Genomic DNA, 72,089 nt, shown 5'->3' with positions numbered 1-72,089 from the left:
CTCATTGTCATCGCTGCAAAAAATGCAAGCCTCTGTTCGAAAGAACCACGATTATATCGCTTTCCAATAACAAAACAGAAATAGAGATCGCAGAAGCTTTTGAAATAAAATCCTCTGGGGCCGAAAGGTGTTTCAGCAATGTGTTCTTGTCATTGTATGAGAAAGAAGTTGACTTGCTTAGCTATCGCGTTAAGTGTGGCGTGTGGATCTGATTGCGATTGCTCATTCCGATATTTTATTTAGTTTCTTTCTTTGCCATTGTTGACGCTTACATCTTGTGTAAAAAAGATCACTTGTTTTCACCATGAAAACAATTTTAAGTTCGCGCTCTCTGTCGGTGTTGTTGTGTCTCGTTTTGTAAAAAGTTAAGCGTGCTGAACTATCATTCTGAATTTTCAGCACACAATTCTTAGCGGAGTTAGCCACTTTTGATGGCTCAGCAAAATCTGCACACACCGCTGGTTTTAAACTGGCGCTGTTGAGGTGCGGATACTGAGTACTGTTTCTCGCGTCCTGATATACACTCAGCACCCGCGCCTCAACTGGTACAATAAGAATTTCCTGAAAAATCTTGACGGTACGGCGTTCGCACTGAATTGCACTGGCATTTTGATGGCCGCCTGTGTAACCTAACACTGAAGATCTTAACGAGCTGCCGTGAAGCGATAAAGAAGAGATACTCACTTTTTATTGACTGTGATTCTGCCGTAATTACACGTGGCATTCTGACAAGGCCAACCCAGCAGTATAGTTTCTCCGTTGCGGAAGCGAGTCCTATGGTAGTCGCAGTCATCTAGAAGACACTTATTGTTTATTTTCTGTTTTCAATGTACCTCTATTGGGAAAGAAAGTAATATCGGAACCAAGTTCAATGTTTAACTGAACTAGCTATCCTCATAATTTATCCTAATCTTTTAGTTGTATATTTCTTCAAAAGTTCTCAATATCGTGATAACCAGCCTGACTACGCCCACTACAGGGCAAACTGCAATTAACCCTGTCCTCTGCCAGCTGTGGCTGCCTTATTCCCTCAAACTTCACAATCTCTCCGCCCAAGTAACTTTTTAACGCGACAGCGTAAACAAGCTCCTATCGCATAAAAGACGGCTTCGCCGTCGGCGTCTTTAACCGTGAGGAAAAAATCCATGAAAAAACCCCAGAGAAGCAACCTAGGACGCAGATGGGGTACCCACGTCACGTGACCTTCCGGCATCATCACAGCTCGCCAATCGAATTGTGAGGCAAGAGAAGCCTGAGTCGCACAAGCCCCACCGGTGGCAGCACCTGCCATCACAGGGCAGTGGCGCATCGCTTAACCGCTGAACCACTCCACCAGGAGTGGCCTGAGGACTCCCAGAGATCTATGGATGTAAAGTATAGAGTGAACAATTCTTCATATATAGGCATTAAGCCATTAAGCTATCGCGTCATACCTTTATGGCGGAGCTTAATTGTTGTCAACAATTTTTATTTCCGCCCCCTGCCACGCTTGCATTCCTTTGGAATCCAGTCCGTTACCCTTAAGAACCAGCGGTTATCTTTCCTTCGCATGACATGCCCTGCCCAAGCCCATTACTTCCTCTTCATTTCGACTAGGATGTCATTAACACGCGTGTGTTCCCGCACCCACACTGCCCTCTTCATGTCTCTGAGTTTCGCGCCTATCATTTTTGTTTCCTTAGATCTCTGCGTTTTCTTCAGTTTAAGGTGAACCCTTTTTCTTAGCCTACACGTTTATGCCCAAGTTTCCGCACAAGTTTTTTCTGGTGACTAGCGGTACGATACAGCTGTCGTATAGTTCTCCCTTGAGGGATATTGTTAGACGGGCATTCATGATCTGAGAGAGGCTGCAAATTGTGATTCTTGTTATTTCTCGCGACCTGGATCGGCGGTCACTATCTACCCGAAGTACACATATTTATTTACCATTTCCAGCGCCTCACTACCGAATATAAACTGCTGTTCCCTAATTTTTGAAGCATCTGCTGAGCTGTATACCTTGTATTTTTTTGACTTTGCCAGCAGTGACTGTCTCATCGCGAAACACAATCTATGCACACCATTGAAAATGTCAGGGCGCCTTGTGATTGTGTTTGGCTGCCACCTGAACATTTCCAGGCTTACTGTTGGCGTTGCAAAAGATTATTTCATCATCTCACAAGTGCCTCGGCCATGATTAATTCACATTTAGCATAACAGTTCTCTCTCTATTCGTGCTCTTCTATTTCAAATAAGCAGTAAGCCAATTTCACCCCTGGTGTTAGCATGATGTGTTGAATTCCAGAATTTGGCAGTGGTCTCTACTGCGATTGATCTGCAATTGTCGCGAGACTACTGTCGTAGAACTACATTTTTCATCTTCATGCTTCCTCCACTTGACAGCCATTTCACCGCATGATAAAGTGATTCAAGCCAGAAAAGCTCTATTTCGTTGTCCCCTAAATGTCCTAATTCTCAATAAGATATTTTCGGACATCCATACGCTAAGGTTTGCATCCAAATAATGATAAGGGTTTATTGCGGGAAAAAGTTTGTTTATTATGAGACAATATGGTTGCGTGTTTATGTAAGGTGTCTATGTAAACAATCTAGCAGTAAACTTGCCTTATTTATATCGTTCGGAGGCGTCATCACGCAGCAAATATTTTTGGTTTAATTGTCGCAAACCTTCGTTGAACGCCTCCTCTAAGTCTGAAAGTTGGCGCTGAATCTAAAGCTTACTAAAACGCCAATTTCTGGCCAAAAGCTGGTCATTCAGAGGAAAAAGGAAAGATTCCATACTCCCCTGATTCGGTCTTAAACACAAACTGGCGTGAGCATAGTAGCCTCTTTGCCGGACGCCTTAGACAACTCTGCCACGGCTGCCGCAAGCTGAACACCTTTCTTGTAGGAATTGCTACTCATGAATTCCCTTGTGGAAATGAGGTTACCAGGTGGAATTTCGCCACACAGATTTTACCAGTCTAAATAATATGAAGTTGCTGCGGTAGTAATTAGAGGGGGCGCCTTGTGGGCGCCGATAATTTCATCGTGAAAGCCTCAAGCAGTGGTCTTTACCTCATCAAAACGAAGGCGAAAGTATTAGTTATTCACATGGTCATTGGTCAGCCTGCAAGCCACCTGGGGTCATCCTGACATCCGCGTGCGCTGTGGTACTAGCGCTGCAGCATTACTATGCGGTGCGATAATTTCAGGGGCAGCAGGTGCTGACATCAAGCTGTAATACAACGCTGATTTGACGCCATAGTAGACTTCTCTTCTCAGCTGCAGCGTCGGTACAATGCTACCGTCCACAAACATCACAAGACGACCCGACGCGTCGCTGAGACCACTGAAAACAGCGACGAGTCAAGGTCTGCTGCATGCTGAGCCCATAGTAGCGCTTAAAAGCAACTGCGGTCATTTGTTATTATGTTGGCATGTTTATTTTTCAACGCGATGAATCTGGATTCCATTTCTGAATGTAATTCCAAACTAACAATAAAAGGCCTCGCATGCAAAGTCAAAAGGTCTTGCCATTACGTCGGGAACCAGCGATGTTAACTTTTGTTTTACGAAAGCTTCTAAAGCAGGCACCAAACGCGTCAAACTTCCACCGTCCACACCTGACCGCGAAATGCATTCTCCCTCCCCTTCAACACGAGCCTGTGGCCCTTGTTAATTTTATGTCGAGGCACAAGTGATGATATGATATAAAAGAGTTAGACAGTCGAAAGCGATGCCATTTCAAAAATGTTCCGGCACTGGATTAAAAAGCTTTTTATCTTTGCACCGTACACGTGAAGCGGGTTGATAGAAACCGTCTCGTTCTGACCAAGGAAGCACTAGCTGAAGGACGCCGAGTTATTAATTGTGGCTTAAAACGAAAAACTCAGGAGTGGACATATTAAAGAACCGATGACAAATGTAACATACCCCAACGTGACCACCTCCCGTCGCAGTGGAGCACTGAAGATGCAAGAAACAATGCAAAGAAGAAAACTGAAGTTCGCATGTTGCCAACGCTCGTCAAACGATTCTCGCCTTTTCCTAAATGCGGCGCTGTTGAAACCGAATTGCATTTTTATACCCTAGTTCGTGAAGAATGTAAGTGACGTCAGTAGAGCGAGGAACATAAAGTAAAGAAAGAAACAATTCTTTTCTTTGTTGCAATGGGTTTCTGTTATAATGTCAATCACAGACCTTCCTAAATAAGCACAACTAAATGAATAATAACTGTATGTCATCCTTCTTTTTGTCTTGTTTGTCGTTTAAATCGCCATTAAATTTCCATTTGCTTTTTATCTGTCTTTCCCACTGTAGCAAATCACGGTCGCTGACCTTGTCTGAACAAGTAGAATGAAAAAGGAACCCGTATGCGGTCCCGAAACGTCAATTACTTTTTCAGACTTGGTCAGTGACAGTGATTCGCTTCATCCCACGTTCCACTGTGCAATCTAGAACTTTATAAGAATTAGTTAAGTGGGCATTGTCTTTCTGTCATTTTCTCTCCTTTTATAATATCCCCAACGCTGCAAAAGCCTCGGCAATGAGGTTAGCAGTATGTATTAAATACAGAAATAATGACAGGATCCATGCTTGCGTTCTCCAAAGAGGTGACCTTTGCGTCGGTGGTCCAATATTTACATATTTCATCACGTATGCTGCTGGGCGACCTGTACATTGTGAGCGTCGAATATAAGTTTGCTGTATTTTTCTTGCACTTGTTACTCGCATTTTAACTATCGTAGTATTCGTCTTTAAAATTTTCGTTCTTGTAATTATGTCACACTCCTTAGAGACATCTATCCTCGAATTCCTCTTTTTTGATTTTGGGGCCTAAATAAAAAAAATATTCCTGGCAAAAGAACGTTAGAAAGCTTCCATTTCCAATAGTTCTTGCACAAATAATGATATCATATTCTTTTCAGTACTTAAATTTCAGATGTTGCTTTCTGCAGAATAAGTTTTTATAAGGCTGAAAGAGGGGGGGCTTTATGCCATATGGTACCTCGTGCGCATAAATTTTGCCTGTTTTAAATGTGGCCTTGCGCAGGAACGTACTGGACAGCAGCAAACCGTGGAGGTATTGTGAAATTCGGTAAAATTTGTAATAACGCTTTTTGGCCCACATTTATGGGACTAAACACCAAATAAAAGAAAGAGTACAAACAAACGACCAACCAACTTCACAGGACTAATCGCATTTAAAAATAATGCAATATCAGAACTATCATACCAAGCGCCGCTAGAAACAAGCTCCCAGACTGAGAGAAAATTACGATCATGCCGAGGAAAGAAAGCTTCCTCATGCTGAAATCAAACAATGCAGCTCACACACGTGTGTCCGGTAAGAAAAAGATAACGGGGAAGTAATTTTTTTCTGTTTTGATCAAGGAGTGCAGTCACATAAAAGGTACTTTCGCATCCTCACATCTTATACTCAAGAATACATCCACATTCTTTCGAATGAGTACAAAATTTTCTAGGGCACTAAGCAGCTCTTATTATGCTGGGAACAAATGCGCTACAAGCGACAAAAAAGACACATACACATGGCACAAGCCGTGTGTATGTGTCCTTTTTGTCGCTTGTAGCGCATTTGTTCCCAGTATGATCAACCAACTAGCCCCTGTAATAGCTTTGCTGGCCTCGTATTATGCCTCTCTAACACACGGCTTATTACACATGAACTGTGTGATTTACAGAGTACCTTCAGTTCAATCTCCACGCCTTTCTTCTATGGTTTGTATTTCTTCATATCATGCTGAGTAGTTGATCGGCACACGTTAGACGGCTAATTGAGTGCTGCAAACATCTGTCTTACATGACAAATCTTTTTCACCCATACAATACCTGATCCAAATGGGAAATAAACCCTACCTTTTGTTTTCAAAACCCTTTATATGTGCCAAGCTTGGTTGCTTCGGACAACCCTCTGTTACATTCTCTGTTAGCAAATTCACGGAAACAGAAATGTTGCTGCCCTGGGTATACATTCAGCTTTCCGCAGTCGGCTTGGTTGAGAACTGATGGCATATTGAACCCTTTAGTGCCAAGAGCGGCAAAAGGCGTTTCTGAAAGCCAGGAATACATTTCTTTTATCCACGTTGTCATGTCCGAAAAAAAAAACAGGAAGAATTAGGGAGATAATTCAGTTCGAGCAGTTCGTAAGAATATTTGACCTGAATGTGGAAAGAGTTGACGTTCGCCGACGACAGTGCATAGTCATTGCTGAAGATTAACGCCTGCAACTTGGGGTGAAGAAGCATGAGCATGGCTCGAGGCGAACGAGGCACACGATTGGAATGCGACCTCCCTATTGTTATGAAGGGGTATAACGCAGTTGTACGTGACTTGTGTGCTTCAGATATATCTTGTTGTGCCGAAACAAGGAAGATTCGAATTCGCCGTAAAACCAACCCGCTGAAGAGGAGCGGCTTATTCATACCTGATGCACCACTTTAAAACCAAGCAGCGCCCAGCGTGCTGTCCACACAAGCTTCGAAAGGATGCCAGCCACATAGGTGACTCGGGCACTGGCTCTCTTCCCGCACTGAAACTCATTTACGACCGCGATAAAAGTTGCGGCGACGATATGCGCCCGCTTCCCCAAGAGCTTGATACGTCGCATTCAGTAGCTACGTTTTTACCTGTCTGTTTCTGTATATCCTTTCATACTGTGTCATTTCCAGCCGTCCTCTATGCCCTGTATACAAACAATTTCTGCTTATTAAACAAGTTTAAAAATTCGGGTTTCCTATACATTGTTTGTCTCCTGTCGTACATAAACCCTGCAGCGATTGCACAGGGTTTAAAAATACCACCTGCAATAAACATGTTCAGAAGGTGCGTATACACGGCATGACGGAAGGAATTGTTGAACCACTAGACAGCGGCAGTACGGAGGACCTTCCAGAGTATACGCGCAGGCGGAGCGCCGTACGCGGCCGCCCACAAAAGAATCATCGTCAGGTCACCGGTTGGCATAAGAGGCCGCCTATAATAATATTAATAATTGGCTTTTGGGGAAAGGAAATGGCGCAGTATCTGTCTCATATATCGTTGGACACCTGAACCGCGCCGTAAGGGAAGGGTAAAGGAGGGAGTGAAAGAAGAAAGGAAGAGAGAGGTGCCGTAGTGGAGGGCTCCGGAATAATTTCGACCACCTGGGGATCTTTAACGTGCACTGACATCGCACAGCACACGGGCGCCTTAGCGTTTTTCCTCCATAAAAACGCAGCCGCCGCGGTCGGGTTCGAACCCGGGAACTCCGGCTCAGTAGTCGAGCGCCCTAACCACTGAGCCACCGCGGCGGGTAGGCCGCCTACCTGGAAGCGTGTTTTCCGCGTAGGGGCCAATTGCCGCTTTCCCACTGCCAGCGCGAAAATTTCTGCCACCCTGATCTGGAGATGGAACGAACAATTTGACTCGCTTTTGAAAATTACTCTAGCCAGCTCAGTTGCTGGGACCTAACTCTGTAGCGGCGCCGTCGATGGAACCTTCTACCATGATCATACTCATCATCATCAGCCTGACTGCGCCCGCTGAAGGGAAAAGGCCTCTCTAATACCTCTCCAATCAACCCTGTCCTCTGCCAGCTGCGGCCCCCTTACAGCTGCAAACGCCTTAATCTGATCCCATCATCTAACCTTCTACCGTCCCGTGCTATGCTTGCTTTCTCTTGGAACCCACTCCGTTACTCTTAAGGACAAGCGGTTATCCTGCCTTCGCATTACATGCCCCTCCAGGCTTATTTCTTCCTCTTGATTTCGACTAGAATGTCATTAACTCACGTTTGGTCACTCACTCACTCTGCCCGTTTCCGATCTCTCAACGTTAACTTTCCATAGCTCGACGCGTTGTCCTTAATCTGAACCCTTTCCGTCAGCCTCCGCGTTCCTGCCCCATAGGTGAGGACCGGTAAGGTACAGCTGCTGTATACTTTTCTCTTGAGGGATACTTGCGACCTGCTATTCATGATCTGAGAGAACGTGCCATATGCGCTCCACCCCATTCTTATCCTTCAAGTTACTTTCCACTCATGGCCCGGGTCAGCTGTCACTACCTGCCCTAAGTTACTACTTCCAGGGTCTCGCTGCCAATTGTGAACTGCTGTTTCCTTGGGAGACAGTTGAACATTATTTTGGTTTCCTGGACCTTCATGCACGTCTCGGCGCTGTGGCCCAACAAGTTTTGGCTATTTCGGCGAGTTACATGCATTGGAGGAGTTGCCTTGCCTGGAAGCTTCTCAAGAACGTAAGTATTTTGGCTCAGTGTAGCCACAATTTGTTGGGCCACAGGGCTGAGAGTAAGTGTGATTTTGAAATTCTAAAAACTCATATGGATATTACTTATGGTGGCCTACACGCCTCTCAATAAGTAAGGAGCATAGCAGCAATAGGTAAAAGTCAACTATACAATAATATTTAATCAGCATGCTAGTTAGCACGGCTTAGCTGTGTTCTGATGTAGTACAGCGCTGACAATGCTTTGCCGAGAGAGGGCTTTTCTAAAAAAGCCTATATTTAATTATTGCGTAGTGTTAGGTGAGACACCCTGTATATATATATATATATATATATATATATATATATATATATATATATATATATATATATATATATATATATATATATATTGTTACGTGGCGGCCAGCCGAAGAAAGAGACACGATGATCGATGGAGATGAGATGATTTAATGGCTGCCGGCCTAGCGCGAGCGCTCCTGCCCGCGCCACTGCGCAGTTCGTCGTCTTCTTCGTCACACTACTCGGGGCCACCGAGCGATCGTCCCGATCGCGAACGAGAAGATCGGCACTGAAGATGAAATGCTGCAGATGACGATGGGCTTGTAAAATGGTTGGATACAGAAGAAAGAGGTGAAGGGCTTGCCGCCACGGTGAATGAGACGATCGGCGAATGAGTCCCGGTCCACGAAGCATCCGGGCCGCAGGTTGCCAGGAGCCGACGGCCGAGGTCCCTGGACGCACCGAACGGCAGAGGCAGGGGGGGCGGTGTCCTCACGTGTGGGCAGCGTCTCGGGTCGGTCGCGGCAACGTGGTCAGTTCGTCGTGTCTTGTGGTCGGGGCGGTGGACGGGGCTGGGGTACGCGGCGAGGTCGGTTCAGGTCTGGCGGGCTGGGCACAGCTGGGCGGTGCGGACCAGGCACACACGGCCGACGACCACGGCAGGCGCAGGACGCCGAAGCTCCGGGACCAGGATGGCGATGAAGGGACCCCAGCACCTCACACCAAATGTTACGTGGCGGCCAGCTGAAGAAAGAGACACGATGATCGATGGAGATGAGATGATTTAATGGCTGCCGGCCTAGCGCGAGCGCTCCTGCCCGCGCCACTGCGCAGTTCGTCGTCTTCTTCGTCACAATATATATATATATATATATATATATATATATATATATATATATATATATATATGTATATATATATATAATAGCAGATAAATTTAAGGAAATGAGGGGCTCATATTACAAACATATGAAGGGAGCCAACAGCCACCGAAACCAAGGTGCAAAGGGGAATGTTTAATTTTTTTTAATGTGTAGTGCTGTTCAGTGGGATAATAATACTTCGATTAAGCTATCGCTTGAACAAAATTACTTTATAAAGCAGCAGAAAAAAACAACCATACCGCCGGTGGAATGCGAACCCACGACCTCCGAATTTCGCGTCCGGTGCTCTACCAACTGAGCTACGGCGACGGAAGTCCACTGTGCTGCTCTCGTGGGTGTTTATGTTTATTGGGTGTAAGCGAACCCTGAGAGGGTTCACCAGCGCCACCCTCATCCATAGCGGCGGACGTAGCATGTCGTGTATTACCGCGAGTGTGACGTGGAACGTCATCTAACGGCGAGCTTGGAAACTGTGCGAGAGCCCTCTTATGCTACCTATGACATCAAGACTGCCACAACCGAGACCCTCGTTAAGCTATTAGCAGACAGGGTTATAGAAATGAGGGGCTCGTTTTATAAACATATGAAGGGAGCCAACAGCCACCGAAACCAGGGTGCAAAGGAGAATGTTGAATTTTTTTTTCATTACACTTGTCTCCGGTTTCACTCTTGTAGAGCCGCGTGTGTGAATTTTCAAGTGAGGTCGCAGTGGGTAATTGGGGTGTTGTTTTACAGCTTCGTTGTCCAACCACCTAAACAGCGTGAATTGGAGGCACATGTCTTTTTCTCTCTTTTTGTCTTTTTTGGAGAAGGTATTATGTCAGTGATTACATGTTCATGGGGGAGTAAAAACGGTGGCTGCGCGTTTGGGTTCCTGACATCGGTAGTTCTTGCTTTCAGTACCATGAATAAAGAGCTGGCAGTCTACGTCCGCTCAGTTGTATTCGTTTCTTTTCCTCTTCTCCTCGACCTTTTCGCGCAGTTCTTAACGTATACCGTAACCACTCGTCAGGTACGCTAATTCACGATTCTTTACTCATATGCATAGAACGACTTTCCGGCGTGGCAGGCACAGCGAGGGAAACGGGCGAGGCAGAAAGGAGGGGGAGGGAGGGTTCTGACGATGACGACCGGAGTGCACTGACATTGTCACATATATTTTTGTAAAGAATGAATCTGCGTCATAGATTTAGCCGATAAATATGTCGAGGGGTTATAAGAATAACTTCATACTTTTCCATAAGGGCAGTGCCTTTTAGAGGTTGGTAAACAAAATGTCGAATATCTGGACCCGCTGAGAAGGTTAGTCAAAGGCCCTGTTATACATCTGAGTGTGAATGCCGTTAGGGTTATTGCCTCCATTTTAAGGTGGTGACAGACAGAATCATCTGTTTATTTTAGGCGTTCCTGAAGAATGGCTTCCACGGTTTGGTTTACCAATATCATGTCAAGTGTGGTTTCGGAAGCGGTTCCCTAATAGTAGCGATCAAACAAAGCCACTCTTAGTTTGCAGGGCACTAGGCACGTGTTAAGTGGTAAAGCCTTGATTTAACGTGCTGTTCAATGAAATGCGAAAATCCGCTATGATTCGGCAAGGCTCTAGTGTACACTCTCAAGGTTGTTCTACACGAAACATATAAATACTTTAAAACTATAAAGATTGAGATCACCGTCGCACTTCGCCTGATAGGGCAACATATGCGACACACGGCTGTCTCAAGTTCGGTTTCTATCACTGGCATATGGCCACCTTGCTTTCACAAAGCTGCAAATTATTTGATACATACAACATTATGAATTTACGTTTTTAACATCGCAGCATTAAAATATACTATTGCAGTGTGGTCTTCATGGTTTAAAAAAACACCGCTTCATTTCGTTGGCATGTTGTAGCGACCATCGCATCTGCGTTAGGTTTGTCTCAGCTCTGGCGTGCCATTCGTAGAAGGAGTCTCCACATTACTGTTTAGAAGTATTCATCCACCGGCATCAGTAAATCACTCGGGCAGCTACACGAATTGGTACACTCAACCTCCTTCATTTGAATATGCTCAACGATATAAAAGAAAAATCTGTTATCTGCAGCATCGCAATAAAGTCGCGAAGTTCAGCTTTTTTGCAAGGCAAAACTCATGACTGCAAATCTCGTAGCTGTCGCTTGAGGAAATGAATGAAGCATTCCACCAGAATAACAACTGAAAACAACGTATTTTATTCAGTCACAAGGACGAAATAAAAGCTTTCGCCCAGAACCACATTCTCTTTCCTCTGCATAAGAGCCGTTGTGCCTTTTTCGTACTGACAGAAATGTAGAGTTTGCTATTTTTTAGAAACGTGTATCCCAATCAAGAGCTTCTTATGCAGGTGAGTCAGTGCTAAACTGGCACAAAATATCAGTGAGAAAAGTTAAGGTGGAAGCCAAAATGTTCAGCTCTCATCTAGGTGTCGCTTGATTTCAGAATAGTATTGGCAAAAGCAGGCATTTGATATTGAGATGTTTTGTGCACCATACACGTATGCGTCCTGATGCCGTCTTCGTTTACTGTGTTTCAGTAGAGAGCATGCCAGAATCCAGTTGAGGGCCTCCTCGAAGAGAACCTCAACTAGTTTGATGCCGATTGTCTGGTCACAACAATGCTGAGCCACGTATCTGACTGGTTATTTTCTCTGAATAATGATTTTTTAGGTGTGAACTTCAGAAATATCATGATTAATTCTGCCCCGATCGAAGGCGTCATTAATGGGCAATAAAGGTGGCTGTTCTGTTCGGTTATTGTTGCTTCGCTATTGAGCCCTTAAATATTTAAAATCGACTTTTCGATAAGCATATCTTCCGACATGGGTTTCCGACAAGGCGAACTAATACCCAAGGCTCTTTATAAAGCCCTTGTTGATCGATTTTTATTTGGCACTTGGTTATATCAACTTGGCTAAGCGTTAACAATGTTTACTATTAAGGTCGTCGTGCTGCCGGGGCGAGACATTAATATTCTTCATATCACATCCGATGTACTTTACTAACGGTGCCCTCGTGAACACGGTTTCCGCTCAGTCTTTGCCGGTAAAGCAGCCCATAGATTTGCATTACTTATGGCGTGCTAAAGGTCATCTTCCAAAGAAAGAAATTTAGTTTTGGACTGAATTAAGTTCCAAAAGAGAAATTCACTTGCACACAAGTTTTTCAACCGCAGTGCGAAATACAGCCCTGCTCTCGGTAACAATGTGATCGTGTGTCTCCACCGAGGCCACAATTTTCTTGATTGCTTTCGAAATTGTCCCAGTCGCCTCCTCCATAACACAGTCTTCAGTACAGTGTCCTGTAATGAGATAGACACATCGACAGTTCTAAACAGAGTTAAACAATTTTGCACCAGCTTTTGCCGCCAACTGCTCGCAATACTGCCAAGGCGGGTATATTTATAAACCATGTAAACCACATATCAGAGGAATATCTACAATTATCTTACTATTCCTGGCTGCCGCGTTTCGTCATGAGCTTTATTTAATGCCCTAGGCATTGTACATCAGTTTCGAAGAATACAGAGGGAGTACATAGAGACCCAGCAGAGATCTCGCGAGGAAGCACTATGTCTTTTCAGTACAAACACGCCACAGCCATCCTGGTTCATCTAAGCGCGATCTGACTGCAACAATGGAAATCATTACGTAATGAACAAAGACAGATCGTGCCCCTTTATTAAAATTTCTGAACATACATCTGTCATTTACGCTCTGTCCGTACTATTTTAATGCAAAAGAGGTGCTCTTGAACCCTGAACTCCGGCAATACGAGGTCTGTTGAAGTGAAACCCACAACCCAAGCAAAGAGGCTCCAACCTTCAGAAGCGCAATACGCCGGCCATTTCCCCCCGCCCTCCTTTCCATGTTAAGGGGCTGCCAACCAACACTACACCACCCTCGATTCTCCGCCCCTATCAGCCTCACCGACGATCACCATCGGGAAGTGATTGTTCTTCCCTCCAATCATACCCTCCAAGAGTACCTCCCACTGCCGACACAACTAGATGCACCTTCCGCAAAGCCGTTACCAATTATAAGCGCGTACAGCAGCGCAACGCAAAAGCGATGGCTAAATAAAATTCGAAGACCCAGTGAGAAAATCAGCCGCTCTCCGGAAGCACCACCCTACTGCCACCTCTCCAGCCAGCCCAAAGCGTGGAGACTGCACACCGACTCACCGCCACTATCCATCCATCTGCGCCCAACTTCACCCTTCAGAAAACTCGAGCCTGGGTTTGAAGTGCCAACTTAAAGAAAGAAAATTATTCAGTAGAGTTAAACCATCAAAGCTATGATCAATTGTAAATCCTACTGCTTTCGCCGAATTGTGTCATAAAACGTCTGACAGTGCCATATTTTTTTAGGTTTTCACCGCACAAGCTGATTTTGTGGGCTTTTCCGTTCCACTTTATTCTTTACTTAGCTACAAAACTAGTCATGAAAGCGCAGTCGCTTTCACCAGCTCGTGAAATGCCGTACATTCATATTTCGAAATGAACTCCGAGCAGTGGAATCTCGCATTTAATCAAGAGATTGAAGTGTGAAACTTCAATCGCCTTGAGCAGCTAGTCAAATGCCGCATATTCCTCTTGCTCGCAGTTCACTTAGCAAGAGGAATGAGCGGCTTTTGAGGAATGTGTTCTACTAGCTGTCTCAAGCGATTGAACTTTTGTGCCTGCCTTTGCTAATAAGTAACAAAGTGGAACAGAGTGGGTCAGAAATGAGCCTGCTATTCAAAAAAGAAACGGCATGATAGGACATTTCAAGCCGCAAATGTGTGAAAGCAGTTGGATTTGCCATGAACGATTTCCTCAGGCTACAAATCTACTGATTAGTTTTACTCTAAACCGGGACTACGGTATTATTCACGATCATGACTGCTACGCCGCGAGGCTGTCTACTAAGAAAAAGCCTAGGCGTTCAAAAGGCGCGATTGCGAGGCTGTGAAGCTAGCCAAAAGCTGGCCTTTCTCTGACGTCCGTCCTCACAATCGTTCAAAGGAATGACAGAGACGGAGCAATTTCTGACAGGTCACTGTGAAGCTAATCCTACCTGTGCCTGGACACCACCACAGTTCAGCTCTCCCAGTGTACACGGCATCATTTGCAGCAAGCACCTCGCTGTACTTCCGCATCGGCAATATTTTAAGAGCGATGAATCCAAAAATGGGGGATCAATCATCTTAGTTCTCTGTTTGCTTCTTTCACTGAGCAACTTTTTCTGCGTAGGCTAGAACGCGATTTGTTTGCATTATTCTGGCAAAAAGAACACTCCCGCTTTGCAGCAGCACCTACGCTGTCTTGTGTGGGATTAAATTTTGACATATTTTCTTAATATTTCCGCGCCTACTTTCTTTCCTTTTTTCCTGCGCCAGTTTAAAGAATAACGGGTTTTCGGTGAACGTCTGCTGACTAGTGCTACATTAGTGACAATGCCTGTTAACTGCACAAACCCACTGATAGGGTGCGCTTCGTATAGTTTTGCCTTCAACGTAAACGTCGTAGTTGTTGCTGACAATGGTAGTTTTTTTAAATGACTGAAATAAAGGGATAAAACAAGAAATAAACTACACTGAGCGTCATGTTTTGTAGGAAGCCAATAAAGAAAAAGTATAGTGTGGGCCACCGTGCGGGCCTGAAAAGATAATCATAAAATGAAGGCTGCTTCGGTGATCGAAACTCGTGAGGGACAGGCATGTGGCACGCAACATTTAATGTCCCGAAGGTGCCCTTGGTTTATAAGGGATGCCGTAGTGAATCACTTCGTAATACTTTAACTACCTAGTGATCACTATGATCCGCCGCTGTAGAGCAGCACTCGGTTGTTTTTCGACTCTTGTTCAATCTTAACGCAATTGCCTCAGCTGGGATTCGTTTCCGAGTACATTGGTTCAGTTGCCGGGCAGCAAAACCACACCGACCGTGAGGATTAAGCTGATAAGCTCTTGCTGTTACTTATCGGCACCCCCACATGAGGTGCGAAAGAATCACATGCCGCCGTTCGTGGGTGGGTGTCGAGCATTGTTTACCTGGGTGCTCCGCTGGAACTCTAAACGTTTACCTGGTGTGTTATTCATATTGAGAAGTTGTGATATCATTACATTCGCCAGCCCTGACAGAAGAGTTCATTTTTGTGTCCGAAAAGGCCACTCGCCTGTGTTTTTTATGAGCAGCATTTTCCTACTCAGCGCTGCTGTGCAGTGAGACGGCAAGAGGCTCAATGCGCGTGTTAACTTGGTTTTGGGCCTTGCCCAAAGTTTATTATTGCGTGCCTTCGGTGATCCAAGCATTTGCCGCATAAACCCGTTTCTACCGTCGCTACTTCGCGTAGGTTGTTGGCAGCGCAGATTTGACTCCGTGAACCCTGCAGCTTTTCGAAGATGCCGCTGCTTGGTCGCATCATGTCTTGTACCACCCAGTGTGCCACCCGGGACAGAAGCGATCTACCTGCCGGCTTATATCTGATGACTGCTCAGCCCAGCCGGGTGTGCCTCGAACATGTTAGGTTGTGTCCGCAACAGCGCAAGCCACGCACTTCGCCAAGGCAATGCAGTTGATGTACATTGTTTCCTGTCTTGCTGGCAGCGCGCTTCTATAGTTCGAGAACAACGAGGACGCGCTTTCCACCTGCGATAGTTTTGTCGAGCGCATTGAAGAAGTGCTTAAGTGCCAGACTATGAAAAGGAAAAGGCATAACAAATCATTGCTCAGTGAACGCAGTGTCCCAGTGAGATCAGCGCGATGTGCATAAAAATAGTACAGATTTGCAGCACTGTGAAGCATGCAAAGGCTGAAGAGGAGAAAAATGGCCATTTTCTGACAAGCACTGCTGATGAGATGTTCAATTTCCTGAGTACAAAAGCAAACCTCGCCACTTCTTCTTACATCACTCATCAATCCCGGACGCTTGAAATGTTAGACATCCGCCGCTTCTCTCCCATGATCAGTCGTCTCTTCAACATGCCCATCATTGTGCTGTGGACTCTGCTGGCAGTGAGAGCATTGCTTAATTCTTCGGACGGATCGTCCACGAAGTTTTGGCCCATCAAACGGAAAGCCGCACAGCTTACCTGGCCTGCTACAAATGGTTAGCCCAGGCTCCACTCCCTCAAATGCTTGTCTCGTGGGCTTAATTGTACTACAATCATTCTCGCACTATTACCTACAGAGATCACGCCAGCTGAGCCTCCACAGCACAGGTTCGCACACCGCCCTGTGGAAGACAACTGTCCGGCGCCTCGTCTCGCCGCTACTTTCCCACGGGCACCCAAGACTAGTTCATTTTGCGACCTCCGCATACCCGCGAAGCAAAACGTTCAGTAAAATGGCGAATTCAGCTAGAATGTACTTAATTACTGTGAATAAGAGCGCAGAGGCAAGAGACCGAGGAAGCAGACAGGACCGACGCTGCCCTGTCTGCTTCCTCGGTTCCTTGTCTCTGCGCTGTTATTTACAGTATGCGAAACGTTCTCCGCCACGGGCTATTGTTGCACCTGTCGACGGATGCGCACACGTTTGGACAGTGAGTGCCTCAACGAAAAAGATACCGTCAGGGATATTACGTGCTTGATTTTCTGGTTATCTCACACTTATCACCCAATCTGTGTCTAAATGCGAGAATGTAACCAAGTACATTTTCTCCTCCCTGAGTCAGCCGCATTTTCAACTAAAGACTTCCGTCGTACGAGCGGCTTGAAATATTCTTTTCCTTGCCAATGTTTAAAATTGGACTAAATAGATGCTAAGTTTTCCAAGTTCTCTTCAAAATGCATCCTTAATCTAATTTTTTTTTACATCTGTATGATGATTTGGTAAAATATTAGGCCCATATTGTTTATTATCGACTTTTTAAATACTTCGAATTATCACTCGTAAACGGACAAATTTTGGGCCTGGTCATTGCCAATTATTTGTGTAGCTCGTTTGCGAAAAAAAAACAAATTTTAGTGAGCAAAATAGAAGAAAAGCAATGAAAAATAACTGGTAATTTCATAAATGAACGAGATATAAAGCCTCCATGTATTTCTCTGGCAGTGAGTTTAATGCAAATGTTTCTTTTTTATCATCGCCGTTTTCTCGAAAGCGAAGTTCAGAGAGACAATAATCCTGCCCTAGAGTCTCCCACATTACGCCAGCTGGCATAAATGCTGTCCCATTCAGGGTTAATTGTAGAGATTTGGGAGAGGCCTTTTCCCTGCAGTGGGTGTAGTCAGGCTGATGATATTGATGATGACTGCCATAGACAAGCGTGGGCTCAAATTTTTCAATGTCATCGGGCCGGGCGTTCGCGGGCAGTGCTCCACGAACATGCTACATAAGTCACACCCCCCGCATGTCTTTCGGCTCTCACTTACTGCTACGTGTACCGTCTGAGATGCGCTTAGAAGAGCTCGTGCGTCTTTGCGACCACGCGTTGTACCGTATGACGGCAAAGATATTGCAAATCCAGAGGCAGGGCCTCACGGTCAAGGACCCCCCCTATCCTACAGCTTACACTCCTACTGAACACTTAAAATCTCTTTCCTCCGCCTCAACTGAGCACGGCGAAGGAAACGCGAGGTCAGTGCACAGGTTGGTAAAATGGTCACGGAACGGAGCTAACCGTGGGCCATCGTGGGACATGAGTATAGTAGATATGCACTAAAAGACATTGCACAAGGCATGATTCACTGCCCTCGACGGTTTCGGAAGGGTTCAGTGGGAGGTAGCATGGACGTTGAAGGACAATTTTTTTTAAGGAGACTGATTTTCTCTATAATTCTCTCTCCAAGGTTTGCTCTCCAACATCGCAAGCTCCTATAATATTGTTCTAAAAGAAACAAGAAGAAATTATAGCTCTGCTCTTCATAAACGGCGGTTTAGACGCCAATAGCTTTCTTTATTTGGCAAATGCCATTGCGTCAAAAATGCATCGAGGACGAAAACATGGTTACACATTGTAAATGTCAATACACTATTTACAGTTGTTTTGGAACGCATATGAGTATTGTCATCAGGAATTTTCTTCTTTGAAACATTGCTTAAGAGCACGGCGGTTGAAAGGTTAAAGGCCGTTCTCGTGCAGCATCTGTGATTGTTTGATATCATTCACCCTGCCACTGCCCCTTTTTTCCTTCACCCATCCGGCAGATGACTTATCGCGTCTACCCTGCTGAACGAAAGGTTATCAGACAATTGCAAGAATGGCTACAGAAAATACTTCATCTAACAGTCGATTAGCACGTGTGCTTTCCCTGTTGCATTGGTTCGAAAGAAAGGCGCTTCAAAGCAGTTTAGCGTGGGCAAGCATCGCTAAAATGCCGCCACTAAGAAGGACGCGAACACTGTCCCCCTTATTGATGATGTCGTGGATTGTCTTTAGTGTGTGTCCTACTGCTCGTCGCTGGACCTGCGGTCCGTGTGTTCGCTAATTCCTTTGCTTGTGTCTGAATGGGAGAAGAAAGCAAGACAAGACGAGCTGTATACATTTCATGTCGTGCCCATAGGATATTAAATGCGCGAGCTCAATTAAAGCTGTTTATGGACATGGTCTTGCATGGGCTTAAGCGGTAGCTTTGCATGTTTTACCTCCATGCCTTCACTATTAATGGCCACACATTTGAGTAGAAAAACTATACTGCTTCAAATGTTTTATTGGTCATTGCGCTTCGTCGGCACGCTGTGGGGGAGCTCTGTGCGCTGCCAGCGCTGGTAGCGCACCTGCTCTACCGAAGCAAACCTGACCAACTGGCATGTTTGCAAATATGTGCGTCCATTTTGTCAGTGCATGGCTGCCGCTGTCACGGATGGGAGGTTAGTGGCCCGATGCCACTTACAAGACCGCGAGGATATATTAAAGAAGCAGAGGCATCAAAAAGAGATTTCGTGCTCTCCTATGTACTGGTGCCCAAGGTATGAGTGAACGAAAATCACGTGGAAAATTATACCAGCGCATACATATTGCCGCGAATATTTGCAGTGTTTGTTCGTTTTTCAAATCTGCCGCCACACCACTTTATTGCTTTGTTTGCGACTCAAGACACGACTAGATTTATCTCGATTGATCGCAGCCAGGCAGAGCTGTTTCTACGTTGTTCCGGAATGTTCAAGTAACCTTGCACGCTTTATCTCGAAAGTTTGCTATCAGCTTTAAATTGAGCGCGACCGACGGCGGCGGGCATTCTGTTCGACGACCGCCGAGCACGCTTGTCGCTTCGCCGCCGCCGAGTGATTCAGTCCATTTCGGGTGCAAGTCAGCCCAATAAACAGTTTTCTTTTAGAACACCCTTTTGTCCGTCTTCATCGCTGCTTCGACTGCCGTCACCACTACGTGACATCTGGTGGAGGTGCGGGGTCCGCCTTCAATGTTGCGGACGCCCCCCTCAAGTCGAGAAGCCAGCCCTCAGCGCTTCGCACCCGTGGACGAGCCAGCAGCTCAGCGAGCCAGCCTACGTCTCCAGGGAGAGGAGCCTTAGTTCGGGACACTGCCGGACCGCACCAGACAGCGAAAAGACTCTGCTACGAGCACCGCAATCTCGCCGAAGATGTCGGCACCGATCATATTACAGCAGCCGCGGATGCCGCCAACATTCAATGGATCCCTAGGCGAAGATCCTGAAGAATAGTTGGACCAATTTGAGCGCGTGGCGTCATTCAACAAGTGGGATGTTGCGGCAAAAATTGGACACGTGTTTTTCTCATTGGATGGCTCCGTACGCACGTGGTACGAAAACTACGAGTCGTCCCTTACGACATGGGAGCTATTCAAGAGAGAACTATTGAAGGTATTCACCAATGTCGTGAGGAAAGAATCACGGCTGCTTCGGTGATCGAAAGTCGTGGGTCATAGGCATGTGGCACGCAACATTTAATGTCCCGAAGGTGCCCTTGGTTTATAAGGGACGCCGTAGTGAATCACTTCAAAATACTTTTACTGCCTGGAGATAACTAAGATCCGCCAATGTAGAGCAGCACTCGGTTGTTTTTCGACTCTTGTTCAATCTGAACGCAGTTGGCTCAGCTGGGATTCGCTTCCGAGTACATTGTTTCAGTGCCAGGCAGCGAAATCGAACCGACCATGAAGATCAAGCTGTTAAGCTGTTGCTTTGACTTAGCCGCACCCCCACATGATGTGCGAAAGAATCTCATGCCGCCTTTTGTGGATGGGTGTCTAGCATTGTGTACTTCGGTGGTCCGCTGGAACTCTAAACGTTTACCTGGTGTGTTATTCATATTGAGAAGTTGTGATATCATTATATTCTCCAGCCCTAACAGAAGAGTTCATTCTTGTGTCCGAAAAGGCCACTTGCCAGTGTTTGTTATGAGCGGAATTTTCATACTCAGCGCTGCTGTGCAGTGAGAAGGCGAGAGGTTCAATTGCACGTTAACTTGGTTTTGGGCCTTGCCCAAAGTTTATTATTGCGTGGCTTCGGTGGTCCAAACATTTTCCGCATAAATAAACCCGTTTCTATCGTCGCTACTTCGCGTAAGTTGTTGGCAGCACAGATTGGACTCCGCGAACCCTGCACCTTTTTGAAGATGCAGCTGCTTGGTCGCGTCATCTCCTGTACCACCCAGTGGGCCACCCGGGACGGAAGCGATCTACCTGCCGGCTTATATCTGATGACTGCTCAGCCCAGCCGGGTGTGCCTCGAACATCTCAGGTTGTGTCCGCAACAGCGCAAGCCACGCACTTCGCCAAGGCAATGCAGTTGATGAACATTGTTTCCTGTCTTGCTGGCAGCGCACTTCAATAGTTCGAGAACAACTAGGACGCGCTTTCCACCTGCGATAGTTTTGTCGAGCGCATTGAAGAAGTGCTTAAGTGCCAGACTATGAAAAGGAAAAGGCATAACAAATCTTTGCTCAATGAACGCAGTGTCCTAGTGAGATCAGCGCGATGTGCATAAAAATGGTAAAGCTTTGCAGCACTGTGAAGCATGCAATGGCTGAAGAGGAGAAAATTGGCCATTTTCTGACAAGCACTACTGATGAGATGTTCAATTTCCTGAGTACAAAATCAAACCTCGCCACTTCTTCTGACGTCACCATCAATACCGGACGCTTGAAATGCTAGACTTCCGCCGCTTCCCTCCCATGTTCAGTCGTCTCTTCAACGTGCCCATCATTGCCGCTGTGGACTCTGCTGGCAGTGACAGCATTGCTTAATTCTTCGGACGAATCGTCCACGAAGTTTTGGCCTATCAAACGGAAAGCCGCACAGCTTACTTGGCCTGCTACAAATGGTTAGCCCAGGCTGCACTCCCTCAACTGCCTGTCTCGTGGGCTGAATTGTACTACAATCATTCTTGCACTATTACCTACCGAGATCGCGCCAGCTGAGCCTCCACAGCACAGGTTCGCACAACCCTCTGTGGAAGACAACTGTCCGGCGCCTCGTCTCGCCGCTACTTTCCCACGGGCACCCAAGACTAGTTCGTTGAGCGACCTCCGCATACCCGCGAAGCAAGACGTTCAATAAGATGGCAAATTGGGCTAGAATATACGCACTTACTGTGAATAAGAGCGCAGAGGCAAGGGACCGAGGAAGCAGACAGGACCGACGCTGCCCTGTCTGCTTCCTCGGTCCCTTGCCTCTGCGCTCTTATTCACATTATGCGAAACATTCTCCTGCCATGGGTCATTATTGCTGCAGTCGACGTATGCGCACACGTTTGGACAGTGAGTGCCTCAACGAAAAAGATACCGTCTGGGATATTACGTGCTTGATTTTCTGGTTATCTCACACTTATCACCCAATCTGTGTCTAAATGCGAGAATGTAACCAAGTACATTTTCTCCTCCCTGAGTCAGCCGCATTTTCAACTAAATACTTCCGTCGTAGGAGCGACTTGAAATATTCTTTTCCTTGCCAATGTTTAAAATTGGACTAAATAGATGCTAAGTTTTCCAAGTTCTCTTCAAAATGCATCCTTAATCTAATTTTTTTTTACATCTGTATGATGATTTGGTAAAATATTAGGCCCATATTGTTTATTATCGACTTTTTATATACTTCGAATTATCACTCGTAAACGGACAAATTTTGGGCCTGGTCATTGCCAATTGTTTGTGTAGCTCGTTTGCGAAAAAAAACAAATTTTAGTGAGCAAAATAGAAGAAAAGTAATGACAAATAACTGGTTGTTTCGTATATGAAAAAGATATAAAGCCTCCATGTATTTCGATGGCAGTGAGTTTAATACAAATGTTTTCTTTTTTATCGTCGCCGTTTTTCTCGAAAGCGAAGTTCAGAGAGACAACAATCCTGCCCTTGAGTCTCTCACATTACGCCAGCTGGCGTAAATGCGGTCCCAGACAGGGTTAATTGGAGACACATGGGAGAGGCCTTTTCCCTGCAGTAGGTGTAGTCAGGCTGATGATATTGATGATGACTGCCACAGACATGCGTAGGCTCAAATTTTTCAATGTCATCGGGCCGGGCGTACGCGGGCAGTGCTCCACGAACATGCTACATAAGTCACACCCCCCGCATGTCTTTCGGCTCTCACTTACTGCTACGTGTACCGTCTGAGATGCGCTTAGAAGAGCTCGTGCGTGTTTGCGACCACGCGTTGTACCGCATGACGGCAAAGATATTGCAAATCCAGAGGCAGGGCCTCACGGTCAAGGACCTCCCTATCCTACAGCTTACACTCCAACTGAACACGGCGAAGGAAACGCGAGGTCAGTGCACAGGTTGGTAAAGTGGTCACGGAAAGGAGCTAAGCGTGGGTCATCGTGGGACATGAGTATAATAGCTATGCACTAAAAGACATTGCACAAGGCATGATTCCCTGCCTTCGACGGTTTCGGAAGGGTTCAGTGGGAGGAAGCATGGACGTTGAAGGACAATTTTATTCAAGGAGACTGATTTTCTCTATAATTCGTTCTCCAAGGTTTGCTCTCCAACATCGCAAGCTCCTATAATATTGTTCTAAAAGAAACAAGAAGAAATTATAGCTCTGCTCTTCATAAACGGCGGTTTAGACGCCAATAGCTTTCTTTATTTGGCAAATGCCATTGCGTTAAAAATGCATCGAGGACGAAAACATGATTACACATTGTAAATGTCAATACACTAATTACAGTTGTTTTGTAACGCATATGAGTATTGTCATCAGGAATTTTCTTCTTTGAAACATTGCTTAAGAGCACGGCGGTTGAAAGGTTAAAGGCCGTTCTCGTGCAGCATCTGCGATTGTTTGATATCATTCACCCTGCCACTGCCCCTTTTTTTCCTTCACCCATCCGGCAGATGACTTATCGCGTCTACCCTGCTGAACGAAAGGTTACCAGACAATTGCAAGAATGGCTACAGAAAATACTTCATCTAAAAGTCGATTAGCACGTGTGCTTTCCCTGTTGCATTGGTTCGAAAGAAAGGCGCTTCAAAGCAGTTTAGCGTGGGCTAGCATCGGTAAAATGCCGCCACTAAGAAGGACGCGAACACTGTCCCCCTTACTGATGATGTCGTGGATTGTCTTTAGTGTGTTTCCTACTGCTCGTCGGTGGACCTGCGGTCCGTGTGTTCGCTAATCCCTTTGCTTGTGTCTGAATGGGAGAAGAAAGCAAGACAAGACGAGCTGTATGAATTTCATGTCGTGCCCATAGGATATTAAATGCGCGAGCTCAATTAAAGCTGTTTATGGACATGGTCTTGCATGTGCTTAAGCGGTAGCTTTGCATGTTTTACCTCCATGTCTTCACTATTAATGGCCACACATTTGAGTAGAAAAACTATACTGCTTCAAATGTTTTATTGGTCATTGCGCTTCGTCGGCACGCTGTGGGGGAGCTCTGTGCGCTGCCAGCGCTGGTAGCGCACCTGCTCTACCGAAGCAAACCTGACCAACTGGCATGTTTGCAAATATGTGCGTCCATTTTGTCAGTGCATGGCTGCCGCTGTCACGGATGGGAGGTTAGTGGCCCGATGCCACTTACAAGACCGCGAGGATATATTAAAGAAGCAGAGGCATCAAAAAGAGATTTCGTGCTCTCCTATGTACTGGTGCCCAAGGTATGAGTGAACGAAAATCACGTGGAAAATTATACCAGCGCATACATATTGCCGCGAATATTTGCAGTGTTTGTTCGTTTTTCAAATCTGCCGCCACACCACTTTATTGCTTTGTTTGCGACTCAAGACACGACTAGATTTATCTCGATTGATCGCAGCCAGGCAGAGCTGTTTCTACGTTGTTCCGGAATGTTCAAGTAACCTTGCACGCTTTATCTCGAAAGTTTGCTATCAGCTTTAAATTGAGCGCGACCGACGGCGGCGGGCATTCTGTTCGACGACCGCCGAGCACGCTTGTCGCTTCGCCGCCGCCGAGTGATTCAGTCCATTTCGGGTGCAAGTCAGCCCAATAAACAGTTTTCTTTTAGAACACCCTTTTGTCCGTCTTCATCGCTGCTTCGACTGCCGTCACCACTACGTGACATCTGGTGGAGGTGCGGGGTCCGCCTTCAATGTTGCGGACGCCCCCCTCAAGTCGAGAAGCCAGCCCTCAGCGCTTCGCACCCGTGGACGAGCCAGCAGCTCAGCGAGCCAGCCTACGTCTCCAGGGAGAGGAGCCTTAGTTCGGGACACTGCCGGACCGCACCAGACAGCGAAAAGACTCTGCTACGAGCACCGCAATCTCGCCGAAGATGTCGGCACCGATCATATTACAGCAGCCGCGGATGCCGCCAACATTCAATGGATCCCTAGGCGAAGATCCTGAAGAATAGTTGGACCAATTTGAGCGCGTGGCGTCATTCAACAAGTGGGATGATGCGGCAAAAATTGGACACGTGTTTTTCTCATTGGATGGCTCCGCACGCACGTGGTACGAAAACTACGAGTCGTCAATTACGACATGGGAGCTATCCAAGAGAGAACTATTGAAGATATTTACCAATGTCGTGAGGAAAGAAAGAACCCAACGACTCCTCGAGTCCAGGATCCAGCTTTCGAATGAGCCCGTCCGCAGTTACGTCGAGGAGATGATGCGCCTATTTCGCCGTGCTGACCCCGAGATGACCGAAGAAAAGAAAGTTCAGTTTTCAATGCGCGGCGTAAAAGAACAACTTTTTTGCAGCCTCGTCCGCCAGCCGCCAAAAACAATAGATGAATTAATGCAAAAAGCCTGCCCGATTGAGAAGACCCTCGACGTCCGAGCTCGGCAGTAGAATCGCCCTTCCTCTGCCTGTGCAATCCGTTCATCACGCCGGCCACCACCAGCGACAGCTTGCGGGAAGTTATCCGCGAAATCGTCCGAGAGGAGCTACGCTGATTACTGCCATCCTCCCCACAGCCACAAGCAGCGACTCTGATGGATGTGGTACGGGAAGAAGTGCAACAGGCACTTGGCACCCCGACGGTCACAGAACCTTAGGCAATGACCTACGCCGCTGCCGTAAGGACTGCGCAGCCCCAACGACAACCACCACGTCCTCCCCGAGATGAGCCACTTGCTCCACAACGCCGCCTCCCAACCCCCGCCCGCCCAGCCTATGACCGACGCTCAAGCCCCAGGAAATGCGACGCGTGGAGGACTTCCGACAACCGGCCGTTGTGCTTCTATTTCGGTGAGGCCGGCCACATTCTTCGTCACTGCCCGTACCAACGTATCGGTCTTCGAGGATTTGCTGTTAACGCTCCACGACCACGCTTCTGACAACGTCCGCAGGAAATCGACGAGAACCTGCGTCGAGAAGAGTACACGCCGAACCGCTTTTCGCGCTCACCATGGCCGTCAACCTCGCGCTTTGTGTCGCCACGCCGCAGCTACGCAGCCGCGGTACGAGGAAGGTCTCCCAGCCCCCGTAGGGGAAACTAAAGGCAGCAACCTCTGGAGGTGAGGTTGCGTACGAGCGAAACGCCGAAGATCCTCCACCGACCACGCCCCATGAATACGCTGCACCCGCGACGCCGCATGAAGAACCGACACTCGGTGCACCTACGCCGCAAACCCCGACCACGACGCAAGCTGCCTTGAAAACGACGCCGCCACCCAGAAGAGCTTTGACCACACGCCCCACCCGCGACTCGCATACGCGACGAAGCCCTCATCCGACGCCGAGAGCGACATGCAATGGAAGAGCCAGGACCTCCGACTTAGAAGTGACTATTGACGGCTGGAAAGTTACCGCTCTAGTTGACACAGGAGCCGATTACTCGGTGATGAATGGAAAATTCGCTGCGCAGCTAAGAAAAGTCACAACGGCTTGGGACGGCCCACAAATTCGCACCGCAGGGGGCCACCTCATTACGCCATCAGGACGATGCACAGCGCGAGTGACTGTCAAAGGACATACCTATCCTGCGACCTTTGTTGTGCTACCGCAATGCTCCCGCGAAGTGATCTTGGGTATGAATTTCCTTAATGATCATCAGGCGATCATTGACCTGCGATCCAAGCTGATCACGTTTTCGACAGACGAAGCCATCGCTTCGATGAAAACTCGCGAAAATCTCGTTGCCCTGAGTATCCTGGAGGAAGAAGTGAGCGTCCCACCCCGTTCAAGCGTTATCGTGACCGTAGGCGCCATAAAAGCCATTAACGCAGAAGCCATTATCGAGGGCAACATGCAGTTGCTTCTAGACCGAGGAATCAGCATCGCAAGAGGCATCGCACATTTGCGCAATGGCCAGGCCGAAGTACTGCTGACTAACTTCAGCGAAGAATACCGACATATTAACAGAGGAGCGACGATTGCTTTCTTCGACGGTATATCCGTCGTACGAGACTCCTTTGCCCTCTCCGACCACTCCGCAGAAGATTCGCCTGACCAAGAGAACTTGCCCACTTTCGACATCAACCCAGCCCTGCACCGGAACAGACAAGACCAGATCCGCAATCTGCTTCGAAGCTACAGTGAGCGTTTTTCGACATCGCCGAAGGTCCGACAAACGCCAATTGCCAAGCATCGCATTGTAACGGACCAACACGTCCGACCTCTACGTCAAAGCCCCTACCGTGTACCACCGCGAGAACGACAAGCCATACAGAACCAAGTCGAAGAAATGCTTCGCGATGACGTCATCCAGCCTTCAAACAGCCCATGGGCGGCACCGGTTGTTCTAGTGAGAAAGAAAGACGGCGCACTTCGATTCTGCGTGGATTACCGCCGCTTGAACAACATAACAAAGAAGGACGTCTACCCGCTCCCCCGCATCGACGACACACTGGACCGCCTCTGCAACGCCAAATATTTCTCTTCAGTGGACCTCAAGAGCGGATACTGTCAAATTGAGGTCGACGAAAGAGATCGCGAGAAGACAGCATTCATAACTCCGGATGGGCTGTTTGAGCTCAAGGTGATGCCATTTGGTCTCTGTTCCGCACCAGTGACGTTTCAGCGAGTAATGGACACAGTGCTGTCAGGCCTGAAGTGGCAAATTTGTCTAGTATATTTAGATGACGTCGTTGTCTTCGCCTCGAACTTTGAAGAGCACCTCAAAAGATTTCGAACAGTACTAGACGCCATCAAGTCGTCTGGACTAACCTTGAAGGCAGAGAAATGCCACTTTGCCTACGAAGAGCTAGTGTTTCTAGGCCACATCGTTAGCAAGGAGGGAGTACGCCCGGACCCGCAGAAAACAGCCGCTATTGAACAGTTTTCACCGCCGGCCGATAAGAAAGCAGTGCGCAGATTTTTCGGACTGTGCGCATATTACCGACGATTTTTGAAACACTTTTCGCGCATCGCCGAGCCCCTGACTCAACTGACGAAACAGACTTGCCGTTTAAATGGGAAGCGCTGCAAGCAGAAGCCTTCAAGGAACTTCAGCGTCGTTTACAGTCCGCACCGATCCTCGCGCATTTTGATGAATACGCCGATACTGAAGTTCATACCGACGCAAGCAGCGTGGCCTAGGTGCCGTTCTCGTTCAAAAAAGCGACGGGCTGGGGAAGGTCATCGCATACGCTAGCCGTTCCCTTTCTAAGGCCGAGGCTAACTATTCGACACCTGAGAAGGAGTGCCTTGCCATCATCTGGGCCACGTCAAAATTCCGCCCCTACCTGTACGGACGACCATTCAAGGTGGTCAGCGATCACCACGCGCTGTGCTGGCTCGCCAATTTGAAGGACCCCTCTGGCCGACTCGCTCGATGGAGTCTGCGCCTCCAGGAGTTTGACGTCACCGTCGTTTACAAGTCCGGACGCAAGCACTCTGACGCCGATTGCCTCTCACGAACCCCTGTAGATACACCGCCACCGGACGACGATGAGGACGCCTTCCTCGGACCCATCAGCCCCAGCTATTTTGCCCAGCAGCAACGCTCGGACCCCGACCTAAAACGCCTCATCGAGTACCTGGAAGGCAAGGTTTCTTCACCCCCCGCTTCATTGAAGCGAGGACTGTCTTCGTTCTATGTTCAGAATGAGATTCTCGTAAAAAAGAACTTTGCAGCGAGCAAAACAGCCTACCTCCTTGTTTTACCTGCTTGCTTCTGCGAAGAAGTTCTACAGGCTTCACACAACGAGCCGACAGCTAGACATCTCGGGTTTACTCGCACCCTCCGCCGCATTCAAAACAAGTATTACTGGCCCCTAATGTCTGCCGATGTCGCACACTATGTGAAATCCTGCCGAGATTGCCAGCGACGAAAGACCCCTCCCACACGACCAGCAGGATTTCTGAACCCCATTGAATCTCCCTCAAGGCACTTTCAGCAAATTGGAATAACCTTGCTTGGCCCTTTTCAAACATCAACATCTGGAAATAAGTGGATCATCATAGCGACCGACTACCTGACCCGCTACGCCGAGGCGAAAGCCCTACCGAACGGAACAGCAGCATAATGCATTCTTCTTCGACACGGCGCCCCTGATGTGCTCATCACGGACAGAGTAACAGCATTCACGCCGGAACTAACGCAAGCCATCCTACGTTACAGCCAAACCAGCCACCGGAGGACAACTGCATACCATCCGCAGACCAACGGACTGACCGAGCGCCTGAAGAAAACAATTGCCGATATGCTCGCCATGTATGTCGATGCCGAACACAAAACTTGGGATGTCATCCTGCCTTACGTCGTCTTCGCCTACAACACCGCTGTGCAGGAGACCACCCAGATGACGTCTTTTAGGCTCGTCAATTGCAGGGAGGCCACGACCTCGCTAGACGCCATGCTCCCCAACGTTACAGAAGAAGAGAACGTCGACGTTGCCGCCTACCTGCAACGCGCAGAAGAAGCTCGAAGGCTTACCCGATTACGGATCAAAGATCAGCAGCGGTCCGGCGCCAGGCGCTGCAACCTACGAAGACGCAACGCGGAATACAAGCCAGGAGACCAAGTCTGGATGTGGACGCCCATTCGCCGCCGTGTATTGAGTGAAAAGCTTTTGCGCCGCTATTTCGGCCCGTACAAGGTTCTTCGTCGGCTAGGTGAACTGGATTATGAAGTCATCCCTAACGCAATGACTACATCCCAGCGACGCCGTGTACGACCAGAAGTTGTCCATGTAGTCCGTCTGAAGCCGTATTATGCGCGCTAAACGCCGCTGCATTTACATGCTCTATTTTCGCTAAATACGTTTTTTCTCTTACTAGTCGCATTATTTGTTTTAATGCATCGGGTTTTAATGCATATATACAGCCCTGAGGTAGGGAAATAATTTTCTTTTAACGCCCTGTTTGCATGGGAGGTCTCGCTACATACTCTTAGCTTGTTCATAGTTCTTAAATCTGCGGCTTTTGGGGCAGGCTGTAACAGTCTAAGCAATTTGAAACAAGAGGCAAACAGCGTTTTTTTTTCTCTCGCGTGACATGAAGTTCAAGCAGCGTTATCTTGGGCAGAGTTCAGCTGCCGAAACTGAAATGTCATGTATACGAAACTTATCTGTACCGCGTGTGTGCGGTGTTCTTCTGGTATTTCATGTAGTATTTATGCTCACACACTGCCAGTACGATGTATAGGTCGTCCCCTTTGTTTTTCAAGTATCTTAAGCGTTTTCGGTTGTTTAGGAGCGTCGCGCTGTAGCTTATTTCTGTTTCTTTTTAGATTCACTTTAATGCTATAGGTGTCGAGAATGGTCATCCACTTACGGTCTTCGACTCGTCGCGTGGCTGAGTGACTGAGAGAAGTTTCCTTTTCGATTCCTCAGAATGAGCTGTTGACGCAGTGGGGTGGTCGACTTTCCCAGATAATCCTTCACGCTGCTCTCTTAAATTAGGGCTGCACAAAAACTGTATAAACGCAGTAGCGGTGGCAGCAACTGCAGTTTGTGCACGAAGCTGGGGAGAACATGTGCTGTTGTGCCTTGGCGTGCATATTTGATGTCGTACTGCCCTCACTTCCTGAGTTTGTAGCTTGGTTTTCGCGTCGTCCTGGCTGTGTTTTGCCTAATTGGTCTACCTTCTGGTCAGCAGAGGAGGACTACTAAAAAAATATATTGAGAAAAATATTCGATGTAACTATCATCCGAACGAAAGAAATAGACAACCAAATATTTGGCGTCTGCTTCTTTCGTTTTTAGCGTTTTTAGGAAGCTAAAGAGCTCTGGTTTCCAGAGGAAGAAGGTTCGATGAAACAGCGTTTATATATGGTCTATAAGCTCTCAGCAGCTTCTGTTGAGCGTCAATAAGAATTTTACTTGCCGATAGAGGCATTTGAAATTGCGGCTGATGTGGTCTCAAATCTGTTATTTTAGAGTCGGGAGAACATTCTAGCTCTTTCTATATGATAATTGCCTTAATTTACTTTTTAGGGCCTTCTTAAAGATTTTTCTGGAAACATGCGTGCACAAAAAGGATAAGCTATATCCACTGATGCTGCACATGAGGAGAGAATCTAATTTCATTTCATTTCATTTTATTACCTTAAAGGCCCCAAAAGAGGGGTGTTACATAAGGGGTGGCAACAATTAAAAGCACAGATTCACAATAACAGGAAAGTTTTTACATTTTCAGAGAAAAGACTTGGGCAAGTGATGATGGCAACGTTGTTTGGAAGGCCGTTCCAGTCTGCGGCCGCACGAGGAAAGAAGGAATTAGAAAAAGTGACGGTGCGTGAGCGTGGACGGGAAACTTGTAGGTGATGGCTGGTGCGATGAGATATGCGTGCTGGGGGAAGAATATAAGGTGCGACGTGCATAGGGCTGTGGAAGAATTTGTGAAATAAAGACAGGCTGGCAATGTGACGGCGGAGCGATAAGGGTGATAATCCGGATGCTGTTTTTAAGGAGGAAACGCTGATGTCATAAGAGTACGATGAATGAATAAAGCGAGCAGCGCGATTTTGAACAGATTCGAGGGCATTGATGAGGTAAGCTTGATGAGTATTCCAAATGGGCGATGCAAATTCTAGTTTGGACCTGACGAATGATTTGTAAGCTAACAACTTGACATGTTTTGGAGCATGGTGAAGATGGCGCTTGAGGAAACCTAGCGTCTTGTTTGCTGACGATATTATGTTAGTGACATGCAAGCTCCAAGAAAGATCGCTAGAAATTGTTATGCCTAGGTACTTGTATGACTGAACTAGTTGTACGGGAACTTCTGATATTTCGTAAGAGAAAATTAGAGGATTACGGCAGCGGCTGTAGGACAAAAAGTTACATTTACGTGGGTTAAGTTCCATTAGCCACTTATTACACCACTCCTGAACAGCATTGAAATCATTTTGAAGAGAAGATTGGTCAGCAGCGGAGAGAATAGCACGATAAAGTACACAGCCGTCAGCGAACATGCGTATGTTAGATGTTACGTTTGAAGGCAGATCATTAATGTACACGAGAAACAGTAGTGGGCCAAGCACAGATCCCTGTGGAACGCCCGACGTTACTAGGAGTGAGTTAGAGTTCTTATTGTTAACGGAGACAAACTGCATACGATTAGTTAAAAACTCTTCCATCCACTTCAAAATATGGGGGTGCAAATTTAATTGGAAAAGTTTCATTAGGAGGCATTTATGGTGTACTTTATCAAAGGCTTTTGCAAAATCTAAAAATACGATGTCAGTCTGTAGATTACAATCATGATTAGCATGCAGATTGTAAATGAACGTAGCAAGTTGGGTCTCGCAGGAATAACCCCGACGAAACCCGTGCTGGGCAGGTTGAAAAAAGTTGTTCGAATCAAGGAATGCCATGATATGGGTATAGATGACGTGTTCCATGATTTTGCAGGGAATACTAGTTACAGAGATGGGACGGTAATTAAGCGGCGAGTTCTTGTTACCTGATTTGTAGACTGGAACGACCTTCCCAATTTTCTACTCTACGGGCAGTTGACCTGTGAAGAGTGACTGAGCGAATAACAAGCACAACAGAGATGAACATATATCTTTGGTATTAATGAGTATTTTAGCGTTGATATTGTCAGTTCCTGCAGAGGATGAAAGTTTAATGTTTTCAATTAGTGACGAAATTCCTGCTGAAGAAAATGTAAGAGAAAGCAGAGTATCTTGAATAACTGGGGCGTTTGGAGGAAATGTCGGATCTGTTTCATTAGTAAACACGGAAGAAAAGGCTGCGTTGAACATAACGGCGCATTGTTTCGCATACAGTTTCACCCGAACCATCGGTGAGGGAAATAGTTCGTGAAGTTTGGAGTTTCTGCATGTCTCAGCACCAGTCTCAATACGTTTTTCTACAATTTCTACGTTTTCTACCCCCGATTTCCTTTTCCGTTTGGCGTGTTCTATTTGAATGATGCAGCCACCCATCAGTGACGTACAAGCGAAGATAGTCTGTAGTGCTAGACAAACAAATCCTAGTGCAGCTTTTCTCGCAGCGGTCAGACTGCTTAGACGTTAAGCGGATAGGACAAAAGTTTATCTCACTGTGGAGTATCTCGCAGCGCCTGCGGTGCAAAACTAGCCAGTCCAAACGGGCCAGTACTCTCTTAGCCAAGTAACTGCAAGGCTCAAAACATGGTTTTGAATGTCTTGTTGCCTTACTGTTTTAAAACGAATGCATGTCAGCTCGTGTTGTTGTGCACCTATAAGACTAGTTTTTTGCGTACTTTAAGGAAGGCTGAATATTTGCCAGCCTCACTTTTTTCTAATTTTAGAATTTCTTGGTTTATATTTATTTGCTTTTTTGTCTTATGAATGTCTGGGCTCCAGCACACCTTAGGTTAGGTAAGCACGTGATGGAAAAGTATAGGAAATCGAACCATCAACACATGTACAAGGTGCTTAAATGTGAATGCCATAGTGCTATCATTGGTGCTATCATAGAACACAGACGTGTATTACAGGGATTACGTACGCAGCTCTAGAATCTATACTACGAGCAAAGAACGGGCCGGCATAGTTCACGACTCTTCCGTAAGCCCTAGTTTGTGACGTTTCAGGCTCTGAAATAACAATATGAAATTGTTATTTTTCGAAAGCAGCGCAAGGCCATTGGTCATCTTAAAGTCAAGCCTTGCAGAACCCAGTAAGAATTTTATTAAGTGAACTTTTGCTAGGCTTTTCAGGTAGTTTGCTTGTAAATTTGCTCGTGAATGCTTTCTCTATTTCCCTATGCTAATTTTTGGAGCTTAAGAGATGATTGACACCTTCATACATATTCCACTTCTTTATTCTGCACTTTTCTACACATTGCTATCTTATTGTGTTTTGTTATGCCGTTTAACTTTGTTTTATGTTACCACCGTAATGGCAACTTTAACCTCAGGCATAACATATACACTTTCGAGTAGCTTGCATCAACTATCAAAGGTGCATCTTGCATAAGAGGAATGGATAGAACTCTTTGAAAACCATTTATTATAACAAGAAAAATATCCAGCCACAACTTTAGGAGAATTTGTTATGGTACTTGCAAATGTATTTGTGTGAAGATAGGGAGCGGGTTGGTAACGAAAGAAAAGAGGCCAAGACCTGTAGAGACAGCAGCAGGTAGAGATGGTACAGCGATGTGGCCTCAGACTCTTCTAGCAAGCAAGGCCCAAAAAATGCAGTGTTTATTTAAAAACTGTTCATTTTAATCGTAAAAGGTACTTACATACTTTTGAAAAGAATGTTTAACATAAAATGATTACTTAAATGTTCTAAACAATCCAACAATCACCGATACGAAGGAAGGCATGCATAAATTCTTTTTATCATCGTGTTTATTAAAGGGGACTTCCAGTTGCATGGTCATATGTATAATGAGGTGTCTCTGCGCAAAGCATATAGGACACCAGCGTTTCTTTGGTGGGATCCTGAGCCACGACCTGCGCTTGTCACATGAAGTGTTCAACAAACAGCGTCCCACAAACGTGCACAACACTGCAGCGATGTTCACTGTATGAAATATCTCTCAAGCAATTTGCGGTGTACGTCACATGCAATTTTATAAGGATAAGCGCAGCAACGAAACAAACGCTGCTGTGCGCCGGTGTGTATGAATTGTCCGAGCCAATGCGCGTCACCCGAACTATCTAATAAAAATCAGGTAGCCTGCACAACTACCGTACAACGTTAGCGTGCACAGCACACATAAGTGCTATACGCAAATTATTAGCTATAATGTTTACAATACGTACTCACAAAAGCGATCAAACGGAGCTTTTTATATTTACTTTTTGTGTTCGGTAGCCAGCCTTGTCACAGCGAAGAGCAAACAAAATGTCGATATTTTACTTTCAGAAACGCGGCCTATTAAGGCAGTCTTTACATGCCTCTGATGTAACAGGACATTGATGGCACGAGACAGAGATAACTACCTTTCACGCTTTTTTTTCGCTCTTCACTAACGTACGGTTCACTTATTCGAACTAATATGATAGCAAGCGGAGAGAAACGTTTTTTTTTTCTACATAACCCCTTAGCTGTGAAATTCAAGCTACTGTTGATGTGGTTTGCTACGTACCTGCTAAACTTGCTCGCATACTTCAAATAGTATCATTCCACACCATGTAGATTTTTTACGCCACACCACAAGATGTTATCCATGATCAGGACTTACTTTCCTTTAACTGAACAGAGAACCATTCTTTTTCTTCTTGATATGTGGAACGTTACACAGCTAATTAGCTTAGTGTTAATTAATTATTTAATTAGTGTTAAAGACGGTGTAAATAAAAGAGAGATCTGAGCATGACAACAATAAACAATATGTAAGTGAGCAAGACCAAAGCAACAGGTACTTTGTAATCTCTCGGACTGCCATGGTGCACTCGCAATGACGCCTCCTCCGGTCGCCAAGACTTCGAATGTGCTAGCCTCTGGAGCAATGTACCGAGGTCACTCACTCACTCACTCACTCACTCACTCACTCACTCACTCACTCACTCACTCACTCACTCACTCACTCACTCACTCACTCACTCACTCACTCACTCACTCACTCACTCACTCACTCACTCACTCACTCACTCACTCACTCATATTTTCAACAACCTCCTCACATGTATCACTCTCTACTCTTAACAAGTGTCTACGCCCCAACACCTTAAGGTAGGCCTCTGCAGGCCGGTAAACGTAAGTGATTTTTTCTTTTCTTTCCAAAGACACACGCTTCCGTGCATGCGGCACTCACAATATTGCGAGATATTGTACGTATTTAGGAATTCAAATGAAGCACCACAGGGGAGAATATTTTCAGTGCATGGTTTATTACTTCCGTTACAAACACTAGGAACTTACCCTCTTCCTGAAGGAATAAAAGGCCACGTTGGATCCTGGTTGCATACGCCACTTCTTGCTGGGCATCATGTCTTCCCTACTTGAGGGCAGCATTCTGGAAATGGCCAGTCCTTTTTTCCTAGTTGTGATATTCCACTCACCCCTTTCACTTCAATAATTGACTCGCAACTGTATGAAGAGAAAAAAGCGCAACAATCGCACGCGTGTTCAACTTCACAGCTGTTCACAGAAAGCGTCTCACACAGCTATTAGTATTACCTAGAGCGTGATCAGCGAACTCCCTTTTGTAGTAAGGAATTTGTCAGGAGTTTTTTTTATGTCCATGTGTTAGTAATGCCCTGTCGTGTAGGGATGCTCCTTGTGATGACGCCGCAACAATGCCATGACAAAGTGATACACAAAATTGAACGATGGTTTCTTTGACCTTTGTCTCGACTTTCAGAGCAGAAAACGTTTCTACTCTTCTGGATGATTGAATACTGTCGTCCAATCACAAGATGCGCGCATAAAGAACTCGGTTTTAACACTGCAAGATTCTTCCGCTACGAAAAGAAAAAAACTTGGTGCCCTTCCAAAACGGAGACTTCTCATAACAACTGCCAACCCACGGTTGCTAGAAATAATTGTTTATAGAACTGTAACAATGATCCCGCCAATATTTTGCGCGTACAAAACGCGAAATAACGAAAGCTTTTATGAGTAAGCAAAAACAACGAGCATTGGCAATATGGAAGGCCCTAAGACATTGCAGTCAGGTATTCGGATTTCGAAGCAGTTCAGATGGTAGAGAGGAAGGACTCTGGAAGCCTCGAAAACCTTTTTTTTTTAAGGAAACATGTGCTCGCAGAGAGTAACCAGCCTGCCAGAAGTGATAGTTGAAGTGAAGGATGCCCGGTGGGTTGAGAGTGCCAACTATCCATTGCCTTGTCAGACGAAGAGATTTCTTCCTGAGATAAAGAACTGAAAAGCGCCTCTATTAGGATGGCTATTTCCTCACTATGCATCCTTGTTAGATAGCTTTAGATTTAACTTTGGGATACTGATGTGAACAGGAGCTGAAGATTTTTATCATATCTCTTTATTTTTTGTGCTCTTTACTCGTTTGGTGTATATTGTCGCCTTAGCAATAAAACCCCAGATGAGAGTCCACGCTTTTGTCGTTTTTTTTTGGTCGTGTCTGCTCCACTAGCCTCTTAAATATGTTCTACGTGTTATCGTGAAGTTCAAGAGCACTAAAGTCGCGTTTTGAGCAGCACACACCCTGTGAGCAAGCTAAGTTTTATTTGTATAATGAAACAAAAAATAGAGCAAAATGCTTCTAACTATTGTCTTTTTCACGGACTCCTGTCTGAGGCGCTTTTTCGCGGCATATAACATACTTTCTCTATTGTAACCGTAATCTGTCAGACCAAAAACATCCTCATTGGCCAGCTGACCAACGATAGTTCGGTGCAGGTGAACCCGTATAATGATAACTGAAAGAAAATTACCCCAGGGACTTTCAAACATTTTCTAGAATTAACAGACAGCCTGAAAGGTTAGCGTTTAACAGCGAAGACATCACACTTAGGTTGAATTGAAATTACTAGAAAGTGCTCTGGATTATCGTTGGCAATATAAGAAATTGGGAGATTTTGAGTTCCCTCTCTAGTGCATCCTACATGGCAGTATATTTGTTCTCAGTATGCAATACCAATTCGAGAATATCGCTTTCCCACTTCCAAAATGCGTCATCTGCGATCCTGCGACCTGAATAGTCATGGCTATTGGCGCGCTACTGAGGGGCGTACGTTGTTGCAGTAACATCTAGGATTCTGGCAGTGCCATTCGATCTGCTAGCTTTCTGCCACAGTTATTGATGCCAAATACGCTAATGCTTGCATGTCAATCCGAAGTGTAATGTTTACTTATAAATATCTTGTAGATTGCTTTCGTAAAATCTAGAAAAATACATCTACTTGGCCTGATCTATCGAGGATTTCTACGAGCCTGTACACAACTGAAGTTAATTGAGTTACCGTTGAGTAACCTTTCCTAAAACCATGCTGCCGAACTACCTTAGGGACGAACTATGACGAAAACCATAGTGACGAACTATGCAGAAAACACCATGTTGTCCAGGAGCGCGTATAGACCACAAGCATGTACTGCAGCTTGTTGAAGTTCAATAGTGCCATGAAGAAAGGAAATGTCTTCATGGCACTGTTTCAGGAAATGTTTTATATATGCTCACAGACACCGCCCTACTGCTTCATCACTTCTTAATGCAACGGCGCGAATGACGGAGAGAAAGAGTGAGGCGAAACAAACACTGCTGCGCATTATGAATTTGAAAAAACTCGCGCAGCTTTTTGTTCTCCGTTCGTCGCTTCGTTCAGAGTGGAGAAAAACCAGACTTATCTGGAATGGTGGGAGACGCGCACTACTTTTTTTTTATTGGTCGAGAGTTTCGCGGTTCCTTTGAGCGCATTATCTCTAAGGCTTTTTGCTGTTTTTTTTTTTAAATTGAATGCGGCCTAGAGCTACAGTAGTTCTGCTTTTCGACGACCGCCCAGCATTGTTGTGCTTTCACTGTCTTCCAGCTGTTCGGTTAATTGTGGGCGCGTGTTAGCCTAATGGTCGCTTTCTTTCCCGGGCCTCATTATTCGGCTGTAATGTGTTCCCAGGTGCTGTCACCACCATGTGACACTATGAATACTGAGGTGTGCGTTACTGTAACTTAGGTTTGCATCTATTTTCTTTATCTCAAGCTAGGTCGGTGGACCAAATACCACCAACAGGCGGGGTTGTGCACATTGTGTTCATGGTTGTCCATTGATTCAGGGTGTGATATTTGGAGGCGTAAAACAGAAGCTCAAGCGAGCTAGCGAGTGGATGCTAGGAAAGGAGGCACAGTCTTCCTGACACAGAAGTGTTCATTTTTCTAAATTGTGAGAACATAAAGGGTAATAAAATTTGCAGTAGTTTTTAATATTTATTAAGCGTCACTGTGTTGTTACACCTCGACAAGCAGTCGATAGTCACAAGTTCATAATTCTGCACCATTGCTACTCAAAAAGCTTCTCAAAAAGCGCGAAGTTCACCAATACATGCCATGTCTGGAAGAAACTGAGTAAATAAACAAGATTCAGATGTCAAACCACGATTTGGAAAGAGCTGATCTTAGGATTTTTGTACAGTTGCTATCATATATCTACAGCCCGGAGGTCTTTACCTCCTGAATCTTGCAATGCTATACGCGCACAATGCAAAAGCTGATTGTTATGGATCCACAGATCTGGAGACGACGCAGATTTATAAATTATTCTGATAAATTATTCTGATCAAGGTTTTCCACCGACGTTTGATGCTAAATCTTTCGCAGCTGAACTTGCATCCTAACATCTTAAAATGGATTGAAGCATTTCTAACGTGTCGCTTTCAGTCAGTTGCTGTTAATAACCAGTCATCCCCTTCTGCCCCCGTAACCTCAGGCGTACCTCAGGGCTCGGTCCTAGGTCCTCTTTTCTTCTTAATATGCATAAATGACTTGCCAGAACACCTATCATGCAAAATCCGTTTATTCGCCGACGACTGCTTTATCTACCACTCAATAACTAACACTTCCGACCAAAAAGCCCTTCAGGATGATCTTGACCGCATTGAAAAATGGTGCGTTGATTGGCTAATGACACTTAACCCTAACAAATGCAAGCTTATTTCGTTTCACCGCAGACTTACTCCGTTGTCCTTTTCCTATAGAATTTCTAACAATCCAATAGAGCACATTCATTCATACAAATACTTAGGTATCACTGTGTGTCATGATCTAACTTGGCGGGAACATGTTACTAATGTTATTTCATCTGCAAACAGAACCCTTGGCTATCTGAAGCGCCATTTACGTCACGCAACAAAAGAGGTCAAATTGCTCGCTTACACATCATTGGTAAGACCAAAACTAGAATACGCATCCCCCATTTGGAGCCCCCATCAAGCATATCTAATCGATGCACTTGAAGCCGTGCAAAATTGCGCCGCCTTTTTCATTCACTCCCAATATTCATACGAGGTCAGTGTGACATCCCTGAAATCACTGTACAACTTACGAAATCTTTCTTGCCGTCGTCGCGTCGCAACCCTATCTCTTTTTCATAAATTTTATTACAGCTCACTCGGCCATGAACCATACATCTGCGCACCTCCGCCGCGCATATCACATCGCACTGGTCACCCCCTTCAAGTTACTCGTCCACGTGCCCGTACTGTAACCTTCTCCACCTCTTTCTTTCCACGAGCCACGTCAGACTGGAACGACCTCTCCCACTCCGCCGCTGCTATCACCTGCCCGTCACTCTTCAACGCCAATATTGAACATCATATGTCATCGTGAAAAAATGTACCAATTTTTGATTACCCCACCCCTTATGTAATACCCCGGAAGGGGCCTTTAAGGTAAATAAATGAAATGAAATGAAATGAAAAGGTCCATCACCCTGGTATTGAAAAAGCAAGACTGCCGTGTGCCATCTCTGCGTCAAATTCCAGCGCTAATGAGCGAGCTGTTTAACCGAGCGAAGCTTTCTACTGCGCAAGTTTAGCGTTGTTGAAGCCTATATCTGACGCCACCGCTGACATTTCTCTCTACCAACACTTTGTGACTAAGCGAACATGTGAAATGCTAGTCTTAGCTTATGCCGTCAAAGCGCCCGCAGCTCACAACATATGCTAAGCGGTACCCTCTTCAGGACACCACCCTATGCTAGCACGTTTAAAAAAACAGGCAGTGTGCGCACATCTGTCGTCAGCGCTCGCTTCTTGATTCAGTCTGCCTTAGTGGCTAGTGGGTGAAACGTTTTGGTTCTTAGTTTATGTGCTCAAAGGTCGCAGTATAACAACTGGTTAAAGAAACAGACTCTAAAAACAAAGGCCAAACGACGTTTGAAAATGAGGTAACAATACAGACCTTTCATGTCTCATACCTCTTGGTTAGAACCTTTTATTCGGCTGTAAAAATATTTGTTAACATTAACCTGGCGTCGACGTGTAATTTCATTTTATGCATTATTAGAACAGTGCGAAGATGTGAACGTGAAAAGAGGACACACACGGGACGCTGACAGGTAAGTTTGATGTCCGCATCCTGCTTGTGTCCCGTTTTCATGCCCATGTCTTTACACTGTTCCGAAAATATTCTACCAACGCGGCTAAGCTTCCGGTTTCTCATTTCCCAGCTGCAGTTTCACCGAAAGAGCGGAAGGCTGGAAGAGATGCTGCCAAATTTGCATACGTAACAACTCCCTTAAAGCTCGTCCTCATTGCAGGTTGCAAAAGCCATCATAAGTAAGGTCACTGCACGTTTCAAACGACAAGAAAAAACATTGGAAGTAAAGCGAGTGATGTTAGGCTGAAAAGTCTATATTGCCACCTAGTGTTGCCAGGTGGCGCAAGCTGTCCGCGAAGACGATGAGGTTGCGATCGTGCTATCGCGGATCGGCCGCCATTACCGTCTCCTCTTGCCGACTCCAGCTGTTGAAGCGTCTCTCCGTGAGAACTCCGTGACAATTTGGTGGAGGTGCTGGGTACGAGTATCCCATGCAAGAAACCCCTCCAGGGAGCCGTGCCGCCAGCCCTGCGCCGATTGACACCCCGGTACACCGCTTCAGCCGGAGGCTGCAGGGACTTTCACCGGAGCTTGGACCACTCGCGACAGTCATGATACCAGCCACCGGTATTCTCACGCAAGCTGCCGGTGCTACACCTGCCCACTATACCTTGCAGACCCCGCGGGTTCCCAAGGCCTTCCACGGGGACCTTTTCGAAGACGTGGAGGACTGGTTCCTTCACTTCGAGCGTGTGGCTGCTTATAACCAGTGGGACGACGCCGCGAAACTAAGAAACGTCTACTTTAGCCTAGAGGATGGCGCCCGCACGTGGTTTGAGAACCGTGAGGAAGTTCTAACTTCTTGGCGAGAGTTTCGCCGTCGCCTGCTGGAGGCCTACACCAGCGCGGATCGCCGCGAAAGAGCGGAGCGGGCAATCCAGTCCCGCTTCCAGCTACCGAACGAAAGCGTACAAATGTACGTCGAGGACATGACGCGGCTCTTCAGGAGAGCTGATCCTGCCATGCCTGAAGAGAAGAAACTTCGGCACTTAATGAGAGGCGTCAAAGAGCAGCTGTTCGCAGGCCTCGTGCGCAGCCCACCATCTACAGTTGCTGCATTTCTTTCGGAAGCCACAACGATGGAGAAGGTCCTGCAACAGCGTTGCGCCAGTTACGACCGGCCCGTGCATGCTGCTGCAGTCACATCATCGTTTGCCACCATCGGACAGCATCCTGATGATTTGCGGGAACTTATTCGCACAATCGTGCGTGAGGAGCTTCACAAATTTTGTAGCCCGTCGCAGCCTGCGCTCGGTTCCATCTCCGCTCTTGTACGAGAGGAGGTGCAACAGGCGTTCCAGGGCCCTGTTCCTGTGGTCGACGTACCACCTCTGCCTGGGGACTACCACCGTCCGACGTACGCCGAAGTTACAAGGCGTCCGGCTCCCGCTTCGCCGCCACCAATTCACGCCACGCCTCAAGCCCCGCGGCCCTCTGTGCAACCGGTGCAGTACTTCGAGGATCGTCGAGCACCCCTCCGAAAGGCCGACGTTTGGCGTACACCTAACCGACGACCGCTCTGTTTTCACTGCGGAGAGCCAGGTAATCTTTATCGAAATTGTTATTACCGACGCATCGGCATCCAAGGCTTCCGCACCGACTCACCGAGACCCCGTCAAGGTGAACGACCCCCTGAAATTGCAGAATTCTTTGCGGACCAGTGCAATCCATCCCGAGCGCAGCGGCAGTCGCGCTCACCCTCACCGAGGCGCTCTTCCCCGACACCTCCCGGCTTCTCGCGAGCGGCACCGGGCCGATCGCCAAGTCCTCGTCGGGAAAACTGAAACCCGCGACCTTCGGGGGCGAGGTCGCTGGGGGGCGCTGTGCTGAAGACCTCCCGTCGTCGCCGCTACAATCCGACAAAAACCCGCCGACGCCATCACCAGAGTTAAAAAACCGCGTTTCTTTAGAAATACCCGTTCTTATCGATGGTCGCAGAGTAAGCGCATTAGTTGATACCGGGGCCGATTATTCGATCTTAAGTGGACAACTGGCGACCATTCTGAAAAACGTGATTACCCCTTGGCCTGGCGCGCACCTTCGAACTGCCGGCGGTCATCTGGTTACGCCCAAGGGTATGTGCACTGCTCGCGTTCAGATCAGCAAGTCCACGTTCGTCGTCAGCTGCATCGTCCTGGGCGAGTGTTCTCGGGACCTAATCCTCGGCATCGACTTTCTGCGGGAGTATGGAGCAATTATCGATCTGCGCAACCGAATCGTCATGTTTTCCACAGAGCAAGCCGCCGAACTCGACAACTCCTGCCAACGCAGTGCCGCACTTCGCGTTTTCGCCGACAGCGTCACACTTCCGCCCCGTAGCAGTGTTTTGATTGAAGTCGCCTGTGCTGAGTTGCACGACGCTGAAGCAGTCGCCGAGGCTAATCATTCGCTCCTCCTGACTCAAGGCATCTGCGCCGCTCGAAGCTTACTAACAATTCGCGCTGGCCGGTCTGCGATCCTTGTTACAAATTTTTCTCCAGAGCACCGGCACCTTTTCTCTGGAACTGCGATCGCTACCGCTGAAGCGGTTGTGGATGTTCCGGTCTGCTTTGCGTTCGCGGCAGCGGCCCCTGACGACCAATCATCGCGCATCACTGACGACCAATCTGTTCCGAATGTCGACATCAACTGCAACCTCCCCGAAGGAAAGCGCCTGGCCTTAGAGCACTTGCTATTGGAGTATAAACAGTGTTTCGCTTCTTCGTCGAAAGTTCGTCAAACGCCCCTAACGCAACACCGGATCATTACGTATGACGACGCTCGCCCTATCCGCCAGCAGCCTTATCGTGTTTCCGCCAAAGAACGGGAAGTAATCCAAAAGCAAGTTCAGGAGATGATTGACGACGGTGTAGTTCAACCTTGCCAAAGCCCGTGGTCTTCGCCTGTTGTCCTTGTTAAAAAGAAGGATGGAACACTTCGATTCTGCGTGGACTACCGTAAATTAAACAATGTGACTAAAAAGGACGTCTACCCGTTGCCCCGCATTGATGACTCCCTGGACAGATTACGGCGTGCTAAGTACTTTTCATCCATTGACCTGAAGAGCGGTTATTGGCAAATTGAAGTGGACGAACGGGACCGCGAAAAAACTGCCTTCGTTACACCAGATGGCCTCTATGAATTCAAAGTGCTGCCTTTTGGCTTGTGCTCTGCGCCAGCGACGTTTCAACGGATGATGGACACTGTCCTCACCGGCCTCAAGTGGCAAAGTTGTCTTGTATACCTGGACGACGTTGTCGTTTTTTCAGAAACTTTTGAACAGCATCTCGTGCGCCTGCGAACTGTCCTCAGAGCCCTCCATTCCGCTGACCTTACGCTGAAGCCCCAGAAGTGCCACTTCGGTTACACAGAGCTCAGGTTCCTCGGTCACGTTGTGAGCGCCGACGGAGTTCGACCCGACCCCGACAAGACAGCCGCCGTCGCCAATTTTCCTACTCCGACTGACAAGAAAGCTGTCCAGCGTTTTCTGTGTCTCTGTGCATATTACCGACGGTTTATTGCGGACTTCGCAAAGATTGCAGAGCCGTTGACGCGCCTCACCAGGAGCAACACCTCCTTCGTTTGGACAATAGACCAAGAGACGGCTTTCTCTTCGCTCCGCCAACGCCTTCAGACATCTCCCGTTCTTGCACACTTCGACGAAGAGGCCGACACCGAGATCCACACCGACGCCAGCAATATCGGTCTTGGAGCTGTCCTTGTCCAACACCAAGAGGGCATTGAGAGAGTTATAGCCTATGCTAGCCGTACTCTCTCCCGCGCCGAACGCAATTACTCTACGTCAGAGAAGGAATGCCTTGCTGTCGTGTGGGCCACCATGAAATTTCGCCATTACCTTTACGGCCGCGCATTCAAAGTCGTAACCGACCACCACTGCCTATGCTGGCTGGCTAATTTGCGAGACCCGTCTGGACGATTGGCCCGCTGGAGTTTACGGCTCCAAGAATTCGACATTACCATCGTATATAAGTCGGGCCGTAAACACGAAGACGCCGACACGCTGTCGCGTGCACCACTCGACTCTTCCGGTCCCGAAATCGACGACGACAGCGGTTTCCTCGGTATACTTAATGCATCGGACATAATAGCCCGGCAGCGGGCTGACACGGACCTCCGACCGCTGATTGACAACCTTGAAGGTCACGCCATGCCTCTACCACGACACTTCGCTCGACGTCTCGGCTCTTTCTGTTTGCGCGAAGGTATCTTATACAAGAAGAACTCGAGAGGCCAAGAAAGAGCTTACCTTCTGGTACTTCCGGCCGATCTTCGCGCCGACATTTTATTGGCATGCCACGACGAGCCCACTTCAGGCCATCTGGGTTTTTCCCGGACGCTCGCCAGGATACGCAACATGTACTACTGGCCCGGACTCTCGGACGATGTCCAATGGTACGTAAAAAGCTGCCGTGAATGCCAGCGCCGGAAGACGCCACCGCTTAAGCCGGCGGGTTTTCTCAAGCCCGTTACTACACCCCGCTCTCCGTTCGATCAAATAGGAATGGACCTTCTCGGTCCTTTTCCGTTGTCACTCTCAGGAAACAAGTGGATCATAGTCGCTACTGACTATTTGACTCGCTACGCCGAGACCAAGGCGATACCCTGTGCCACAGCTTCAGAGGTCGCCGACTTTTTCATGCAAAACATCGTCTTGCGGCACGGAGCCCCTTCGTGCGTTATTACCGACAGAGGCACAGCGTTTACAGCGCAGCTAATCGACCATATATTTACGTTGAGCTGCACTAGCCATCGCAAGACCACAGCTTATCATCCGCAGAGCAATGGGCTAACCGAACGCTTAAACAAGACCATTGCGGACATGCTGTCAATGTACGTAGACGTTCAGCACAAAACTTGGGATGAGGTGCTACCGTACGTCACATTTGCGTACAACACGGCCCTCCAGGAGACTACACGCTTTACTCCCTTTCGTCTTGTATATGGACGTGAAGTCCAGAGCATGCTTGACGCGATGCTACCATGCCTCGATGACGACCAACTCGCACCCGATGTTCATGAAATTGCCCAACGCGCTGAAGAAGCCCGTCAGCTTGCCCGCGTACACATCGGCCAGCAGCAGGGCACTGATGCGCGCCGTTACAACCTTCGACACCGACAGGTCGACTACAATCCCGGTGAACAAGTTTGGGTGTGGACACCTGTCCGCCGCCAGGGCTTGTCCGAGAAACTACTCTGCCGGTACTTTGGCCCCTATAAAGTGCTACGGCGTATCAGTGATGTTACCTATGAAGTCGTTCCCGACGGTGCCGCGCAACCGAGACGTCGACAGCCCAACAGCTCTGACATTGTGCACGTTGTGCGGCTTAAGCCGTACTATGCCCGATAACGGCTTAGCGGCCCTCCGTTGTGTGCTCCGTTTTCCTCGCGTTCTTCTCTGTTTCCCTTCTGAACCTTAGCGCGCCTACGCTGCTGGCGGCACCACTGCGATGCCCTTCTTTTTCGGAGGGGGGAATAATGCCACCTAGTGTTGCCAGGTGGCGCAAGCTGTCCGCGAAGACGATGAGGTTGCGATCGTGCTATCGCGGATCGGCCGCCATTACCGTCTCCTCTTGCCGACTCCAGCTGTTGAAGCGTCTCTCCGTGAGAACTCCGTGACAATATCAAGATTTATTACAATGTGGTCTTGATGTAGAGGGTGGTTTGTATAACAGCTCTCTACAGCTTGATGACGCGTTAACGCCAAAATGTTAGCCAGCGAGAGATCCATGGTTTGGGCCATCTCATATTTGAACGTTCAGGGAATATTTCTAATTTTGAATTCCTTGATCAGTTGCTAAAATGCGAACCATACAAACAAGATTTTTTCCTGCAACTTGTGACAAGAAAATGGATTGGTGACCCTTGCGCGCAATTACTCACGTGGCAATGCTGCCAGGTTTTTCTAAACATGTTTATATCATTTTTTTATTGTTTGTTTGTATTGTTTGTTGTAATGCATTGTTTGCTGTCATAGTTTGTTTATGTCATTTGGCGCTCAGAAACACGAGAAGCAAGCATTATGACACCTGCTCAGCTACTCGACATATGCGACCATTAACCTTGACATTTTCCTAAGTTAGCTGCGTCATAAAGCACCGACGGGCGGAATTGCCGGCGGTCGCTCGAGATATATAACGACTTTGCCGACTGCTCGTCGTGCCCATCGTTGTGCCTGTTCCATCACTCTTACCATTTGAGCAGCTTTTTAAGGCCAAAACTAGAGGAAATGGAGGAACTGACATCGTTAGCAAAGCGTTATCTAGTGAATTTAGCATCCTACTAGAATGCGGGAAGTAGGCAGTTTGACCACGTGCTCAGGGGAATGACCACTTACTTTTCAATGGTGTAGTGCTCTCTAGCCTTGGTTCTCAGCCTTTCAGCAATGAAGTGGCTATGAAAACGACCTTTCGCGTACTCCCGCTTCAAGAGATCATTGATTCGTAAAAGCTTCATTTGTACAAAAGGTTTGAAGAGCTACGATGAAAGAGAGGCCGGAGACACGGCTGCCACAGGAAAAAGTTATTTTGCAAAAATGTCAGTATTGACTGTGAATGAGTTAGAAACAATGAAAACAACTAACGTGTACATCAGCAAAAACCAAAGTGACAACGAATGACCCGGGAAAAAGCTTAGTTTCTCGTCATATTGCTGAGGAAAGATGAGCAAAAATTTTTGTGGACAAGGAAATCATGCTAAAGTAGGCCATTTTGGAAAATATGGAGGCAAGATGAGAAGTATCACAGAAGATATAAAAAGCAAGGTAAAGACCTGAATGATACATCCGGTGAAATATCATCTGGTGTATGCTAATTAAGCATACCTCTTATTTTGTGATCCTGTATCTAGGCTGAAGGTCTATATTCTGCAAATCGCTCATTGAATACAAATGACGTATTTAAGGGGATTTAACGTCCCAAAGCAACTCAGGCTCTGAGGGAAGGAATACAGATTAAAAAGCAGGCTAATGAAATGATGTCACCCATAGATCTCTCGTTTCTTGTATCTTGTGATGCAAATCTTTATTCGCCTGTAGAAACAGTTGTCAATTGTATGTTCTACGTCGATCGACGTCTAATATTATTGCCGAGCATAAGTGTTTCCGAAAGCCTGGAAGGGAGGAAGGGGCTTTCTCAAAGTTGAATATGTCGCAACTGTTGCAGGGAGGGCATCTTTGTCTGTTTGCAACAGTCACTAAAATGTCAGCCCGTATCTCATGCGACCAGACAAATATTAGAAATGTTTTGTCATCTCGCTGCCAGTGATAATGCTTAAAGCAACTCTCTGTACGACTTTTAATGCAACCACCTCAAGATGTAAGCAAGCGAGAGCATTATGCTTTTAATCATCTAATGCGTAAACGTCGTTGGCATATTTTTAAATTACATTTCCTGGATTGGCTGGTACAATGTGATCCTTTGACCGATAAGATTAAAACAAAATTCGTTCACCCACTTGTCATTTACGAAGAATGATTCCAGTCGTTTGCTCTCGGCGATACACGTGGGCATGCTGCCAGTTTTATAAAATATGTTTATATCGGGTGGCGTTCGATAAAAGGAGGGAGATAGCCCAGGATGTTCCTAGCTGCGGGACCTCTGCATGTATTAGCTTTGACCTTTTACTAAGTTCACTGCGTCATTAGGCACTGTTGTGTTGAGATGTCAGCGCACGCACGATACAGGTAACGATTTGGCCCACTATACGCTGTGCAGGGTCGTCCACTCATAGTGCGAACACGCGAGCACATGGCTGTTATCTTTGGAGGGCCACTGCATCCTACACGGCCACGCATCGGGGCGAATCTAGTGGTAGATGACGCGAAGCCGCATGTCCAGGTCTATCTTCTCCAGCTCCACTTTGCTGCGATGAGTGGCTGTGTCGCGCGCTGTGGCCTTCTAAAGTACGCAGCCACGCCTTCGCGTTTTCACATTAAGAGTGGAGGACCCCGTGTATTTCGTAAGCCTCTTCCATCCCTCTGATCATCTGTGAAACTTCATGATGCAGAAACTGAAGCGGCCACTAGCAGTTTAGAGAATTGTATTCAGTTTTAATGGCAGTACGGCAGAAGAAAACAAGGAGCACTCATACAAACTTAATGAAAACGCAGACGCTAAGCAGGCCTACCAATACATTACTTGACAGACGCTGCACACCCAGCGATGTAGCTGACACTAAAACTGCGGCCTATATGAGGTGAGGTAAAACATAGACCTAAGAGGATAATTGTTGTAGTAGCTAGAACAGTCGAAGGCGGACAATCTCGTGCAAGGTCTCCTGTACTAATTAAGTTATATAAGTTTGGAGTCCACACAAACGCGATGAAAGCGGCTCTGTATGCGAGCACTGCTCTCGTGGCGGAATGGCTGTGACACAAAGTCTCTTCGGGATGATAGGGATGGTATCACCTCATCTGTATGAGCGAAAGCATGTGGTTTCTATGCTTATAAAAAGCTGACCGCTGATCATTACAGGCGTGTTGAACATCTGATTTCAATATTTATTCGTGGATTAGCAGCGGTTCGCGGCTTTTCTCGCAATGCCAGTCTCCCTCTTCTGGTGTCGGTGTAGACCGCCGCTTGCTGGAAGTTCATGCGCAGACTACATGAGCGGCGATCCACTTTATCCAGGAAGCTTCAGACAGCATCTCGGGTAAGGAGGTCTGTCGGTTCCATTAAGGAAAGGATTTTCAATCCCCAAACCTGGAGGTCCGCATCTGGAAAGAAAATATGAATAAAAGCAAGCAGAGTTATGATATTGAGTATCTTTTCTATGCGATGCATGAGGGTTTTTACAAAATGCATTTATGAGTGGGCCTAATTACGCAGTAGGCTTATAACAAATACAGCTCCAAATTTCTTCGTTATATTTTGTTCAAAATGGCGGAGTAAACTATTAATCTTCACGAAACAAGATCGCCTTGTAGTGGCGAACACTGAGGGCTCTGACCGTTACTTGAATGTGATTCCAAAATACGACCTTAAAATTGTTGCAGCCAAACTACTGCCAATCAGGAGAAACTTCTTCGACGCGGCGGGGAGGTTCCCGAAATATGGAATCTTCATTGATGAAAAGACAAGAGCAATAGAGAGGGACAAAGGGGTAGAAACGGACAGTTGTCCTGTCGGTTTCTACCCCTTTGTCCTAGTCTATTGCACTATCATTTTGATCAGTCATGAACCACCAACCAGCCCGGCTTTCTGCCTTGCCAGCAGTAGAATCTTGAGCTTTTCATGTTTTGGCCGCTTGTGATGTTATCTTGTCTTGAACTCTGACTTCAAATTCCGTGTACAGAGACCCCCATATTAAGGACGACCGGTGGCACTGCACATGTAAAAGTGGCTTATAATATTTTCCACGGTGGCTGGCTGTAGCTTAGGCTGCTGTGTGCGCTTTAGCTCAAGTTAACAGGGGCAGAATAATGTAATGGTGACATTAATGGATAAGCCTTCATAAAGAGAGTATGGTATTACTAAGAGCTTCAACTCTGAACGATTTACTTCACGATGTATATTATGGCGCCATTAAATGTGTATTTACTATTTAGTAACAATACTTACGGAGTGACTGTAGTTGAGCCGTTGGTGCAGCGGACCTTCACACACGGCTGCGCGAGGTTCTTGTAACTGCCGTCTTCGATATCATGCCCTTCAAAGGTGCAGTTACCTGAAATAAGTTTACCTTGAATGTAATGATGCGCCGAGAAAGTTATCAACCAACAACTTTAAAAACGCGTTTCACGTTTTCATTTTGCACTAGAAGGACAACAATTTGCGCAATGCGTTTTAACGCGCTCATTCGGTGACCTCATACTCTGCAGGACTAGTATAGCAGCTAAGGGATAGCATGTATAACTTCGTACGGCCTACCAGGCATTTTTCCAAAGAGGAGCAGCGTCCCTGAGGCTATATTGGTAGGTAATTCGTACACAATCTAAGCTGCCTATAGACCAACTGCTTATTTCAGGTGCTCTCTGAGTTCATTACTGCAAATCTCACCAATCTCCTTACTGTCAATGTGTAGGCCTGGGTTTATCTCTGTTACGGCAGGCAAAAAACTAGCAGATGTTGAGATCACTGAAGAATTTGTATTTCGCGACAGCCGTTATATCAATGACGTTTAACATGACGTCAGCAATCCACGCACTAACCGAAGGACAGCGTCTGGCGACGTTACTGGGACGCAATTTGATGCTCTTCGTGATTTATATATTTTTTTCGTGGGCAGCACGCTGTAAGCTTTTACGTTTATTGTTTCATGCTGCTACAAGCGTTAAACTGTATTGCGACGAGTTTAAGAAGCGTACCTAGTTCAGTCGTTGCATAATTTTCCTCACTCCTGTGACCAATTGTTTCATTGTTTCTTTGTATCATATGCTATATGGGACTTAAAATCAGGTAGCGCGTCAACACTAAACCATGCGCCAGAGGAAGATTTCGGGTAATGCTCGGCGGCCTAGACCTTATTAACGTTGTGTAATATGGTTTATCCCAAGTGAGCTTTTGCATTTCTCTCCCATATAGATGTCGGCGCCGCAGCTGTTATTCACGCGCCGCCTTATTTCTCAAGAAAGCCGCGCAAACGGATGATGTGAAGCCAAGAATGCAGCCCCACTGACCTACTTTTGCGTGTACTAAGCACATTACCGGCAAAGGCAGCCCCTTTCAGTCGCTCGCCCGCTCAACCAGTCATGCTTCTCGAGCGCAGTCAACCATTCCCGAAACCATTTCGGACAACTTGATCTCACTCGCAGTGGCGTCAAATAATTTAGTGGCGGCACAGTACTTCAGTGCCGCATAAAAGAGAGTCACGTACTGTGGAACGCAGCAACCATGCCACTTTGGTGGGGACTTTCTCACGGCGTCCTTAATGATCGTTTTGCGGAGCAATATGCCGTCGCCTTAATTGCATGTTCTCAGCTGGGAACTTCCATGAGTAAAGAAAAATCATATTACAGCGCGCTCTTGATTTGTGGTTCCTCACGTCACTGGGCGACCTATATGGCGCGTCGATCAAAAGGCTTATGAGCACGGTAGTCTTAAAATTAAGAGCAACCCTGTGTTCAGACTTTCGGCAGTTTTCGAAAACTTCTGCAAAAGTTGAAAGCATAATTTATTTCTTTATAATACCCTATATTATAAAAGACTTTGTCTTGGCGCGAACAACACAAAGCGCATAACGACATAACTTTTTAACAAGGTTGAGATAAATGTATTTTTTTATCTGTTCGCCAGAAACAAAGCCGCTTTTTGTAGTAAATAACTGTGAAAATTTATTCTTGCAGTAAAAGTACATGTTTCAAGCGTGTTCCCGCAAAAATCATAACAAAATTTTTTTTCCAACATTTGTATGCTTCAGGTTTTTAAGCACAATTTTCTGTATCGAAAGCAGAGGTTATTAAATGGAACCCTGAAAGTTGTAATTTCTTCCGTTGAACGAAAGCAGAAAGAATGGCGAAACGTCTTCCATCCTATCTGAGCCTACCGACCGTCCTTAAAGTTCGTTTGGCGCATCAATTTTCGGTGAAGTGACGACCGAATCTGTTTCCAACCAAAGCCAGTGTTAGTAACTAGAGTGCCGGCTGTAGCTGAAACCTGATGCTTTCCGGAGACAGGTAATATGCGAGGTGAATGTACCGACGACATGAACAAAGCTCTACAAGGAGTTAGATTCGAGCGAACGCTGGAGCTGAGAAAAGACGCTTGGCTTATGCCTTAGTCGCTGCAACATAACGCGCCATCTTTTTTTTTTGGTGCAGCAAGCAGACAGCCCTATTCGCTCCCTCTAGGAAGGCTCTCTAATAAGAGATGGCGCTGTTTTGCCTGCACTGCCAGTCGCTGCTTGAATATAAAGGTGGTGCCGCCTACTGCTCCAACACGCAAGGGTCGGGCATGAATCACTGTCATCATAAATGTAATTCGTTTTCATGTATGGCCGTGCATTCTCTGTCTTCATTTTTAAGCGACGGTGGTGCTAAAGCTGCATATTGAATCTTAATGATTCAACATGCAGTAGGCGACTTCAAGATTTCGAACTGTAGCCTCCAGCGAATGCGAAAATGCGGTGAAAGGGTTAGATCGCAGCTGTTGAAATCTTTTTCGTCTTGCTGAGATGGATACAAATAGCATTTCTGAGATGTGTGTATGCCCCATTCAAAATCGTGGTACGCCTCTTTTGCAAAACACTTCAATATAATTTACCGGCGGCGGTGATAAGAGTTTTTAAACCAGTCATTACAGCGTGTGATGTGAAATTCAATATCAGAACGTTTTCTTGTAGCCAAGAAAGCTGAGCCCCCGCAGCATGTTCATTGTAGATAAAAACGTGGATTCTGCCAAAAAGCGTCAACGTTCACTGATTACGGATTGAGCCAAGGTCCTTACTTCCGACACCAGATCGGGTATAATAATAAATGCTTGTCGTCTGCCTGAGGAAAAGCCGGTTCCCAAATAATCATGCAGCGGAAAAACTTAAAGCCCAGTAGAAATCACATCCGCATCGTACATCCATGAATTAGACCTCTTAGAAAGTTCGAACTAATGTGCACCCAGGAGGTAGTGCATAAAGGTGGAATAAATTGCTACTCAACAGCCCATAATTATTTTAAATTAAAATTTTAGGACCAAGATTTTCAAGAACGTCCTGTAGTCGTGTGCCAAATCTCCGCCCATTTAGCAGGTAACCAGGACAAATAACAGGAAGATATTGCTACATTTTATGAGGGCGCTCATACTGCGAGCGTTCGTAATACTACTTAGCCTAAAGTCAGGTTAAATGTGGTTGAAACCACAGAGCATTTCTTTTTCAGCTCTCGCTGCCACGGGGGATGCGGGTAACCAATACGGCGTTAGTGAAAATAAAATGTTAGGCTGTTTAACTCATTCCTAACTCTAGACTGCTCAAGGTTTGCATCATAAGCCGTTACACCGACTGCCAAGTCAGCATCTTCTTTAGTTCCGCGCTTTTCTTTTTATCCACGAGCTTTTTAAACAGTGCTGCTATTTTCGGTTTCCTTGTACTCATTTTTTTCTATTTGAGAGGCTTGCTATTTATTATACACACCAGTTCTGCAGCCGTTCCTTTTTCAAAAACTCAAATACTACACAATAGAAAAACCGCAGCCAAAAGTCAACTGCGGATTCGGCAGTATATCATTGATGCGATAGCGGCCGATCTGTTTCACCAGTTCGTTGCGCAGGCTCTCACAACTGTGTACGTTTAGCTGGGTGCGACCACATACTGCTTTGGGAGGTACGACTGCAACGTGAAGAGCTCAGCCCTGAAGGCATTGTCTGCAATACGCCCGAGAGGGGAAGGCGCTCTCTTGGCCATATCGGCGTACTGTTTGCAGATCCTTCTCAACAGAACGGATTCTTTTGTTTTTCGCTAGGTTATAAAGAAAATACGAAGAGAAACGGGCATAAGGTACAGTTTTGCAAAGGGCGCCGGAAACTACACAAAGTCTGCTTGCTTCGGAATGTTAGCCAATAGAATGGCTGAAGAACAGCACAGATATATACACACAGTAAAAAGCTCTCCACCAACACTCAAAAATTAAAAAAAAAAAACTGGACGAGAGAAAAGTGCAAATCGCAACGTAAAAGATCCTAAATGAGCAAAAATGGGCTAATAAGGAAAACACAAAGACAATCGAAACGGCATACACAGTATAACAAACAAACAATAAGGATCAGGTAAAGGCATAGTGCGACTGGTACAGGGCGAAAGATGGAGATGAAGAAACGGACGCTAAACAATATAACCAATTTAACAGAGGATCAAAATCGTTGAGTACATTCATACTGCAACAGTTTAAGCTAAAATGCCGTGCGCCTAGTGGCCACACGCTGGGCTAACGTCAAGGTGGCGTGCATCGGACCATTGTATCATCAGTGACTCTGTTACACTCCGGGCTGTCACGCCTGTGTGCTGCTAGTTACTAATCTTCTGGGCGCTAATGATCCTTGCGATGTTTGCCACCACCGCAAGTGAGATGGAAAAGAAACAAGCAGGATTGAATCACCTGCAATTGACTCGGCAGTGTAGCAACGACAGTCACGTTAGGTGTCCTGCGTCCGTTTTATTGTGCAGATAAACAGTTCCATTCGGGGGATGCAAAGAATTATCCCTGTGTCCTGTATCTTGCTCAGCCGAATCCTTAGGGCTTTTGTTGTCTCGGCGTCATCTTTGAGTAGATAATGTTTCCAGTTCATGTCACCGAAACTTCCGCACCTGCGACCCGTTCTGCTGCTACACCGACCTTATGCGACATAATAAAAGTCTTCAACCCTCTGGGATTCGGCAATGGAAGCATTGCATTAAATTTAAGCAGCATTGATAAACGGGCTAGTTTACAAGGCACTCAATTAAGAACAGCCAAAATGACGAGAAATGTGACAAAAAATACAAAATATGCTAATTTAATTTGATTTATTCTTTGCTAACCGTGCAGGCATCAACGTTTAGGGGTATTATCTGAATTCAAACCGCGATAACTGACCAAAGTTCTGTAACATCTTCATAACAGCTTAATTGCTTTCCACTTTGAGACAACCTTCATTCATTTAAATATGTCGCATTTAACAAACAAATATTATACATTTTTTTCTGTAAGCCCATCTTCATTAGCCGAATACACATTTTAACGCAGGCTCTTCGACGACGATCACTAAAGATGCACTTTGACAAAACTGACCTCACACTTAAAGTTTCTGCGTAAATCTACATGCTACTCAGCATTATACGACTCTAAATTGCAACTATATAAAGCTAGCTGTTCCGAAGAATCGCACAGTCTGGTCCGCTTATTATTATTCACGGTGTACTGGAGTGCTTTGTGCTGTTCTTCTGAATTTAGATAGCATCAGTGATTGCCATAGCAGACGCAATGTAAGGAAGCGGCAGTAACGTAGCCAGAGAATATTTATACCATTTTCAGGATCGCAATTCTCGCAAAATATACTTTAGTATTCTTCAATGCTGCTTGTACATCATAGGTAAGTCAGGCATTGCAAGTAGAAGGCGGCAAGTACCAGAGTATTTGGTCCCCCGTCCTTAGTGACATCTGCATTTACTTTATTAAAACTTGTCGGTTTTTCCTTCCGCATTGCATGTATAGCCTTCTCTACATCCTTTCCCCTTATCTTTGAAATTACCATCTCCCATCACTACTTTTCCTGTCTTTAGAGTCAAGATTATTTTGTATGCCATACCCGTCATCACTGTGATCAACCTGACTGCGCCCATCCTCGAGAAAGGCCTCTCATATTTCTCGAGTTAAACTGGTCTTTTGCCAGATACGGTCATCTTATGTCCCAAACATCCTAATCTCATCATCCCTCCTAATGTTCAACTGCTGCATTATCTTGTTTTTCAAAGTACTATAGAAATCACCATCCTGGTTTCCATTTAAAAACTCAGTTTTTTCGCCTGATAATTTTTTACTTGGAGCTTTCATGCCACCTCCGATATTAAAACCTTCTCAATCGGGATTCACATTATCTTTCCTTATGTGAAAGACCTTGAGTCTAATTAGTTAGCTTGATATTTCTGCTAGACAAACTAGCTCTTATTCGTTTCGTATACTCGATGTGGCTGATTTCTGTGCTCTTCCGCTCATCACTCTCATATTACGACTATTGAGACAGCTTGCTTGTACACTCACTGGACAGTCGGCACACTTTTCTTCTGACAGCCAATTTCAGAGCTTGCTGAGACAAATAAGAGTGGAGTTACGATATGGAGTTACGATATTGACCCCAGTATTTTATATCAGAATGCTTTATATCGTTTGGAGCGCCGGTAAGGGGAGCTGGGTGAATTTCTACTTCACTGTTTGCGCATTTAAGAATGACAATATGGCGCACCATCAGAGTAGAATTTTTATTTTGAGACTTTTGATTCTTCAGCAATTTGGCTTCCAAAGACTGTCAAGTATAATGAGATATTGCATGCGGCCCCTTCTTAGAGCTGCGCTCGTTGACACTGTTGGCGCCCATAATTTCAGTGGGAGGCCTGTCGACAGCAGTGCGGGAAATGACGCTTGGCCTTTTTTGACATCCATGAGCCCAGCTTTCCAAAATGTCCTTTAAACGTGTGGCCTAGCTGCTCGCAACTAGGGAAGAAGATGAAAAAATGAAACGCCTTTCGGACATCTATGATTAGAATCGGCCTGCATGACTCGCAAATTTCACGTAACTAACTTTAGCTATAATTGGTGTCATAAACGCCGCCGTTATGTATACAACCTTGAAATCGCAATGAATCACCCTTCTGTCGATCACCGCCATCGTATTGGAGGCTAGAGAACACATTATTAGCGAAGGCGTCGCAAAAGAAATTTTACCGAACACTCAAAAAGAGATTAAAAGTTAAGTGCACAATATCTACTATTTTACTTTAACCTGCAGACTGATTGCTTTTTCTACTTTCCGTTAAACTTGTGCAATCGCCCTACTCGCAATGGCCGCTGTCGGGGCCGTCATCGGTAGCATTTCTCTTGCGATGACTATCTTAAGCAGCACCGCTGGGGACAGCAAAATTGATGGCATGCGCCGGCCTGCCCAATGTTAGTGCAGTAATATATACTGATGGCGCAACAGAAATGCTTTAAAGCGCCCAGGATAGGTTCCCTTTCTCTTTCTTTGCTACAATACGCAGAAGGTAAGAGAATTCAATTTAATTTAAAGAACCTCTAAGGCCGCCGCCACCTTACATTAAGAGAGACCTCGGAAAGGGAAGTGTACGTAGTGTTGGTTGATCTCTTGCTGTAAAAAGCAGACCGCCTGTGGTGGGAGCTCTGTAGACTGAATTTTCATCATGGATTCCGGCTACCTCTGCCTTTCTCAATTTGACCTTGAGGGAGGTTTTTTTGGGTGTAATCGGGTTTCGTATTAATAAACTAGCCTGCAGATCACAGAATAAGGCTAGTGCCTATTGGCAGTCCTTACGTTCACTACGCTGTTCTGGGTATCCCTATGCAAAGAGAATTGGAATTACGTTTCACGATGAATTGACTTTCGGACTTTTCTGCACTTTGCAACGTTATGTATATGACGAATAGTGATCTCCTTTCGCTGGAAGCATTAATAGTGGGACATAAGTACTAACTCGAAAAGGACATTGATGCTAATAGGCCTTCCAGTAACACTAATGAAGTTTGCTTGCGGAAAGCGAAAGTGAGCATTAGAATTTGATATTCGGTTCTGCGATGTTAATGATTTATGTTACTTGCTAACAAACGTGTCAGAAATATTTTCTTATGATTCCGTGGGAACCAAACAGGCGTGTAAAGAATTGTTGTTTATTCCAGCTTTCGCTGTGTTGAAAATTCCACGGTATGAATGAACAAATAAATAAAAGAAGTTAGCGAATATGGCCTTTAAATTCGCCATCAAAATATTAAGCTGACATTTTATTACACTAGTATAGGACAAAACAAGCTTTGAGTTTTCTTATAAAGGCTTCTCTGAAAGACTCTTGACTATTGTTTGAAATGTTTCTCGTCTCTTTAAGCCTGCAGCCTAGAAATTTGGTTGCGGAAAATTCTCCGAATGCGTCTACAGAGCATTCTTAACACCCCAAAACTTTCCCATAATGATACCCACGTGGTGGTGTTCACTTCGCCGTCGGAGCACGAAAGCCGCACACAAGGCTTGTGTACGTTCTCGATGTGCCCATTTAAGATTTTCCTTCCGTTCGAGTAGCAGTCACCTGCAGACAGTTTACTATGAATGCGATATTGTCAACATAGAAACACCGGTAGAAAGCAACAGAAATGTGCTTGTAATTCTTAAGTTTTACCTAACTGGCTGTTCTGCCACCGAAAATACCTCTTTCCAATGCACTGCGTCAAACATTGATGATCGTTATTTTAAAGATGTACAGCCTTTGCCAAAAGTAACCAGGCTGCATTGTTTGCTACTCATTCGAATAGTGGAGCCCTTGCGGCATCGCTACAAATAAAAGAAATGATCGTATGGTGAGTACAAGGGTTTTCCTTACCATAAAGAAATTGAGAGCTTCAGGGCTGGCATAATAGCTTCAATATACGACTGAGAAGCAAAGCACGCTACCTGGTTACTTTTGACAAAAACTGTACTTATAGTGTAGCTCCCAATTGGTTCTGCACTGCAGCAGTAGTGTGGCCTTTGGAAAACACTATTTGTGCTGATAAAGGTAGTAGCAAAAGCCATAGCCTTTAATATCATAGAAACAAACTGTAGCCTTGATGCTGCTGAATTATTAGAGAGAAAGGAGAACTTTTGCCAAAGTGTGCCCTGGAAAAAGGATTTTCTCTTTAAACGAAGTGTCGTCAGAGACTGATTTTTCTATCATTTTACCCCAGAAGCCGAGCAGTCTGCCAGGGGGCAAGCATGTACGCTTTTTATCACGTGTTGGTACCCAGCAGCAGTACAATCTCCCCCCGTCCCTCCCACAAATGAGGCAGAAGATGAAACCACTAGTCTACAGCTGTGGGGCTCTCGCTGCGATCTAAACTATTTCAGTGTAAGCGTTATTACTTCAGATCAGCACTTCACTCTCGCATAATTCGCGCATTATGACTGTGAAACCTACTACGACTTAAACGCTGGGGCCTACCAGGATACTTTACAGTAACTTCTGTTTTGTTAACTTCCAGCTTCACGTTCTGGCCCAACGCCTCCTGCATTTTAGTTCCGGCCACATTTTTCGTTTCTCATTGGGACGCCTTCCGAAACCTGTTTTTTTTTGCGAGTCGCAGTGGGACGACACCTATCCTGATCTGTGCGTTACTTACAGCGCAGTGCTGGCATGATATTTAATGATTACGCCGACGATGCTGTCATGGCCACATCCTCAGAATGGTATGACAGTGGAAGCAAAAAGAGTACGGTTCTTCAGAGTCACCGAAACGTGAATCAGGTACTGTGGAACTTAATGAGAGCGCCACTTTTATGATCGTTTCTCAGGCTTGCAATGCGTTACACTTGATGCGTTAAGTCACGTTCTTGACTGGGACGCTTTACTGGCAGAGAAATGCAAAAACATAAATTCCCCCTTCCTTTGTGGGCCTGGAAGTTATGAGATGATCAGTAAGTGGTAGGAGACAGTAACCATGTACTACTATCCTAAAATGTTTTAAAATAAATCTACTGTGTTCGGATTTTCACTACAATAATTACACATCCATCAAAGCTTACAGCATAATCGCTTTAGATAGAATCGCTTATAATTCTCTTACCTAAAGAAAGAAACATTTCTGTGCCTGGAAGCAGACACATTGAAAGACCAGAAATTCAAATTACTTTTCGAAAAACAACAAATACAATCATACTTACTTCATAATATTTTCCGCGGAAAAAAAGTCGTTATGTATAAAATTTTAAAATGATGGTTTAACTTGTGTTGCTCACCTATATATTACATAATTGTCCCTTCAAAATGCAAGTAGAAATTGATTTTACCACTCGGATATGCCGCTGTTTTTGTAGACAAAATTTTGTATACTGTAATCAGAAAAAAATAATAGCAGCCCTGTACTGTGGACTTCTTTCTTTGAGGAGCAGTAGGAATGTTCACAACACGATTTTAGTTCTCTGTAAACCTGACATCTCCCTCAAATATAGGTGGGCGCCTATCGTGTGCCTTGATTCACGCCCGTACTGCCTCCAACTAAAGGCAGTGTTATCCGCCAGTATGATGGCTCCAGCTGCCGTCTCGACGCTTTTGAGAGACTCGACATTTGCGAGGTTAGGGCTATGGATGCACATCTGCATGAAAACAACTCTGGCCGGAGCTGGCTATGTAAAAAAACTGGCTAGGAGCAAGAGGCTCGGCATATAGATTATTCCACTCGCCAATGGCCTAAACGGAACAAGCAATATACTTGTTCATGCAAACAGAAACAGTGCTGCCAGTAGGAATCTAGGATGGCGCACTTAAAGAGAGATGGTGATATTCAAGCTGCTCTACCAGGATTGCTTGAAATCGAATATAGGGCCGCCCATCACTCTGATGGAGAGAGGCCGGAAATGAATCATTATTTTGAATACTGCCATTCGTCTCCATCACGCCTAACTGCTCCCTGCTTGTGCCCACTTTTCGGTATAATTAAGTGGTGCTAATAGAGACGCATAATAAGCCTGACTGAATAGACATGTGCCGGCTTTAAAGTTTGGAACTGCAGCTTAGAGTGAATGCGAAAAGGCGGATGTGGTGCGTTGTGGCTGCTCTTAGCACCTATTTCATCTAGCTAAATTTTATTCCAATAAGTAACGTGGTCTACTGTCTATATGCAACATTCTAGAATGGAGTAAGGGGGTTCTGCAAAGAATTCAGTTAAAATTTCTCATCATCGGTTAAAAACAGGCCACACTTTTAAACCATTTCTTATATTATGTGGCTTAAAATTAGAGGGTCAGTAGGTCTTCTTTCCGCGAAAAAAACATAGTTGCACAGAGGAAGCGCCCAGGTAATTGATTAGTGGGGAAGCTAGGCTTTCCGCATTAACATCAGGATCCAGCCTACGTCCCGCTACTTGTTTCGCACCAGTTGCAACATGTTAATAAACACTTGTAAAGTTCACGGCAGATCTCCTGAACTGGAATCATCATGCACCAATAAAGTATCAAGGACTGGAGAAATAAAAATTACATAAAATATCTATAAAGCAGAAATCGAAGGAAAAATATATTTAATTATCAGCCCGGGACCTTGTGCATACAGGGAAATAAAATGTGATTGCAACAACGTAAATAGTGACTGTAATAAACGCATAGGACTAAGAATATATAGAACTTGCACTCACGTGCCATATTTCCACTCTCTTCGCAGCTAAGCGCGGAAAAAATCAGGAAGATGTGGAGGCAACCAATGAGGGAACGCATTCTGCGTATGTTCTGCACAGCACTTGGCCGTAATAGAAATGAAACGTAGATGAAACCGCAGAGCATTCCTTTTGTGCCAGTTGTCACAGGGAGTAAGGATGACGAAATTAGCGGGATTGAAAAGAAAATGTAGAGCCATCTACTTTTTCGTAATTATTTTCTGCTCTATGTTTCAGTCCTCTACCTTGACGCGAACTGCCACATGAAAGTCTGTACTATATTCGTACGTTTCTTTTTATCCACGGAGTGTTTAATCAACGGTTATGTCTTTCCGTACGTTGTACTCGCTTTGTTGTTTATTTCGGAGGCATGCTATTGCTTTCGCTTGGGTCGCAGCCGTTTCTTTCAGGCCTACGTAAGTACTGCAGATTAAGAAGTAATGCAGTCATGCATTGTTAGTTTCAGGCTTCGCCGCCCAAGCGTGATGACCAATCCAGCTAATCCTCCGACGAATTCGTTTCGCAGGCTATAACAGCTGCACACGTCTAGTGGGTGCGTCCGCTGCCAGCGGAGTCAACAAGGACACCATGGGGGACAGGTCAGCCCTCCCGATTCGTCACCCACACGCCCGATAAGGGCAAGCACTCGGTTCCCCACGTAGGTTGGACCCTTTCTCGTCACTGTGAACGGAAAGCAATCTTTTTTGTGTGTGCATACAAAAAAGGAAATAAGAAAAAACAGAAAGAGATAAAGGCCACAAATTGGCAAAAGGTCCCCGAAAGTACACAGGTCCTGCATTCTACTACACCTCTAAGAAGGACACCTACTCCTATGGCCATAAATTCTTTTACATGCCGTAAAACTTGAAGTCAGTATGTCTCCTCACGGCGAAGCACATATATATATGTAATCTGCACAACATGTCTTATTCTGAGAAAACGCGGATCCGGCGAAACTTGGCTCCTGACTTTTACTTTAGACAGATACGGTCGACGCCCCGATGCAAATTTTTTTAGACTAGTGGTCACATATCAGTAATTCATACGAGGTCACGGAATCGCTATCTAGCGACAGTGTCACGCGCCGCACTGTTCTCATCCGCATGACAGGTCAGTGAAGCACGTATTTTGGAAAGTATATTTGACTAAAATTCTGCACAATAGATTACGCATACAAGTAGAAAAGTACGATTCTTCATCTGCTAACAACTTGAAATAAAAATTCTAGAACCAAGATTATTAAGATCGTCTTGTACTCACTTGTTGAATTTTTCGCCTCTTCGCAGCTAAGCGCGACGAAAGTCAAGAAGATGCAAAGGCAGCTTAACAGGGCGCACATTCTTCCAGTGCTCTTCACAGTACTCGGTGCCAAAGAGAAAGTGACGAGAAAAAAACCGCATGAATTTTTCGTGCTAGTTGTCATAGGAAGTGAAAATGATAAATTCAGCGATAATTTAAAGATAAACGTAAGACGACGTTGCCTAATAATTATTTCCTGCCCGACGCTTGCATCATCTACCAACACCGACTGCCACGACAGCATTTGTAATAGCGACGGGTGTTTATTTGTGTTTATGAGCGTTTTGATCAGCCGTTCTGTTTCCGGTGTTGTTGCATTATTTTATTTTTTACCTTAGAGGTAACTTATGAAGTGCCAGAATTCCACAGCTGTTCCCTTGTTTACCTCTCCTGTATGTTGTGTGGGTCTAACGGTACAAAAACGTACATAGTTTGGAATAAAAACAGCGTTGTCCTGTACCCACGTCTGCGGGCTCTGCCAGACAGCCGTGATGGCGCAACTAGCTAATCTTTGTCTACTTTGCTTCGGAAGTTCGAACGAGTTTGTGAGCCTATCTCAGTGCGTCGGCAGCCAGCTGGAGCAACAGGAAGGTAGATGTATAGCCCTACAATTTTTAATAACATCCGGCGACCGGCCGGAGCTGCGGCGCCGGAAGGAGACAGCAAGCAAATAGTGGGCGAGGGTTAGGCCATGCATGCGCACAAAGCCTACTGCTGGAAGCGAACTTCGTATGAGAGGCTCTTCTCCTCGATTCACGCCAAACTCCTGCGCAAGGCAACTGCGAGTAGCGTGTTATAGCTTTCGTCATTTCTCCGGTCCGTCAAAAGTTTTCACTCATCTGGTTCCGGCAAGTGCGCCGCATTGCGAGCGCAACACTGTCCCTCGGCTGCATTTGCGGATCCTCTCCCGAGAGAATTCATCTTAATCTTCTCAAAGCACTGAATTCAACAGATCGCCCGTATTTGTTTAAAAGGAATGTTGAGCGCTGATCCCTCAGCTCTCGCCGACCGCGTGTAGCTCTCTGCAGCAATCAGGAGACCAGCCCGTGCACCCCTCCAATACCTCGCGCCTGCTGCCCACTTCATTTCTTTTGGGTGACACGAGCCCTCAAAGGACGCAGACAAAAGGTTCGAAATGCCACTCGGGCTGTATGTGCGCTTCTGTTTAGATGGTTCGGTTTATGGGGGGCTTAACGTCGCGAAGCGACTCAGGCTATGAGGGACGCTCTAGTGGAGGGCTCCGTAAATCTCGACCACCTGGGGCTCTTTAACGTGCTCTGATATCGCCCAGTACACGGGCCTCTAGCATTTGGTTCCATCGAAATGCCACCACCGCGGCCGGCTTCGAACCCCTGTCCTTTTGGTCAGCAGCCAAGTTTTTGTATACAGGTTGTAAGTAGTTAAAAGAAAAAAAAACACGACAGCTGTCTTGCAGAGGCTAAAAAGTGGATCTTACAGTGAATGAAGCGCTGAAAGGGGATATTTATAAATATAACAGGTTGCGTTTATCTGTGCTTTCACTAAGTTCTCAGAGTTTCGCTAGTTAGACAATAACTTGAGAATTGTGTTTTAATTGTTAGTTACGATTGCATTTTTTCCTTTGCGTTTTTTCCTTTGCGTTTCCCGTCTTCTTGTTGGACCTCACAGTGGGCGGCTGCTTGCACCATTGCCTGAAAACACACAATCATGGCTTCCCATGCAAGAAATGATCGAGCTTAAAAAAAGGCGCAAATCGATGCAGCTACATAATTATTTCAAAGAAGGAAACAAGTGTTTCCTAGGTACTTTGTACCTTGGGAAAACAGAAAAACAGAATCAGAAACAGAAACAGAAAAACCAGCCCGAATCATTTCACTGTACATTGTCTCCAAAAGTCTGACAGACGACCTGGGTCTTAGGTACGAAGTTACGAAGTTAGCCAATGACGACCTGCTCCTTGAGATCAGGGATAATGTTCGTACTCCAAACTCGACAACATAATGACCTTCGGAGAATTCCTTTCTCCATGAGGGCCCACAGATGACTAAATACCATGAAAAGTGTAATCTTAGAGCACGATTTCCTGACTCTGATAGAAGAATAAATGTTGGAAGACCTGAAATACCAGAACGTGACTGGCGTCAAACGTATCAAAGTCCCTAATGACGATGAAGAAACACCAAGAAAACAGTTAGTCCTGACTTTCACCTCTAGTAGACTGCCAGAAAGCATATAAGTAGGACACATGAAAACTATCCGACCGTACAAACGAAATCCCAGAAGGTGTTTCAAGTGTCAAAGATTCGGCCATGGCTCCCAGAGCTGTCGCGGCCGGCAAACCTGTGCCAAATGTGCATCAAATGTCAATGAATCAGTGCAATGCAACGCTGCACCGAAGTGCGCTAACTGTGAAGGGGACCGCCCTGCATACTGGGGATCGTGTTTATCCTGGAGGAAAGAGAAATACATAATAACCATTAAAACTAAGTAAAAATAAATTTTAAAGCAAGGAAACGATTCACACAAAGGCAAGGAATGTTCATATTCAAAGGAAAAACAAATTTTGCCGATTGTCCGATGTGGTGGGACAGGGCGGAGCACTACACCGGCCTACGGTTCCTACCCATGCCACACACTGTGAGCATGAAGCAGGGCCTTCTTTGCCCCCGACAGATGCAGCAAAGGCCGCCCTGCAACCTCTGACAAAGGGCTTACCAGCTCCTGGGTCGGCGGACCCCAAGTCTTTCCCAGTCGAAAGAGGCCTACAACTCGTGCACCCGCAGCTACCCTGCGGTCCTAAGGCACCTCCAGGAGGCGATGGACACAACGCAAAATTCGCCCCCGCTTCAGCGGAGACGTAACTCTTTTGGGCGAAAAAGAAAAACCCCAATAACGGGCCCAAAAGCTCCCGAGATTGAGGTTTTTAACCACACCCCCCAAAACTCATTTATGATTACATTTTTAATCCATGGGAATTGCCGAAGATTTTCAAAAACGAGAGCTGTATAAAACATAATTTTGAACTTGCTTTCTCTGGTCGCCTTATGTCTTCAAGAGACCAACTTAGGACATCTGGAAAAAGATAGTTCAAAGAAGCACAAAGTATTTCGGTGTGACCGAGAACAAGCGAGTAGGCTGTCTGGGAGGAATGCTATTGTGGTCCAAAACAGAGTTGCAAGCCACGAAATAAATCTTAACAACAAATATGAAACTGTACCAGTCCACCTACTTCAATTCAAAACAATAATATGCGGAGTACACATTTAATTGCGTCTACCCGTAATACTACATGGCTTAGTACTTTATTAGCAGCTGCCGGAGCCACATCTTGTAGTGACGGATTTTAATGCACACTCCTCTTTTTGGGGTTTTGAAGCAACGGACACTGGACGCCACATTTTAGAAGTGTTTATTCTCTAAAATAACGTGGACCTACTGAATGCAGAACAGCACACGTACTGCTCTCCGAGCACTGCAAAAATTAAAATATTCGATCCATCTTTTATTTCGCCCTCTGTTTTCACCGATTTCAAGGGGGATGTTGTAGATAACCCGCACGGAAGTAGTCATTTCTCTGTTAGTACCAGCCTATCATCCTCGCCTATCACGAATAAACCGCGCCGTTGGAGTTGCATTTAGCTGATTGGGGGCTTTTTCTAGAAAAAATTCGTCCGGAGAAGATCTTTTCAGATGATCGCGGTATAGATGAACTAAAGGAAATGTTCATAATCTGTATAATTAGTGCTGCACAGCTGTCTATTCCTCAATACTCGGGACTGCTACGACAAAATCATAAAGTTTGGTACACGCAGGAATGTCGTGAAGTTAAAAAGAAACAAAACAAAGCCTGGGGCATTTTCCGTAATATCGACAACATGAAAACATTATCACCTTCACAACGGGAAGAGCACAAGTACGGTAAGTTTTGCGTAATGCCGACAAAACATCATGGAATGTTTATGTGTCTTCCATAAATAGCTAAACCATGCCGAAAAAAATGGGGGAGCAAGTTAGAAAACTAAATGGCAGCTAATCACCCTTCACAGTTCCTCTTATTGCAACACCTTGTACACAAACAAGTATAGGAGAACAGGCAGACATATTGCTTTGCTGCGGTTTGAAGTTCTTCACACAGTAACCAGTATTTTTTAAGATACAAAAGCACAGCCTGAAAACAAAAGCTTCCAGCAAGTGGAGGTTATAATAAAAAACTATAATAGTCTAATTAACCTCCAAGAAATCAGCAGAGTACAGTTTGCCGGCAACAAGTTCATCCAGGAAATGACCAGATACACTATGAAATGCTTGGTATCTTTCCCAGAAGTAAAGTTTGCACCAAAGCGTTTCATTGAAGCTATTTTATGTCGTGTCTGTATAGGCCACGCACCTTACGCACAACTTTCTATCGAGAAGAGAGGACGAACCTGTTTGTGAAAAATTTGGAGATGTTCTAACAGTTAATCATATTTTATACTCATGCACGAAACTTGAAAAACTGAGGAAAACATATTTTACTCAATTTTGCAATGAACACATTCATTTACACTCAATGTTGCTGTTGCGCGAAAATGTAATTGTTGAGACGTCTTGTGTTTTTAGCTTTTTTAAGAAGAGCAGGTTTTCTCGGCAAACTATACATTTTTGCAAATTGATTCCCCGCATTCTTTGATAAATCTCAACTGCTTTCTCATTCCTGAGAAGAAGGTTAAAGAGTTTTTTTTTCTTGTGGTTGGGAGCCTCGCGATCCTTGCTCAGGCAAGGATGGCTGCTGAGGTTACCCGACTCCTGAAAGCTCTGCTTAATAGCTATTTATTAAATATAATTAGTTTCTCATCACAAGGTAGTACTAACATTTTAGGCGCTAGACTACGAATAAATTTCACATTTCTACAGAACTCTGCAGTGAACTTTCCTTATACCTTGAGCTTGGCTCATGATGGCCTTAGTTGCCTATGTGCCGTAAAACACAACACATAATTTAACGCATATATACGTGTATGTGCGTTAACGTCGTTCAAACGTATTCTCCCGATGGCTGTGATTCGGTAATGAGCATGTAAAAAACAACTGAAGTGCTGTGTTTGGAGCAATTCACTCTGTATACAGTGCCTACTGAAATCGCCTATAGTTACTGTAACATTGTGGTTGAAATTTTCTTTACGGGGTGCGCGTAGGTAAATACTAAAGTAATCTCCGCGCTCAATGGTGTTCCTATAGCTCTAGCCTTGTGTCAGTTGCGCGAACAAGCGTTAACAGCGTCACAGCTTTGACATTATCGGTATTTTGTGCACGGGACGTGGGCTATATCCAAGAAAGACTGTGAAGCTTATATTACGTGCATTCGCGTGGCGCCCAACGCTTAAATACCGCGGGAAGCCTCATGCATATTTTATTTTGTGTTCACGAAAAAAATCGAAAACGAGCGAGGCTGGAGCCGTCTTACACCGCCTGAAGAATGGAAAGAGCACTCGTAGGAGTTCACCTCTCAGTAGATCCACAGTATAAGTAGTTAATAAATTCAAGTGCTTGATTTCAATTTTAAGAGCTTTAATATCGTCCTTCTAATATTCTAGATAGTTTTTATGGTTCTCTTATATTTGGTGATTGCTTTCCATCATATGAGGTGCAATTCTTCATTAAAAGTTTTCGCATTCAAACGGTGATAACTTGTCCAGTGCTGCAGTGTTTAGTATATTATAGAGCAGTACATGGAGGAATGTTGCGTCATGAGGAGAAACAATAAGAACAGGGCGCTGAGCGCATTTAAAAGTATTGGACGTCTCCGGGACAGGTATGCACGGGGCTGGGGTGGCCTCACATGACAGGTGATGGGCAAGTGCCTTTCATATTATACCACAACACGCCTAAATTAGTGTCACTGCACCGTAGTTCATGGGCACTACTGCCGCAGATGTCAGCACGCTGAACGCCACATGCAGACGCGTCTCTTTGTTGTGTGGTAGCAAGAGCGGGTTCGCAGCGTATGCAGTGCTACAAAAAAAAAATTAAGCAAACCCTACTCAAACTCTTATCCGTGCGATAAAACAACCGTGCCTTATTAAAACAATACCTAGTTTTAAACAGGGTCGCAAAACATACATTATGCAAGCGAACTCGGAACCCCCGGCGTAAGCACAACGTTGGGTGCTAGTAGACAACTCTTGCTCCTATACCTCAACCGTCGACCGCAGCGCCGCAGTGGCAGTAACCGCGGCGGGCCGACTTCTTCCCATGAGCGTGCTGAGGAGTTTCGAAACTGAAGTATATCTATAAACTTTAGTGGGAAGAACTTCATATTGGCGTTTTCACCTCTGTAAAAGTTATCCGTACGGAATTACGTTTAAACGTATGGTGCAGGATTTCAGAACCTATAAACGAATTGGTGCTTTTCTAAATAGCACACAAAAGAAAGCCCTCCAGAGCCCCACATGGGCAGGTGGAGCTGTGGCAACCATTAGCGTATCTACGTTGGCCCCACTGTGTGTAATGAGATAGCCAGCTCAAATCAGCTTCCCCCTGTTGATTTTACATGGGTCCCATATCTGTGTTTCTAAGGCTACCTCCTGCTAAAATCCTACATCTAGCCTACATAGGCCCCTTGTTCTTTACTTGTGGGCAGATAGAACATAAATGATGGCTAATGGTCGAAGAACCTCTACTAGCCCAAATGGGCTGCCCACACGAATCCGCAGTAGGTCCCACATAGGGCGTGATGGGGCTGGAAAACGGGTGTGTCCACCTTCTGTCCACTTCGGTTCCTTGTAGGGTAGACAGCAGATGCAACGTCAGTGTGAGCTCCGGGCCGAAAAAACCACTGCTAGCCCAGATGGGGCTGCCCACATGAAACCTATGTACATCCCACATAGGCTGTGGTGGAGCTAGGAAACGGGTGTGCCCAGCTGATGCCACATCGGTCCATTCTAGGGTACATTAGGGCCGATACAACGTCAGTGTGGGCTCCACGTCATAAAAACCTCTACTAGCCCAAATAGGGCTGCCCACACAAAACCGCTCTAGGTCCCACATAGGCCGAGGTGGGGCTGGGAAAAGGGCGTACCCAATTGAAGTCCGCATCAGTCCCTTGTAGGGTACATGTGGCCAGATGCAATATCAGTGTGGGCCCTGTGCCCTAAAACTTCTGCTAGCCCAAATGAGGCTGCCCACACGAAACTGCTGCAGGTCCCACATGGCCCGTGGTAAGGCTGAAAAATGGCGCCTGCACATGTTCCCCTCATTGGTTCCTTACAGAGTACTTGAAGGCAGCTGCTACATTAATGTGTGCTCTGTGCAGAAAAACCTTGCTAAGCTTAATAGGGGCTGCAGAGATTAAACCTCAAAGGTATCACATAGGATCGCGCATAGTGCACATAGCGATGGCGTAGAGATAGAATGTCCGACCTCGCGTGCAAAAGGACTGAGGTTCGAATCACGGTAGCGCGCAACTCTCCACCGGGTTTCAAAAAAAGCTCTGCGTGTCGATGTAATTGTATAACCAGGCCTGGGGTGCGGCCTTATCTCGGTGACCAGAACCGACAACGCACTCCCTCGGAGAACAGGATTTTGCAACCCTGGCGTAGTCTATGAGCAAACCAATTTACCCTCGGCCCCAGACCCCAGCGGCTGCGGAGCAAATGACCAAGGTGGTGGTCAGACTCGAGACGCAGTGGAGGGTGCTAAGAATCTCTTGCTCCGGACAGGCCGCCGTTGGAATCTGAACCTGGCAACGTTTAACGCTAGAACAAGCGATGATTAATTGGGATGCCTTAGGGCCTACTGAAATTAGGAGGTCATGTGAGGCGTAGGCAGTACTAAACGATGGGCACATACTGTGCTATCGTGCTTTAGCGGATATAGGACAGCTCGGTATGGGATTCCTCATCACTCAGGATATAGTTGGCAAGGCAGAGGAGCTCTATATTTACGAGAGGATGGCAGCTATCGTGATTTAGCTCAGTAGGGGTTACAGGCTGAAGGTGGGGCCGGCCTACGCACCTACATTCAGCCGTGATCACCAAACCAAAGAAGACTTCTATGAAGACGTGGAATCGTCAATGAACATAATAAAATCACAGTACACTGTACTGATGGGTGACTTCAATGCGAAGGTGGGTAGAAGCAGGCTGGCCACCAGACGTTAGGTGCCTATGGGATAGGTTCTAATAATAGCAGGGGAGAGTTATTAGTAGAGTTCGCAGGTTGATATAATTTACGAATCATGAATACCTTCTTCCGCAAACGAGATAACAGGAAGCAGACCTGAAAGAGCCCCAATGGTGATACTTATAATGAGATCGACCTCATACTATGCGCCCAGCCCGGCATCCTTCAGGATGTGGACGTTCTCAGAAAGGCGTAAGGCGACCACAGAATGGTAAGGTCTCGAATTAGTTTAGATTTGAACAGGAAATAGAAAAAGCTAGAGGAGAGGAAGTTTATTAACGAGTCAGCGGTAAGAGAGAAACCAGAGGAATTCAGAATGAAAGCCTTAGAAGCAGTGCAAACGGGAAAAGCAGCTGGTGAGGATGAGGTAACAGCACATCTGTTGAAGCACGGAGGGGAGGTTGCGCTAGAAAAACTAACCACCGCGTATATACAATGCATTACGCCCTCGGCCGTACCAGAAGCTTGGGAGAACGCAAACACAATCTTAATTCACAAGAAAGAAGACGCCAAGGACTTGAAAAATTACAGACCGATCAGCTTCCTGTCTGTTGCCTGCAAAATATCTACTAAGGTAACCGCTAATAGATTGAGAGCAACCTTAAACTTTAACAAACCAAATGATCAGGCAGGCTTTTGTTAAGGATGTTCCACGATAGATCATATTCACACTATCAGTCAGGTGGTAGAAAAAGCGCAAAATATAACGAAACCCTAAATATAGCCTTCATTGAT

General features: G+C 45.9%; 1 long non-coding RNA gene across 4 annotated transcripts; it reads right to left on the bottom strand.

The window, feature by feature from the left end:
- Positions 1-49,139: 49,139 nt before the first annotated feature.
- On the bottom strand, positions 49,140-63,743 carry LOC144099988 (uncharacterized). Of its 4 annotated transcripts, XR_013307488.1 has the most exons (4): positions 63,177-63,304; positions 58,717-58,822; positions 50,671-50,776; positions 49,140-49,826 (listed from the first exon to the last, which is right to left on the bottom strand). It is a non-coding gene; the product is annotated as an uncharacterized LOC144099988 (long non-coding RNA). The 4 variants fall into 4 exon arrangements; XR_013307487.1 differs by lacking the exons at positions 58,717-58,822; positions 63,177-63,304 and adding an exon at positions 63,680-63,743; XR_013307486.1 differs by lacking the exon at positions 58,717-58,822 and having other exon boundaries at positions 63,177-63,299.
- Between the last annotated feature and the right edge of the window lie 8,346 nt (positions 63,744-72,089).

Source organism: Amblyomma americanum, chromosome 8 (genome assembly GCF_052857255.1).
Source record: "Amblyomma americanum isolate KBUSLIRL-KWMA chromosome 8, ASM5285725v1, whole genome shotgun sequence".
NCBI lineage: Eukaryota > Metazoa > Arthropoda > Arachnida > Ixodida > Ixodidae > Amblyomma > Amblyomma americanum.
Note: the sequence above shows the minus strand (reverse complement) of the source record. Positions and strands in the feature narration are given on the sequence as shown.